This window comes from Rhamphochromis sp. 'chilingali' (assembly GCF_963969265.1).
Source record: "Rhamphochromis sp. 'chilingali' genome assembly, chromosome: 2".
In the NCBI taxonomy this organism is placed as follows: Eukaryota; Metazoa; Chordata; class Actinopteri; order Cichliformes; family Cichlidae; genus Rhamphochromis; species Rhamphochromis sp. 'chilingali'.
The window spans coordinates 50,724,562-50,796,650 of record NC_137930.1 but is presented as its reverse complement, the minus strand read 5'-3'; the positions used below and the strand labels follow the sequence as shown (position 1 = coordinate 50,796,650).

The following is a 72,089-nucleotide window of genomic DNA, read 5'->3' as shown; positions in this document are numbered from 1 at the left end:
CCAATCAGACCAAGTAGAACAAGGTATGCTTTCAGGTAGGCCTTCCTTGTGATTTACACATCATTCTGAGTCAAAGTTCTCTTACTTCCCATGTCTGGTTTCAAAATACTAACACAGCAACAGGCAAAATGCTGTTCACTGAACCAATGGGTGGCATCACAGTCCATTTTTATATACAGTCTATGCTTCTCCCCAGGAAAGACTTTGACAACCTGCCATACTGAAATCAGTGGACCAGGGAAAAAATCTGGAGTGAAAAGAAGCTGAATTATTATGATTAATGGGGAAACAAAGCAAACAAGACGTTGCTGATGCTGTTGTGCTGATCATTATGCCATTAAATTACAAACTGTACCCTTTTTACTGGTAATGATGACAAAAACTGGATGTGCAGTGTACACTTTTCTGGTTTATAAGAGGAGCATGCCAGAAAAAGTGTGAGAACCACTGGCTCAGGCTAATTAAAGTGATCAGGTGTTTTTGTCTGAGTCCTGTCTTAACTTTGGCCTAACTGCCCAGCCTGTCTGCCTGCACTCTGGCTGCCAGAAGGCCAGGAATGAAAGCCTGGCACTTATCCCCCTCTCCTCTATCTGATCCCCTGTTGCTACCCTAGATGCCAACAAAGGTATTTCTGGCCCTAATCAACATGGAGTGGTAGAGAGATATGAATGCATGCCTGTTTTTTTCTTTTCTTTTACATAAAAGCAGAAAGGACTTAGGTAAACACTAGGAAACATTTTCTCAAGATAAAACTGCATTCCCAAGAGCTACTACAATACATTACGTTGGTTTATCAAGCTTTCTTCTCTATTCATACTTAAATTCATGAGTTGACGTTATGTCACTTATGTTTTTAAAATACGAGGAAAGTCATCCCTTTATTTCTGTCCTTTCTCCAACAATTTTATACAGTAGCACATACGTGGTACATTGTGGGAACAAAAAGATAATTTGGGATATGTTAACATCATCATGTGAAAGCATTGTACCTTGTGTTAACATACCAAGTTGCTAACTTATACCGTACCTTACTCTCTTTTGATGTAATGTCAAATGTGTATAGTTGTAACAGCCATAACGGTTCCTCTGTGTGATATTCTGGCCATTTTATCTCTGACACCCACAAGAAAGGCATAACTATCTGTTTGAAAGGGAAATGGGCAGCAGCAGATAAAACCAAGGGGATATAGGCATGATAGATTAAACAAACAGTGTGTTATTATAAGCTGAAATATGAAATGTGAGAGTTTCATAAACAGGAAAATACAATGTGTGCCCTCTTAGTGTATTTACTGCCCTCAGCACATGATCTGCTGGATCCATCGGATCGGAGGTTGTTTTTTTTTGTTTTTTTTACAGAAAGGCAGATTAAAATGACTAATTTACTAAACTTCAGTGAAAGAAGAGGCAGGAAATCTGGGAAAATAATCAGAAATCCCGACTATGAAACAAAGACGAGGGTGATGAAGATGATGGTGAAGAGAAAAACTGTAGCGTGTTCAACACGTGGCTGTCTCAGCTGACCTGTTAAATCTTACAGACAATACAAATAACGATGATTTTCTTGCACTCGAAAGGATTGAAGGATTTTCAAGTGAGCTCACTCTCACAATAGTGGGGCGTCCAGGACAGGAGGGATACGCGGCTGGACCCCGAACAGCACAATGCGCAAAAGCAAAATGGGGAGCATGAAATGAGGGCTCAAAAACCTCCACACCGCTTAGCTTTGAGTGCTTCGTCATAACAAAGCTGACCACCACTGCTCACCAGGATTGAGACAATACATTCAGCAGTGACAGCCAGTGCTATTGTGTAGGCCTGTGTTAAAATGAAATTAAAAAAAAAAGCAATCATGAAAAAACGGAACACAACTGTGAGCGAAGGCACAACCTTACAGTAGGATTGCAGGACCTCTGTTTTATTTTTGAGCGCCATCAGAGTGGATCAGTTAAAATAAATTCCTGATCAACATCCTACAGTGCCTGTAAAGTCTCTCAGCACATCCACAGTCTGAAGCAAGTTTTAGCTCCCCTCCCTAAAAGCTCACTGTCTTCTGACTAGCAAGCTTACTGAGACCGTCTCATCCTCGTGTCATGTGGAAGCTTCAGAAGCAAAATAGAAAACACTGTTTCTCTTTCTTGGTTGCAAATTGCAATCTCTCAAATTCATCTTTGCCCGTTCAGATCTGATCTGGAATACAACCAGCATGAATACCAACAGCAAGAAAGATTACAACGGGATCTCTTTTTAGAGAAGAATATGTATTTTACTCTTTTACTGGAAAGTGAGCAAATATACATGGAGTGCCCACTTGTTCACAAACCTTACAGTACATAAAACACAAAATTGTACTAGAGCCAGCCTTGGTTTTTTTGAACTGTCTTCCAGTCACTACAGAAGCAATGAAAAAAAGAAGAAGAAGCAAATACAATCTCTCTCCTTTTATGACCAAACAATTTTTGTAATTTCAAAACTTACTAAAGAAAAAGGGAAAAAAAAGATCAACATTACTGCTTCTCTTTAACTGCAAATTTTAAAGCAAACAAGTGCAAAATTTAATTAAAACTAATAATTGAATGCCCGATTAACCCTCCTGCCATCCTTTAAAAAACTCACACCCATCACCCTAGGGACCATTCTCAGCCACGCCATAAAAAGACCATATATCCATATTTTATTCCACTTTAAATTAGCCAACCTTGTAAAACTACTTCTCCCTGAAATATTCATGTAAAGTTTTAATTATATTTTCGTTGTTTTAACCCTTCAAATCCCAGTGTTATTACATGAGCGCCCTGTGTTATAAGCCCCAAAAACCAAAAAACGAAACTAAATATTTCCACAAAAAACCAGTTGAAGTAATATGTGATTGTCATTATAAGTAGGCCTTTAGATGGACCAAAGATTGGCACCAACATACATTTTGACCTGCCATTATTTTGTTTGCATTTTTTTTGCAATTTAAAAATTAAAACTTCAAGGCCCTGAGTCTTCATTGACATCCAAGAAAAGAAGAAAAAATAAAATCATATGATGATAATTTGGGGTTGAAAAATAGCGTTTATAATGGAAGTCAATGGGCAGAAAATGGTCCCCAGGGTGATGGGTGTGGGGATTTCTGCTGCTCAGCCATTTTAGGCTGATTTAAGGAATTCACACTGGAATATTAACATTGACAGGTAAAAACTATCCTGTGGCAAGTTTGGTTATATTCCACTGAACACAGTGGAAATGGCAGCCATTTAACACATAGCAGTGGCACAAAAAGGTCCCAAGAAGGCAGGAAGGTTAATGACAGGCAATTCACCTCTAATATTTATACTACATGAATTTATTCTATCTACCTAACTACATGCTCATAGTACATATGTTTGAGGTAAATAGGTAAAAAAAAGTACATGAAAATCCAACATTTTAATATCACATTGTATGAGATGGAACTTCTACTTTTAAGAATAAAAGAAAATGCAAAATTTCCAAAACAAGAATTACAGATGACAAACATAAACATACATAAAGCAGTTCAAAAAGAGTTACAAAGATATGATCTTCATGAGTTATAAAGAAAGGGATCATGTGGAAATTCAGTCGATGTCTTTGTTTAGGAAATTGTATTCGTGCTTATTCGACAATTAACTGGAGGTATTGGTGTGCAGGCAAAGTTAAATATGAAAAACATAATGATATGACGTGGTGCATAAATTATATTAGAAATATGTTTGTTACTATTACTGCAGATTATATCAGTAAGGAAACTGCTTAAATATTGACTGACAACTTATGGCAAAGGGGTGGGATTAAATAAGTGTGTACTTCTTCCCTCTTGTTTTCGATATGTGAATCAGAACAGGTGAAGCAATATTGAAATGTATTAGCTTTATTTTGTATAGGATTTCTTTTCCTCTTTTATTTGCTAAATGAACTTTGAATATTGTTTACATTATTGAAATAAATTAACAAACAGCAACAACCTTAAAATCATAAAGAAGGATCTTTAAATTAAAAATGGTTGAGCTCTCTTTGTCTGTTAACTCAGTCATAAGCGATACTTATTTTAGTGTCCTTGACTAAGGCTCTGGAGCTTGTCTTTGACAGCTCATTTTTTAATAAAATAAAGCAAAACAAAAATGTATAATATATAATATAACAAGAACATACAATCACACACACACAACCTTCGCTTCATTAATTCAGTTTCCTAATACTAAAACCAAGCTGTAATACTTTACTTTCTAATTCAGTGCAAAAAGGGTCATAGCAAATTACAGGAGAGCAATTTAAAGCGATATTTGCTGTTACTGTGAATGCTGGCACGACACCATATGAGCCATCTGCAAAAATGCCCCGTTTCACAGTGCATTTAACATTTCCACCTTTCATGTCCGTGTCCCTTTAAGAGAAGGCTGAGTCTGCAGCTGTGAAAACTCTGCATTGTTGCTTCTCTTACTTCTACTTTCAAACTTCATTTTCAGCCCTTGCAAAGATTTTCGGAGCCACTCTCTGGACACTGGCAGGTACTTTCACCAGGAGCCAAACTTCCCAGCATGCCTTGTAGCAGGGCAGGCTTTGTTCCTAAAGTTAACTGTGAAGCTGCACTGCTTAACATGTGATACGACCCTGTTTCGTTCTTACTCAAGCGGGTTTACATAAGATGCATACTATACTGCCAGAAAAATGAAGTTTTCATTCTTTAACTGCACCAATATTGAAAACTCGTGCAGAAACCCTTTACAGCTCTCGAAGCATGCGTGGCTATAATTTAAAAGCCAGGCTGCTGAGAAAAAAAAATCATCAAACTTCAAAACAGCGCTTAATAATAGCCATATAATGTTTTATATCAAACATTTCCTTTCATCATCTCTCCAGAAACTTGAATTAAACTACTGGAATTAAAGACACATCTTTAATCACACTGGCCTCAGTGTACTTTCTGTAACAGATGCATCATCAAAGATGCTTAATAGCTTAAAATGGGACCCATTTTCTATGATGCACAGCTAAATAACATTTATTCCTAATACCATGGAAACAGTTCCAATCTTTGCTCCAAAGTGGATATTACAGCTACGCTGGATAACATGTGAGGGACAGTGCAGGCTGCCTGCAGCATCTGGTGGACACCTGTAAGACTGCAAGTCACTAGATTAAAAAAACCCCAGAAGCCTCTTTGATTTTGCTAAGTCACTAAAATTCCTGGGCGAATGTACGCTGACCTTCAGTGGTAGTTCTGCGGACATGTGGGGTTTTCTACCTATCACTAAATCAAAGGCAACATACACAACGATGAACAGTCAGTGAAACACAAATCTGGTCAGCCAGACAAACCAGAATACATGCTAGTTTTTAGATTAACATTTTATTTTATTTTATTGATGTTCAAGTCATTGTGTTCACCTTGTGTATATTAAAAAAAAATACAACTGTTCCTGAGCTTCTGCTTCTTTCATCACCATCTCCGGATAAGCTCTGATGTGTAAACTGTTTTAAAAAGTATGTCAACATACGTGGAAGGTTTTTCTTAATGGCTCTAAAAGACAAAAAAAAAAAAAAAAACATTATAATGTGTGTTTAACTCAAGCACTTATGAGCTATATCTAGTGAGCGTTGTGAACTCAATCACTGCGAGTAAAGCTGATCACAAAGGGGCAATCACTGACACCAAAACAATTAGGTTGCATGGGTCTAATCCCTTGCACAGCACTTAGGACACTTTTAAAAGCCACTAGGGCACACTGCAGAGTTCCCTTAACTTTTAGGGTTCAGTCTGGTCCATTTTTAAAGTCACTGGGGCACAGGCCTGATTGTTAAGACCAGGGAAAGTAATCCCTGGAGTCAGGCCACTAAACCTGCTCTGTCCTTGTAACCATAGCAGCAGACAGGTAGTGTCTGGGTTACAGGGCAAACATGGCCAGGCTTCAACCCCGGCTGATGCAACACGTTTACACATTCATTTATTTGGTTCTAAGACATTTAAAAAGTCACCTTTAATAAAAATGTACATGTCTGCTGTATGAAGTGGGTTTTGCTATCAAAGTATGACAAACTTTCAATCAGTAAAACTCATATCATTATTAGATTACATAACAAATTATATACTGTAAGTTCATAACTCTAAGTAGTTCCTCTGTGAAGAAAATATTTTAAGACTTTGCAGTGGACTTCAAGAACATTAGAAAACAGATGCTTCTATTCAACAAAATTATAAATCAGCAAATTGAAAATAACTTTCACATTGATAATTGGTGAATATAACTGTCATTAATGCAAAATTACAACTCTACATCTTTCACAAGATGATCTTTGTCACTACACCAAGTCTAATTATCTCTGTTTATTAATACAGTTCAATTCACTATTCCATTATGTTCATGTACAGCCTCATAAAAGTCATAAAATACCAAAAATATATATTTACAAAATTATCATATGAAAAAGATCAAATAAAGCAAATATAAGAAAACACATAATGTCACATGAGGATGAGACAAACTGTCCAGTTGAATTTTGCCTCTTCATAAAAAAAATGCCCAAATGATGGTCTTGCCCTTTTGAAGGGAACACATGATCTCCTGTGGCCTTTTCAGCTTTCCCTCTCTCTTTTCAGTTGCTATGAGACACTCGAGATGAAGCCAAGGCTTCCACAATTCATTACTGGAGGAATAAAAGCCAAAGCACTGGACAAAGCAGGGCAGACCAACTCAAACTAGCTCCCACTTAACACACACATCACACCTCTGAGTGCTCTGCTGACATACAAATGGCCAATTCAAGACTTCTGTCTCTCTTTTTTTTAGTTTTATTTAAAAACAGGGATATGGATGAAGGAAAATGGCACAGGTACAATGTGAAAAGTTATCAGGTCAAACATTTCTTACATTAGAAACCAAATAAGACATTTTTCACATCAAGATTTGGGGGGTTTTTTTGTTTTAAAAAAGGTTTTCAGGCAATAATTTTTATACGTCCTAAATAGTGTAACACACCGCTTTTTATTGAGTTTGCGCCAAAGGTTGAACAGGCTACAATGCAGCATCACCTGTCTCTGGCTTCCCACCAGCTCTGACTCGCCAAATCATGAAACATCTCTTTTCTCTTCAACCAATCAGATCTGAATCTCTAGCTGTTCTCATGCAAAGAAAGGAAAAGGAAAGCCAATGAGAAATGTCCCTCCTCCTTCCCCTCATACACCACACACACACACACGTACACAGACACACACACACACACATACATAACAATCACCATCTGAGAAATGCCAACAGACGGGCAATCAGTCATTGTAATTAGGCTTGCTGCCATTCCCGGGCCTTCATAATTCAGGCTAGAGCTGGAGGACATAGGTAGTGAGATCCTAGCTGCCATAGCCTACCGCTGGTTCACCCAAGCCTCGAATCAGGCCACTCCCCTCTTCCATCTCTGCTCCCTACATTGGGGGGGAGGGGGGGGGGGGGGCAGCACAATTATAAGGGGTAGCTGGATTACTGCAAAATTACTCCGCTCACCCCAGTCCCACTCCCACTCCTTTTTCACTGCACTGCAGTTTTTTTTTCTTTTTGCCAAACTGAATTAGAGTAGATACATTTGGCTAAGAAAATGTCTTTTAAAAGAGAAAAAGTACTAATCTAAACACATAAAAACACTATAAAACACAACTTTGTGACATTTAGCCCATACAACTTTGAAGACGCAAAGGTGTAAGGGGGACACTGGATTTACAGTACGGACACAGCAGACTGTTTTTCCTTGGAATTCAAAGCTAAACAGGAAACTATGGCAGTAATTTGCAGAGATTTATTTTATTTGCTTACAGGCTGTGGTTTACTCAGAAACTGGCTTTGCCTGTTCTATAGGACATGAAGTTTTTTTGGCAGTGAAGTGAAGAACTGCAAGTTCAGCCAAAATAGACAATAAAGCAGAATGGAGAAACATGCCAAATTGCTCGGGCAATTCAGTCCAGAGGCTCATTTTCCCTAAATGATTCATACTGGAAAGAAAAGCATTTCCCTGTCCTTAGATGAACTTAGTGTGCTTGCCGTTGGCTTTACAAGGAAGAGATGGGGGAGGGAGGCGGATGTGTTCACACTCGGTCCCACAAACACACGTGTGTGCACACACACATATGACTGCACAGCCATGACTACAGATTCTTTGCTCACTGGGGAATTAGGTAATACACATGTAAGTCTCAAACGCAGACGCATATAAACATACTTGAAATGTGCAATTCACTTGTATTTTTATTTTTTATTCCTATTTATTCTATTTATCCCCTTTGTATATTTTATTTATATTTGTCTCTGTATTTATATATGTGTGTGTGTGTGTGTGTGTGTGTGTGTGTGTGTGTGTGTGTGTGTATATATATATATATAACAGTTCTGTAACTGTAACTTCGGTCGTTGCTGTGCTTTTTTTGGAAGTCGAATTTCCCAGAGGAACCCACCCGAGGGATTAATAAAGTTCTATCTTATCTTATCTTATCTTATCTTATCTTACATATGCTACTTTAAAAACATATTTTTTACATAACCAAATCGAGTCCATCCTCATTTCTTTATATTTCGACTTTCTCACAATTTTAGAAACTGTCTTGTACAATAATTCTCCAGGCTTTCTGCAGGTCTTTCAAAGTTTTTCTTTGGACATTGACTGCTATTTCACTCACTTTCAGTCCAGTCTTTGCACCAGAGCATTTTCAGACAAATGTTTCATTTTTTGTCTGTTTGCTGAGCCACTGAATACTGACTTATGATTAATTCAAGGGCTGCACGATTTTGCATAAAATGAGAATCACGATTTTTTTGCTTAGAATTGAGATCACGATTCTCTCGCGATTTTCTTTTCCAGTATAAATATTTATTGCACTTATTAACTGCACATCAACTTCGTAACAGTTGAGACTGAACATAAAAACAATAAATAAACATAAAAACAACAAATGTCTCACATTTTGTCGTTGCCACAAAATATCGTACTGCTTGAAATTCCGTCTCCACCGTTGCTCGACACTGCGTGTATAGAGCAGGTAGTGCAACAATAGAAAAATAGTTGCGGGACGGCACTGTGTAGCGTTTGTCTAGGGTGTTGATCATTTTCCTAAATCCCTCGTTTGCACAGTGTTGATGGGAGCCATATCTTTGGTCAGGTGATAAGTGATAGCCTCCGTAATTTCTTTGTGCCTGCGGGAGTTCGACGTGTATAGGGAAGCGCTGTATAAGGTTCCCGTTATTGATGTTTGGGTGGTTGACCGGGACGGATTTTCTCCTGTCACTTTCTAGTCATCCCTGACGTGCTCTCAGTTGTTTTTTCCCTGCTAATTTTAGCATCACACGGCACAGCTTCTGTATCACGTGGTATAAGGCTCCGCCCTTGTCATTTGTTGAGCAGGAAGAGTGAGCGCTTGTTTTCATGCAGATTACGTCCCGGATCAAAATGCGGTACAATCGTCGTCGTCTTTTTTTTTTTTTTTTTTTTTTTTTTTTTAATCGTTGTCATTTGGAAATGAGATCGCACATAAGTATGAATCGAGATCGCGATTTTCTAACGATTAATCGTGCAGCCCTAAATTAAAGCATAAAAACGCACCCAACTAAAAGGATGAACCCGTATTGCATGAACACATAACAGACGCCAAAGACCCAGTTTTAAATTGCATCTTTAGATATTTTGTTATTGGCAACCTGTCAAAAGAAATAATATGTTTAATTTTAAAAATTAAACAGTGATTTAAACAATATTTAATTTGTTTGGTGTAATGTATTAGTTACGTCTGCAAACGGGCAGAAAATAGCATGTCTACATCAACAAGGTGAATCCCAAAGAGCTATTAGCTGAACATCTCAGCATGGTGTGCAGCGTGTCCTTAAAAACAGTGAGGAAAGTGGAGGACAAAAGAACAAGTGGCAGGTCTAAAAAACTATGTAGAGCAGGTGAACAGTATGTGAAAGTCATGTAATAAAATAGAACAAAAAATCTGACAGCTGATCCCTCCACAAAAGGTAAACAGAGAGAAAAGGCAAACATAACTAAACCACAGACATGCATTTACAACAATGAATCCAAATCTGAAATTTTCAATACAAATTGTGCCTATATAGGTATGAAGGTCAGGAGAGAGGTACAACAATGAGTACCTACGGCAATCTGTAAAAAATGGTGGAGGCTGTATCATGGTTTGGGGCTGAATTTCAAACATCCTGTCCAAAAGTGATTAAATTATGTTGGTAAATTACTTAATTTTTCCCTATGACAATGTTGGCATTGCAGTACACACATACCTGAACAAAAACCCCCCACACCAATCAGTCATGGACTGGACTCCACAGAGCCAGGATCTCGACAATATTGACGTAGTGTGGGATCATCTTGACAGAGAATGGAACAAAAAGGCAGCCAACATCCAAAGAAGAGCTTTGGGTGTCCTTCAAGAAGCCTGCAGAACTATTCTCCTAGACTACTTAAAGAAATTCCAAGAAAGCTTCCTAAGAGAATTCAGACTATGTTAAAGAATAAATATGGTTATACGTTCAAACAGTGTTTTCTGCTTCCATCTATGTTTGCATGTTTCAATAAACTGCTGTACAGAACACAAAGAAATGAGGAAATGACTTCTGCATATTGTTGTATTTTATTCAGCTTGAACCATGACTGCACGACAAACAGCACTTTTTAGACTGTAGTAGCAGTAGAGTTTAGAAATGAGAGAAAACTAAAGGCAAGTTTTGTATCAGTCAGCAGTGTCCTGAGGCTGGTTTATTGGCCTGTCTGGCTCAGCTGGCTGACAGTGTTCACCTGTTCCTTCTTTCCACTGCAGGATGGCAGCTAATAGTCTGCTGCAGCACAACAGGGATTAGAACCTAAAACTCTTTCGTTAATATTTGCTTACTAGGCGTGACACTTTTCTGTGCTAATTAGCTACTTTTCAATAAAGAGAGTCAAAAAGACATGATGGGAGCATGCTGATAACTTGTTGTATATGCATCAAAATTAGACCATGCAGTAAGGAAACATCTAAGCATTGGGTTACATGAAAAATCCATTATGCTGCTCATAAGGATACTTATGAATCTGTTTTGTACATCATTAGTGTTATGCAGCAGATATTAAAAAAACAAACAATAATCAATAATGAACAGAACAGAATAGAAATATCTAATTGTTATGATTTAAAGTTATCACACTGTTTTTTACTTTGAGACTAAATCATGTCTGCAATGACATTTTTTGTGACCTTGGCTTTCCAAGTCAGGCTTAAAATTGATACTCAGAATGTAGAGTGCAGCAGCATTAAGGGACAAACATAAACATCTCGCCTGTGACATATTTGGACAGCGGTATGAAGGTTGAAAACGAGAATAAGCCGGCTGTGTTATTGCTGACTCGTGCAAAATTTGGGCAAATATGTAACAAAGTGGCTGTTAATAAGACAAATTCACTCAGGATCAGTCGAATGGCAGATTTAAAATAGTAACAAATCTATGAGCGACACAGTGGCAGAAAAATGGCGATGAGGTCTCTACACAAGGGTGTGACACAAAGCAGGAATTTATTTCAGCCCAGAGTCTTTCGAATTGTTGCTCCAGATGTTGCCATTCTGCAAATGTAAATAAAGGAAGAAAGCAGCACTTGCCATTTAAGATATAAACTATGTTAGTTTTCGTTAGTTTTCAGCTGTTTCTGTAAAAATCCAGCAGTCAGGCATTAGTGGCAAGTCCTTATTCAGACATTAGATTAATTCCACTGCTGGTGAATCACACAACTTTTGTTTTTTTTTTTAGCTTCATACAAAGGTCACAAGTAACATCTAGCTAAACCTGATGTGAAACAAACCAAGATGAAGATAAAGCTACAATGACGAAGCCAAGACTCGTGTTTTTTTTAAACCTCGTGAGTCCTTGTGAACATACGTGACATACTTAGATTTCGAGTGACTGCGTTATGAACATAATTTCCTTAGGGATTATTACAGTATTCTGATATGCATGAATTTATTTACTGATTTATGACCAAGTAGTCTCCTTAAACTCCCGCAAATGATGTTTTATCCTGTATAAATCTCTGTCTCTTTTATATGAAATGCATTTTAGAATATTGTCCCTTGCCAGTACTGTATCCCTCTCCATATGGAGAATTATTATTATTATTAATATCATCATTGTTACACAGAAACCAGACAACTGTTGTGCTGCATGAACTTCACTTATCATCATCATCAGAGTTCAAGTAAAGCTTGTGTGTGTGTGTGTGTGTGTGTGTGTATGTGTGTGTGGTTTTTTCTCCCTTCCCCATGGCAGTGAACCTGAAACCACATGACACCTAGCAACAATGGGCGCCTGTGTACAAATAGAGGAAATAATTTTTTTTTAAAGAACCACAACAGAAGTAAACTTTATACCACAGCAGCGTTCAAAGCCTAGTTTTAAATATGTGTCAAACTTGAAAACAGTTTAATGAATAAATAAATAAATAAATCCCACGTAACCCACAGCAAAAATAAAACACGCCACTAAATATAACACAAACCAGTTATCAGCGCTACACAGGAGTGCTGACACCATAAAAGCCACCTTAATCATGGCGCTAATATACAAGCCACGCTATAAATATTACAATATCACTTTTTTCGCCCTCCGTTTTAGCTCCTGTTGATATAAAAGGTGAAATCATTTCTGGGTCTATTTCCAATCGTGCTGCAGAACAAAGAAAAGTTTCGACTCACCACAACAACGCACCATGTGCTGCGACTGTCCACAGCGCAACAGGCGAGAGGAGGGGAACCGAGAAACAGCCTTTCTTTTAAGGTGTTTAGTCCAGCCTGCTGCAGCTGCTTGGTACTGCTTTTGCTTCTGAGGGAAACTTAAGAAATATCTATGTCACCGCTGCGCTTCGTTAAATACAGATAGCCCGGGGGGGGGGGGAGCGAGAGAGAGAGAGAGAAAGAAGTGATGATCCGCCGGGTTATAATCTACGTGGTGGTCTGACGGCTTTGGTGAGGACAGGATTATACACATCCCAAAGAAAGCTTTTCATCTGTTTCATCCGCTGCTGCTGTCCCCAATATCCCCACAAGTCTGCATGCATGGCGATCCTGAATCAGTTTACTGTGCTGCTCAGCAAGTTATTACAGCTGGTTGTTTTATGGGAAGTCAAAAATATTTTTTTGCTTTTTTTATTATTTTTGTTGTTGTTTTTTAATTGCTCTGTTGATATTTTAGGTGATGTATATGTAGCTGCAGTGCATTTCCTGCTGGAGCACTTGCATGCCTTGTTGCATGCAGTGAGCGACCTGCAATACCTGTAAAGTTTGTGTAAGCAGAAGTAGTATAGTTTTGGACTCTTATATTCAGACTGAGCAACTTTAGCTTATTTCTCTCTCTATATGTGCTCATTTTCACTGGGATTCACTACTATTTTACTTATTTAGATTCCAGTTAGAGCATTTTTACTCTTGCTTCTGTGCCCTTTGGCAGTTTGCTCCGAGATTTTGGGTGGAAGTTGTTTTTTCTGGGGGGTGGGAGGGGGGGGGGGGGGTGTCATGTTTTGCATTTTAGAGATTTCAGCACCAGGTTATCGTTTGTCATTAGTGGAGCACTTAGCATGCTTCTTGTAGCTTGCACTTGAGCAGTCAGTAACTCACTCTGCAGCCGTTTGAATGCTGATTTGAGCTATCACTCAGAATAGCTCGCTTTCACAGAATCTTAAGTTGCACCTGTTGCATGAATAGCTCTGAAATGCCAGACTTGACAGACGGTAAACACAGGCTGCTCTGCACTTTTCCATCCGGGGCGCTCATAAATGACTTTTGCCCAGCAACATGTTTTGCGCCCAAGCCAGGCCGCTTAGGTCTCTCGATAGCAAACAAACACCACCTTTCACACTGAGGTGACTTTAATGATCACCTTGATCCTGGCACGGTGCGCTGGCACAAGCAAGGCAACCCTGTTGACCCCATACTGCATAGAGACAAGGGTAATGAGATTAGCTTTGCATGAGTGTGGCTTTTGTTTGTGACGTGTCCTCTCCAGATTGTGCATGCACGGCTTTTCAAGCTCTGCAGTTCATGTGACAATATAACTGCAGTTAAGGGAGTAAGGATTACTGGGTGAGGTGATCGGGTTCACAGAGCTGTGCGCTCAGGGCAAGAGTTAGTTACTGTGAGTGCATGTGGGGAAGGAAATGATGTGAAATGTCCAGGATTTCTCACCGTTTCCAGAGAGAAAGTGGTGCAAATGGTTCACCTTTGTGTTAATCCCTAGTTATGTTTCAGTGTGTGTATTTTTCCTTTGCTGCACCCAAAAATGTTAAGAATGGTCTTATATCTGTCTTAACTTTTTAAATTTGGAAAAACCTGTTTTCTGTGTGACCTCATATCTGCTTTGTTTCAAACTAACAAAAAAATATGTGGTTAAAATCACACTTTTGTCTTTAGTTGTCACCAAGACAACATCGATTACATCAAGTAGTTACAATATTAATTACATAAGGTAGCTGAACCATTTGCTGGTCTTCAGAGCACTTGCTGACAAAGAAGATATGTTCAGACCACTTACACAGAGTCTGCACAGACTGTCTCTGGTTTTGCCTTCAACAGTTGCTCGTCAGGCTGTTCCAGAAACAAATGCAATGACAAAGACACAACTGTGATTCTGCTTGTCAAATCAAACAAAGTTAAACTGTTTAAGAGAGACTTCTGTTCTACCACGTGACAAATCGCACGTTATAGCCGCCGGATCAGGAGAGCACTACCATATTTTGAATTCAGCTTTGTTTTGTCAGTGCACATCATTGCCCTTTTTTATCCTCTGCTGCTTGATCGAGAGTCCCAGCAACAACTGGCTTACATATACAAAACAAAACAAATACAGATATTTTGTTTGGGGGTTAACCGTGTTAACCGTCATCCAGGGGCATGTGAATTCCCGCTATGGGGTTCTGCTGAGATGCTTGACCTTGGAGGCTCTGGAGGCTCTGAGTTCACTAAGAAATGCTTATTTGTACACAGAGTGTGTTGCTCAAGTTGAACAAGGCTGCTTTGCACAAAGAGACAACTCTCACTGGTGTCTGGACTCCATTTCTGCTTTATATATTTATAAATTTGTAGCAGAGCTGTTAATTTGGTTAGGATTGTGAAAATGGGACTAATGTTTTTATATAAAATATGCTTAAACTGGAATTGCCTCTGAATGGCTTAAAGGTAGCTTCAGTCATTTTTTTCAGTGCTCAGACCACCAACCTTACAAACAAGACATCCGCTAAAATGCTGCATGAAATCTAAAAGATTGTAAAGCAAAACTGGCGTCAGATTTCACATTTCTTGGCTGTCATTAACTTTCACCCATTCTCCCTCGTGCTAGTCTGTTAACTTTTAGAGGTACCCCTGAAGGAAAACATGTTCATTAAATTCCCAGCAGGATTCCGTACACGGGCTTCACCCTGTCATTGACAGATTCATGAATGACTCAATATGCGTCTGGATTTGTAACCTGCGAGGGCTTAACAAAAAAGTCTGGGAACAATGGCAACTGAGGCAAAGCTGGAGAGCCTTCAGTCTAAACAAAATCTCATTGTTCGTGTTTTCCACAGTCAGGGGGTTAGGCATTCCCTTACCCACCCCCCACACCATAGGACTCCCAGAACCTTAGTCCGCTGTTCCATCCCAGTCTCAGTACTACACCAGCTTGTAGTGGGGTTAGTAATTAAACAGGCTGCCTCTCAGTTTCTGCAGCTCCACAGGGGGAGTCCCTGCATGAAATGCACTCCTCATTCTGAGTCCAGACAGCAGCTGATGAGGGATTATCTGCTGGCAGAGGCATGGCATACTCCCCACCATAATCTTCAATTAGTTCAGTTCACGGTCATATGTTGGGTGGACCTGACACTACCTTTCCCACGGCTTTTTCGTAAACAGCAGCAGCGTATTAAAAAAGGTACATGTTTTACATATCACATGTCATCTTTTTAACGTACAGTTTTCAGACCTGGTATATTACATGATATGTGTTTTTAAAAAAAAAAAGTATTTATATATCCTATGATAATTACGTGCAGTATATTGAATCACAGAATGATCACCTCAGATGGCAGATGGATAACAGGTACTTTTCTCTTACTTTTTATTTCTTCAATTTCTTTTATTTATTTCACCAAATCTGCAACTCAAGGCTCTACTTCCAGTTAGTAATCACGTGTATTCATGCTAATAGTACCTTAACCTTAATAAGACTGAAATATCGACTACTTTGATTGTGGAGCTTTGCCTGTATTGGACTATTTAGGCAAAAATCAAAATCTGACAAATTTCATTGATCTCTTGAGAATTCTAAAAATAAACAGCTTACTTTTAAACATGCTGTTGAACAACCTCTTATAACTAAATTCAAAGTTAGAACTCATTTTATGCCTTTGCCAGGCAGTCAGAGATGACCTTGACTTTTATATAAATAACTCAACCAACTGACGATTTGATTTCATTTGATATTTGTTGGATTCTTTTGAGGTATGTATTTTTGGGCGGGTATGGTTAACTTATGAATTCTAGCTCTGAAAAACGTGTGTTTCAAACTTGGAAAAGGTATAATCAATCAACGCCATCCTCTATGGATAATGAGGTGAACATTGAAAGTATATTCTTTCAACGAGAAAAGGTTCAGTTGGAATCCAGCATATTTTGGTGTGAATCTATCCAGGACTACCAAAGTGAAAGTGAGTATAGTCCCAACAATAACATGGTATCACAGTGTGATATTTGGCTGCATAAGTGCAAAAGGTGTTGGGGTGTTTATAGAAGGCACCATGGATGTTTTTGGATATATCAAAGTGCTGGTGGAAAAGATGACTCCCAGTCTCTCGAAGCTTGGCAGAATATAAATATTCCAGTGCCATACCGATCCAAAGCAGACTCCCAAAAGCTTTTGTAAAGAAGAAAAAAGTGAAAACTGTGACCTGGCTAAGCATACTGTGTGTCTTTAATAGACCTTGGGAGTATTTTAAAGCAACAGAGCCCCTAGAAAAGAGCAGCTGAAAAACAATAACGTCCAAAAGGACTGAGTCTTGTCTATTAAATGTCATGTAATGGGAAAATATCTATTTTAATCTGATACATAATGTAATTATAAGATTTTTTTTTTACTTACCTAAAATTAACAGTGCAGCGTGTATCTTTTTTTAATACTAGCTTGCATCTTGTTTCTTGTGTGTCTAGCATGAGAGTAACGGCACTGAAAGAGCACTATTCTAAAGGCATTTCACATCAATACTACTGTTTGGGTCTAGCATCATCAGAAAGTGCTACAGCATGAAAATCATCCAAAACCCACCTGCATGATGAACTTCAGTTTGTTGTAGGGACCAAGCTTCCAGTCTGGAGATAAGCCAGTGGCTGGGGAAAGGAAGGTAACAGGCATGGTTTGCCAAAAGCAGAAGTACAAGATGGCTAAGCCAAAAGGTGCTAGGCTAAAAACAAACCCTATCTGATCAGCTCTCCCATTCATCCTACTTTCCAATATCTGCTCCCAAACAATAAATTGGACTACATCTGACTTTAGCAGACTACCCTGTGGGAGTTTACAGAATGCTGGTCCTTTGTTTTCGCAGCTCAGTTCTGGATGGAACTCCATTCGCTTACAGGGGCCCGCCTCTTTCATGCTGATAGAAATGGAGCTATGTAAGGCAAGAGTCGTGCTGGTGGCACAAATGTCCTTGGAGGTTTTCTTGGAGTTTTGCTGTGATGGATTCTGCTGAGTAGCAGATCAACTTTATGACCCTTTCCCGTGCACGTGTTTTTTTGGAAAATGTAGCTTTTTCTACTTGGTCTTTTGTCCATACATAATTACATCCATACATTTTAGATAATCAAAATTGGAGCTACAAAAAAATACCTTCTTTTTTTCTTGCAACATCAATGTGCTACATTATCTGCATGAGACAGTTTTGTCCAGTAGCAGAGACAAAATGCTACTACTGTTTATATTTCTATCAGCAACTTTTCCAGCTTACACATATACTCATAGTTACTGTACCGACATTTAAAAGATGGAGGTGTTAGAGTGAGCTCCAGATGTTGGTACTACATTCAACTTAGAGACAGTTTCCCAGCTCAGGCCCTGCTGCTGCAGTTTGTCCAAATGCTCATTCCTTCCCTTATACACCATCTATGTTTGCCTAATAATCTCCCCCCCCCCCCCCCAAGCTTCTGACTATTAACATACGACACTACTTGTTTTTTTCAGATGTTGACATCACATTATTTGACATCACATTATGCTGTGATTGCAGCCATTCCCCAACTCTCTGTGAATGGTACTCATGGCCATTGATCAGTGGTCTTTGATCAGTGGGTTTTGGTCAGTGGTTGTTGATCAATGGTCATGAGAATTTGCATAATTAAGATTAAGGAACTGACCTCCCAGCCCATTGGTCCTTCAATGGGCTGGTTTCAGTCATTATGCAAATGCAAAAGAAGTCACTTGGATGATTGACGTAACGTTTCTCCCACAAAAATGCTACGTCCAGATGAACAGAATCAACTTTTGGAGACATCACATTATTGTTTTTTGTTTTCGTGAGGATGGAGATTTTTTTCAAAACAGTGCTGATGGACAGGATTTTTTTTTAAATTAAAAAGTGGAAAATGCAGATTTTAAGAAGTGTTGAAACACTTACAATTTTAACACTATACAGTACTGTCTAGAAGTCTTGAGTAAGTTTTCCTTTCGTTATATTTTCCTTCCAAGGAGACAGGCCTTCTTGTAATTTTCAGAGTTCTAGATGGAACTTGAAAAATTACAGTACTTCTCATTGGTTTCCAAAGATCTTTCAAAGTTCATATTTGGACACTGGTTGCTTTTTCACCCATTTTCAGTCAAGTCCTTCTACCTGACCATTTTCTGCCCTATGAATCATTTAAGTATATAAAGGTCTCTAACTCAAGGGATGAACTAGATAACAAATTTTAATTCTGTCATTAGGCACTTTGTTACTAGTAGCCTGTTGCAAAAATACATAATTTGCTCCCATTTCGTTAGTTAAAGCTATGAAAACACCAAACTTAACACAACTTCACATGCATAAAACAGTATTTCTGCACCTAAGTTGATCCATCTACTGTCTCATCAGAAATGGTCTCAATGGAAGAGTTGCTGTCAAAAGCCATTCTTAAGGAAGGGAAATAGAGAAAAAGGCAGAGGTATGTCAAATTACACAAGAACCGGACTGAAAATCAGTGGCAACAGGAGTGATGAATCCAAATTTGAAATTTGTTGGTTGAAGTCCTTGTCCTTGTATGAAGAAGGTCAAAGGAGAGGTAAAACGGTGAGTGGAGGCTCTGTCGTGGTTTGAGGCTGCTGGTTTCAGCCAGTCATGTTGGGAATCTTGCCAAAGCTGATGGAATTATGATCGTAGAAATGTATTGTCAGATTTGAACCCATCACGCAACAATATGAAGTAGCTGATTTGCAACAGCTTCATTTTTCAGAGTGACAAGGGTCCTAAACTCACCATCAATACCTGGATAGAAAAATACTATCAGTCATGGATTGCCCTCCCCAGAGCCCAGACCTCAACATTATTGAAGCAGTGTTATTTATTATTGAAGCAAGCCTTTTGTTCTGTTGACAGACAACAGAACAAAAGGCAGCCAACATCCAAAGTAGAGCTTTGGATGTCATTCAAGAAGCCTGAAGAACTCTTCTGTGTTGAAGAATAAATGTGGTCATAACAAATATTAACTGTCAAGCTTTTTAGCCTTTCAAGCTAACAAGCTTGTTAGAATTATACAAAGATTGTATTTGCCTTGTATAAGGCAAATACGTATGATGGTAAACATTTTTAAAAAGGACTTCACCTATTTCTTCTTTTCCCAGTAAAATTGTAAAGACATGAGGGGCGACTCAAGACTTTTCAACAATGCTTTAGTTCAGATTGGTATTACTATTTTCTTACTGGTATGTTTTTCTAGTGAATAATAATTTATATAGGCACTATGGTGGCTCAGTGGTTAGCACTGTTGTCTCACAGCAAGATGTTCCTGGGTTCAAACTTGAGTAGGTCCCTTCTGTATGTAGACTGCATGTTCTCTCTATGTTTGCACCAATGAAAAGCATAAGAGCTACAAAAGAGCTTCACTCCCTGGTTAAATAAAGGTTAGAATAATATGACTATACCTAGAAATTTAAGTTAATCCACTAATGTCGTCATGTGAAATCCAGAAATGCCCATCTAATCACGAAAAATTGACATAATAAAGAAACCTGTTTATAACTAACTAACTAAACTAACAAAGAGAGATAGCATGTGGAAAAAACAGCAACCCTACCAGTCTGAATGCATATAGCTCAAGTTACAAGTTATTTTGCAATAATTACCTGACAGTTTGTAAGATAAAGCCTTATAGCATGCATGGTTTACAGTCATCAGCAGTCTGCTCTAATTGTTGACAGTAGCTCTCAAATGACATAAGTGGAAACCTGTTAATTACTTTGACTTAAATACCAGTTAGAAAGTTCACATAATGAAATCCGTGTGCAAATGCAGAGCAAAAACATCAATAGTTTAAATACAAACCTCACCTATTAATAGCATACAGCACGGATCTGAGCTACTGTCTTTGTATTTACTAGGAAAAAACTGTAATTGTGTTTCTGATGTAAATGTCAAATTATAGGCTTAACTTAAATTCCTGCTTAAAGTATTATCCCTTATTAGCCTTAGTCGATATATGATAAACCCTTAATATTCTGTAGAAACCATCCAGGAGACAAACCATTTTAATCATGTATGTTTCATCAAGCACATCTAGTTTTTGGAGGGCGTACATGTTAAAGCGCAACTGAGTCTGAGTTTAATTAAGAGCAGTGTTTGGAAAGTAACACTATATTCTGTTGAGCCACGTCTCTGTGCTTTAACATAACTTAAGCTAATAGCTCCAGTGCTGAAGTTAACTTCCAACAGCCTGCCAAGAAGCTGTCAAATTAGAAATGGGGTCTTTCAGTACATAAAAAATAAGATCTGGATCCACAAGTCCATGTTGTCTCCGTGAATGTTATTTAATCCAATCATGAAACCTCTACCTTGTCACTTATTCCTCTCTCTTGTTCATCAGCTTGAGCTTGAGAAGATTAATTTGACTGTCATGCACAACCAAATACCAGACACATTTCCTATAGCAATGCAGGTAAGAGGGCATTAAACTAAACTTGTTTTAAATATTTGTTTTACAAAAGGGAACACAAATTTAGTCAAGACTTATTAAAAGTACCTCACAACTGATAGACATTTATGGTCCTGGTGCAAACCAGTTAGTTTCGTTTAATCTGGAGAAGTTCATGTTACATCCTAAAGGAAGCAAAGTCCAGTGTGAGTCATGTGTATGTGGGGAAAGGTCATCTCAGGTAAAGTGATCACATGGGCTTTCATGGTCTTGCACTTCACCCTGTTATTGTTGACAAAAGCTGCACCATATGCTGTTTCCTGCAAGAAGTCAACCTGACACAGACACAGCACCAGAAATGTCGTGACACAAACAGACAATGGGATTCCCAGTTCATCTGTGACCTGCTTTTAAGGACAAGACTGAAAGGATGAGCACCTATGCTACCAAGTGCGTTTGTGGGTGTGTGTATGTCGGTCCTGTTTGTTGCGCAGTGATAGGCTTAGATGGGCTGGCAGACGTGCCTTAACAAGATGTGGGGCAGGCCTTGATAACACACTCAGTTGAGCTTTCTATTTTCGGTCATGAGACTCCATGAACTCACTCACCCCAGCCAGTGCAAATGAAAAACAGTTGGTTTGACATTGAAATATCAAAATGTAGCAGGAAATTTTGTTTTCTTTGTTATATTCATGCTATCATGTGCAGCAGGAATAACATTTAGGCTCAAACACGTGTACGTGTGTTTAGCATCCATTCTTACGTTGCATGTTTGTAGCATGCTATATTCTATTGTATGACATTTGTGTGGACACACACACTCAGAAGATATTTTTGCATGTGGCATACAGTTCATTTATTGTTGAGTGTTTGTCAGGGCATTACCGCATCTAATCCCTTTCAGTGCACTGGGAGGGTCTCTATTTGGGGTTTTTATCCCTCTTTGCTGTTGCAGATTGTCTGTTGGGCCATCCCCACAACCCTGCTGCAGCTCTGTTATTCATCACGGCATATGTTATTCATCACATGTTATAATGAACTGTCAGAAGGAGCCTTGACAAATGCTGCCTTTCTGTTTATGAAATGATCATGTTGGCCTCACACTTCAAAACACTAGTATCATCCAGTGGTTACTGCACCTCACTTGTAAAATCTGTTTTGTGGGCATGAATCACCATAACTCAAAGGTAGGAAGGTAGGAGGATGTTATATTTAAAAAGTCAATGAAATACAAAATCCTTCATTGCATACCAATGGTCTAAAAAAAAACAGGAAAGACTCAGTCAGGCTTGTGGATTTATCACTGGACAACATGCTTTCCTTTACAGTAAGTGACCTCAAAGAACTTACAGCATGGAGCAATCAACGCTGCGCACTGCACAATACAATACTGTATATCTCTTGCACTCTTACTCCCCTCGCCTCCCGGGCCATAAAAAGACCCCCCCCCCCCAAAACAAACACACACACACACACACACACACACACACACACACACACACACACACACACACACACACACACACACACACACACAGATTCCTTCCAGAGATGACAAACACACATTGTCCTTGTGCTGAAACAATCACTTCCTTTGTGATGGAATGCTCGCAGGTCAGGCAAGGTCAAGGATCTTTTAGGACTGTAAAGCACTAAAAAAAATGCACATATGTGTGGAAAGGAAAATGGGACTCATTCACAAGAAGGCTATTTATAGGAGTGTTTTCAGTGTATGTTACTGTAAACACCTTATCACCAGAGGAGATTGAGCTTCCTTTTTGTGGACCTCCATTTTATTTTTGTATTTAAATGCCCAAAGTCTTGTTCATACAGAGCGCCATCTCTGGCGCAGAGCTCAGCTCGAGATTTCAGTTGCTGCATGGAGATGGTTTTGTTCCTCCCTACCTCTGTCTTTATTCCCCTTCACCCCTCCTCTGCACTGGCTGAATCAGCACACTGGGCCTCCTGGTGTCACTTTGCAACTTTGCACTTTGTCCATGTATCAGTGGCAGAAACTTGTCTCCCCCAGTGACAGAGCTAGAAGGGGTACGGTGAACTGGAAATGACTTTGGAATGGGAATGGTGGCACAAGTGAAAGAATGATCAACAAGAAAAACCTTTGCTTAACTGAGAATTGAAGAGAAAAAGTCACAATGAATCAAAAGTAGCCCATGGAGCCTTTACGTAACATTTTGGCTCTTGTTCTCAATTTAATCTTTAAAAATCATCTGCATTCACTTTCAGCTGCATAAAGTGCAGCATTTGACATGGTGAAAAGTATGGCCAAAGGGTACATTTTAACCCTGCGCAGTGACTAAACAGCAAAGGAAGGAGATCAGCTTAAATTGGCACACATGTGAATATTACTCACTGAACTTTTATCTGACCCGTATGATTAGAAAAGAACTTGAGCAGTGGAGTTTACACATGCAGCGGGTGTCATAGTCGAGCAGTTTATAGCTCCGGGGTCTGCTCTGTTAAGAGGTGCAAATGGGTCTAGACGCAGCAAGATTGATTGTATATGGATAGAAAATTTGGTGCACACTCAGAAAGTATAATTTACTGGGTCAGTGGACCTTGATTTTTATCTTCTTGAAATCTTTGAAGCATTTGGACAAAACATAATCTAATTAGTATCAGTATATTTTCCTGTCACTTGCATCAGGATATCTGCTGACACATACAGAAAAAGCATAGGGAGAAAGTTTTTTGATTAAAAAAAGAGTGGGAAATATGACAGTTATGTACTAATTTGCCTACTACGTTAAAGGGTGGTTACAATTTTTCACAAGCTTGGGTTTATCCTTTGTAGTTTTGGGATTTTTATTTATTTATTACCGATTCAATATCATTATAATTATGCACGAAACAGAATAAGTGAAATGGATTGATAAACTGTGATGAATATCTACAGTGGGAAGACAAGCCGGAAGTGTTTTTGTTGTTGTCATTATAAAGAGTGATTTAAAAATATCTTACCTATTGAATGAACCATGAAAGTTGATATTACTGTTTTGAAAGGGAAACAAGCTGCTATGGTGTAGTTCCTGGAGGAGTCGTAGGTGTCCATTACTTTGTTGACTTTGGTGGTAGTTAACGCAGGCCTTGGTGATTGAAAGAGCCCCAGGAGAGCCCCTTGTGAGCCCAAGTGTGTGCATGAGTTCAAGAGATATTAGATAAAACTGGGCTCAAATCATTGTAAAGTTGCCCTTACTTATATCCCTGTGGCTTGAACATTGGACAACCCAGTGAACATAAGGGTTGCTTACCTGTGCTTGTGGGCTGGGAAGTGTGTCCTGATTGTTGTGCCCAGTCTTCTGCGAGTTCCTCAGGCAGAAGACTGCAGGTCCTGCTGACCTGTCTTCTTGCATCCCACCCAGAAACTCAAAGTAAATGGTCCAAAAACTGGACCATATCCTGCACCTCCATTGCTGAGGCACTTGGACAACTAAAGTGGTTAGTCTTGTCGTGGTGACAATCCCCAGACCAAATAGTACACATCAAACATCCGTCAAGTTTCCTTGTCTTATGGGATTCTGGACAAAGGTACCAACAGCTAAAGCAGGGCACAGTTCTGGAATCAAAATTTGGGAGTGGGATAAGTTATGTCAAACTACAAAACGGTCATCCTCAAAGCTTTTCTGGGAAACTGGCAGGGAACTCAGGAAAAGAAAGAAGGTTCCTGCTCACACTCTATGTTCTAGTGATGGAGTCCTGCTGACCTGAAATGAGGCTATAATCAAGTGTTGGAAGGAATACTTTGAGGATTTCTTCAATCCTACTGACACACCTTACATAAAGGAAGCAGCAACTGGGTAGAAGGGAAACGACTTGCCTATCATTGTGGATGAGTTCCCCAAAGTAGTTAAAAACTATTTGTTGGCTAGGTTCCTTGGGCAGATAAAGTGCGCCCCAAGTTCCTCAAGGCTTTGGTGTGGCTATAAAGGTTGACAGGTCTTTGCAACAATGTGTAGAAGCTGGGAACAATATCCCTGGATTGGCAAGCTTGGGTGGCGCTCATTCTTGTCAAGAAAGGTTACAGAAAAGGGTATGTACGATATCACAAGGATAACGCTCTTTACCCTCCCTGGGAAGGGCTATGCCAGGGTATGATTGAGTCTGGGATTAAGAAGTAAAAAAAGCCCTGGTCTTAAAGATATTCAAGGATATGAGAGTTTGCCCAACAAGTTGACATATGTTTTGTGAAATTGGAGAAAACATTTGACCCCATCTTGGGGTCCCATAAGGGGTTCTTCATGAGACTGGCCTCTAAGGCCTGTAGTGAGAGCTTGGTTCACATTGATATCACCAAGTAAGATTTACTCCTGGTGGGTGTTGGTCAGGGCTGCCCTTTGGCACAACTATGTTCAGAATTTTTATGGGTAGAATTTCTAGGGACAGCCAAAGGGTAGAGGGTGTTGGGTTCAGTGGTCTAATCTTTTATCAGCTTTTTACTAATGATGAGGTTCCCAAGTCGGTTTGTGCCTATAATCTATGTTACTTTTAAAATGATTAATGGTAAAAAGTATACACCATTTTCAATGCACCATTGAGTATGCAAAGCAGGAGTATCTGGTATCTGGAGTAGAGCCAACGTAAGCAGAAGTGCCTTGAGGCGACTGTTGTTGTTATTTGGTGCTATATAAATAAAAGTGAATTGAAATGAACTGAAGTGAATTGAACCCCAGAAGCATGCCATTCGTTGTAAAATTGTTGCTTAATTGATTTAAGATTTAGAACTTTGCTTTGAGACTTTCAGAAAAACTTTAGGTCTGATCTTGGCTACTCAACCAATACTTTTTGATTTTAGTTTCTTCATGAGATTGTGAAGAATAAGTGTAGATAAAAATTTAATTTAATATAGAATCTTTTCTATTAAGACACATACACAGAGGACAGTTTGTCTATAATGGTTGAGGAGCTCTTAAGCAAGCAAGCAAGTTCCTAAGTAGTATTGTGGTTACAGAAAGGCTGTAGTTAAAATGCATGGTGCTGATAAGAACCATGCTGCTCTGCAATATTTAAAATCTTTACTTCATGCACTCATGGACATGAGTGACATTTCCTCACAGGGGAATAACCAGGTCACTGAGTGCACTTGCGGTTGTTATTTAGTTAGTGAAAGTTGTGTATAGCACTATATATGTATATTCCAGACTTTTTATGTCAGTTCACACACTATGAGAGGAGACAGGTTCAGCTCTTAATTACAGTCAAGCTCTACCAGAGGTTTATCTATTAAACAGAGTATTAACATATGTTTGATCTTTAAGTGGTTTGTGCTCCATGCTAAAACAGAACCCGGTGCTAAAATGCACTTTGATTCAGAGCAATGGCCACAATGTTTATCTCTGATCAAGCTCCTTTTGAGTCTTAATAGGGGTACAGTTACTGTACATTGATATGTCTGGTGGGATTTGGAGTGTGGTGTGTCCGAGCCAGACATTGTTTCAATCACACGGCGAGGCTGGAATTGGAGGAGATGTGTTCCTCTGAATCTAGAATGTGGTATGCAATCAAGATTCAAGCCCCCACCGCCAACCCCTTACAGTTACTTACACACACATATACAATCAAGTTGGCAATCCACTCCACAGTGGTGTCGGCCATAGTCAGGAAGTGCTAATATTAATGATATTCATGTGTGCAATAGCGTGCAAGCAGGGACTGGGTCTCCATTAGCCAGCTGGTCAATCTGTCTCAACTTTAGTTCATGGTGATTAATAAAGTGGGAAGAAAAGAGTAAAAGAGGCCTTTTCTCTGAGCCTTGTCAAGTAAAAAGCAGACAAAAAATGTGATCAAGACAAGAGAGAATTCAAAAAGTCATATCGGCACAGGAGCATTTCTGCCATTGGATCACAGACTAATAGCAAATGTCCCGATATAAACTTTAGTTGCATAGATGGCTTTTTGCACAGCTGACACTTTTCAATACTCCTTTTTATTTACAGATTTAATTTAACTTTACCGATTACTTTGAACAAAAACACAATTGCAGACCAGTGACGAACAGATATACAAATATAGCATTTACATGTTGTCACAAAGCTTCATTAGCAGCGCTACAGTGGTCTGTTATCATAGTCATAGTTTAAGAGATGGCAGGAGTTAAGATGGAGAAAGGGCAAGAAGTGTGTGGGCTGGATCCAGTTGCTCTGCTATGGGGACTGCTTAAGAATCTCCTTCCTACTTGTAGCTCTAAGCTTGTGCAACATCTCCCTCTGCTGGGCGTCCACCAAACCTTAGCGCTGAGACAAGCTCTCTTTAACTTTACTCCTAAAAGATTTAATGCATATAAAAAGTAAAGCTCTGTGATCAGCTCTCTTTCTATGGAATCTGTGTCATCTCTTTTCTGTTTTGTCTAACAGCTTGTGTTCATAGTTCTGATTTAAAAATCACTTCAGCACCATCACTGCTGCTCTTTTCCTCAATGGAAAAAAACTCTTTAATTTCCTGTTTTCTCTCTGTGTCCATGTACTTTATAGTTAACTGGAAATTAACAAAAGTAGAAAGTAGACTGACTTTCAAATAACAGCTTATCTGGCAGGAGTTTGTGTTGCATACTTTGTCTCCACCTACTGGAAAGGCTCAGTTGCCACTTTGCTTTGCGTGTCTTTTTAATGGGGGCTTATAATGTTCACAAAATCATTAAACCATAGATATTCGACCACAAGTAGAAAGCAGAGAATCAAATTTGCATTGCCTAAAGCTTTACAGATAATCTCGGTAACATCTGAAGATAGAGAACTATTTTGCAGTGTTCTTAAGGGTCATGTGTTACTCAACATGACTGTTAGAGAGAGAGTCTTGCAGATAACACCCCACAGATCAATATTTTAACAAAAGTTTTTTTTTTCTACGTCATATGTATGTAGATTATAATGTCCTGGACGGATTCTTGACATATTGCTCTAATTTATTATACCACACACAGATGGGCATGGATTCCCAAACACATCATCATTCGAATGGGTTCCTGATGACAGCGGTCAAATCTGAATTTTATACAGGAGTGCCAGGATCCAACCACCCATTAACCACCAATATATCCCTAAATATATTTAATCGCTTGGTTATGAATGATTTATCTGTCCGACAGCATGAGGCGCCAGCACTGTGTACGCTTGGGAGCCATTATTCTGTTCGAGCTAAATGTAGATAAAAGACAGACAAAGTTATTGCTCTCGTGCACCATTGATATAATAGGAGAAATTGCATTGTTCACATGTGCTATCTGCCACTTTCTCTGAGCTTTATGTGCATCTGTGTCTCTGCCAGCAGGCATTTTCTACAAATTCTGGTAGATTCCAGTAAGCAGTGTCAGACAGCTTTCCTAGGCTTAACGGGAAATCTGTCTTTGGGGTGCAAGATTATAACCTCTGCAAACCGCTGGTCAATGGAAAAGTTCTAATCCACTCATACACCAACCACTCCGGGGTGTAATATTGGCTCAGGGAGATACGGAGGTGGCCGATTTGACCAAAAACAAATAAATTCTGTGAAGGATAAAATAAATGCTCTGAATACTCAGCATATGGGGAATGGAAGAACATTTTTTGGTCTCTGTTTTCTTAGAGTCACTTTTGATTATGTCACAATTGAATTCGGAGGCCGGAAAATGCGACGCGGTAGATGTGGCTCTAATAATAATAGTGATCTCCAGTCTACTCCCTTTAATCCCTTTTGTTCAATAACTAATTCCAAATTACAGTGTGATCTGAAGATTTTTCGAGTCATGCCTATATCGTCCACATCACCACAACACTATATTACCACTCCACAGTTACAGTGCAACAGCCTCTAAAAGAATCCCCATAATGACTTTTGCTCTTGGATGTCCTAAACGTTCTAAGATGGTCTAAACAAAGGAGACCTTCTGTTAATTCTGAAGGAAAGCATGCAGTAAAAAAAAAAAGTGTTGTACCGCAACAAAATAAAACCAAATGGAAAGCCTTTCATGTCTCTGCAGCTATAGTTTATAAAAGGGTTTATGCTAAGACTGAAAATATCATTGTCATGCTGGTAGAGGCTGAGGTAATGGCTCTAGCCTCAGTGTGGAGTATGGTTTCTCTTCTCTAACTGTTGTAATCTTCACCCAAAAAGCCTCACACCAGATGAAAGGAGGACCTGAACGAGGTTAGAAGAAAGATGGAACTTCTCAGAGCAACCACAGACTCAGTCCGAAGGAGCTGTGAAGTGTCCCCCCCCCCCCACAATGTTGTCAAGCAGCCCAAGATCCTCTCTGTTTTCAGTTCCAGTGGAGATGAGAATGCTGACAGGGAGCTATGGCTTTAGCAATGCTGCCTGTCACTCTTCTGTCTCTGCGGAAATGTCTTCTTCCTCTGAGTGCCGAGGGGAAACTTGAGGGCAGACACACAGACCGACAGACAGACAAACCGCAGACAGACCAGTTCTCGAGTTGAAATAGCAGTCACTTTTTCACAGGAAGTCATTCCTCACTGCGATGCTTCGCTGCTCAGACACAACAAAGTGGTCTTTTGCAGACACAAACATGCAGGAAGAAAAACGTAGGGTTAACGGGAGGCCAGTGTGAGAGTTGAAATGGAGTGTGTGTTGACAGCATATGCAAATTGTGTGGAATCGTGTGTCCTCGAGGCAACTTGGAAAGCGATCAAGTGGAAGCAAACAGAAAAAGACGTATATATTCATTCATATTTTTTTCTTTAGGAAAAACAACATCTACGCTGGGTCTGCTTACCCTTGAAATGCATGACAACTAAGCAAGACACCAATATTCCAGTGTGTCTGTACCAGTGTCACCAGGGCAGGGACGTTCACTGTTGTTGACAATGATTTCTCTCTCTCGGCGTCTCTGTCTCTAGAATTCTTCTCCCAGCTCTCTCTCTCTATACGCTGTCCAGCTTTTAGGAGCTACAAGAAGTTCCTCGACCCAGTTTAGATGTCAGATTACTGTTGTGGAGTCAAACAGGCAAACAAGCCGTGTGTGGCTGTGTAACAGATCCATCCAAACATTCCTCTGTGTACGTGAGGCCCCTGCAAGGTTCAGTGTGTGGCTGACACAACAAAGAGAACCTGTGTTTGACAAGCAGCCCGATGCCAGGATCAGTCTGGGGATGCCAGAGAAGCTCTTAATGCTCTCAACCTACCTGAGACTGGAGTTTCATTAAGTAACTCACAATACAGACAGAGTTTTCATGGCAACTGATAGAAATTATTTACCTTTGATTCCGGCGTGATTGTTTTTTGTTGCTAACTTCTTGTCACTTCAAAGATCTTTAACTGGGATAATAAATTAACAGTCTATAATGAAAGGAATTTAAAAGGTTGTTTTAAAGGTGTGCTTTGCATAGTCTTTCAAATAAGGAAAACATGCTTAGAAAGAAGAAGAATGGTTAGATGCAACGTAGGCGTAAACGTAATCCTCTAATTTATGACAGAGATTCTTCATTCTCGTCCTTTTCCTTCTTCTCCATTCCGCTTCTTACTCCATACTGTTATGCCGACTTGCCTCGAGGCCAGTGCCTCATGCCTCAACATGCTACTTTATTGTCTTGCACATACTCTACATCCAGCTCTCATGCAAAAGCAACCTACAGTAATGCGTACCAGTGGAGCCTGCTGTCATGAAATGGCATATGAATTACACACCATTCAGTTTAACTCAGTGTTTCTGAAACAGTTTCTTTTGCAATTCAGAAGATGAAAAATGTTCTCACGCCCCCAAGCCCACATTTCATATTATTCAATGGCAATGATATTGTGAGGAAACTTATTAAAAAAGACATTTGTTATATAAAACTGTCAAATAACACAAAAAAGTGCTGTGACTGGTGTGGTTCACATACTCAACATTTTATACCTTTTATTAGTATTTTCTTTTTTACTGCAGATGGACATGTGGTCACATGGGTCACGTGACATGTTACCGTGTGACTGTATTTCTGTGCTTCCTGACTTTGGCAATGATAACTGATCAAACTTCATCTAATGTGAAAAAACGTCTACATTCAGACTTCACAACTGGTTATCTTTTACTGGCTTTTGTAAAGTTACCGGGTGATGGTTTACAGCATTTATGACAATAGTCGTGGGTCATGTGTTTACTGTGGCCTACTATTTAAAATTGTTATTGCTATATTTACCGAGATTATTTTCACAAATTGTTTTTCGTCTCCTTTTTTTCTTTAAACTGAAAGGTTAAATCGCATAAAAAATAAGGAAAATAGCTGGCTGTGACTGCCGCCCTGTGTAACTGTGAAACTTAAAAAAATTATAACAAAATGTACCGGCTGTTGTATGTGCACTTTAAACTCGCAAGGAAGAAATATAACCATTGCATAACACGAAATCTTGGCATGCACCACAGAGGAAATTTTAAGGATGATTGGTCAAGCTAATTGCTCTCTTATATCAACAGAAATCTAGCTTAAATATCACTTTACGTCAACAAACCTGAATAGGCGCACAGCAAATATCACACACTGCAGTGCATCAGACCACTATTATTATGCCTCGCTATACAACTGCCAAGCCATCAGCGAGCAGTGGATGCCGCAGATGGCCTTTACATTTTACATATGCTGTGTTTGGTGCTGGGATAGTATATGAAAAGACCCTTTTACATACAGTGCCAAAAAAAAGCAAAACCACATTCTTATATCCAAACATATCAGGCCATCAGTATAGAGTCAGTCAGTCCTCAGTCTGCCAAACGCAGTGCTGAGGAGAAACAGTGGGGATGGATTGAGGAGAAAGGCATATGTAAAGATGGAGCGGCGTGAGAACGGTCAAAGATTTTCAAGAAGGTTTTCAAAAAAAAGGACACTTAGCTTGTGCACTCACATCTAGTGATTTATGCTGGGTTTGTCAGCAAAAATAAATAATAACAAATTTCCTTTGAAGCTAATTTGACTTAAATATAAATTCATTTTCAAAAACTGAATGATGTAAGACAATAAAGGAGAATGCTTTTGTGAAAATATATTTTATTCATTTTGCACAGGGAGTCTGGAGTTCATTGTTAGCCACATTTTTATGAACTGCTCTGTAACCGAGTGAGAACGATGAGCTTCCACCAGCTTCTTCCCCAAAGCACGTTTGTCTTTGTGACTGTGATTGAAAAGATGTGTGGCCAATATCTCTGTGAACCTGACTGGAATGCCAAAACATTATCAGAAGTGTGGAGAAAACACTGGGAGAAATGTATCAGGTACATTTCTAAGATTCTGCTTGATTTCTCAATGAACTTGGCCCTTGTTTTCTCAGTGTGACCCGAGGCCAAGCCTTCCCAGTTCGTGTGAGCTTTCACAAAAGCAAGCCTCAGAGTGTGCTTGAACGGCCATGGGACGGAAACGCACGCTGTTTGAGTTGGGAGAAGTGCAAACACAGACAGTGCATGGGTCATTGTGTGAGACAGAGAGGAGAACGAAAGACCCGCTCGCACTGCAAACACTCCCAGCTGTTCAGATCGATGTTTGCATTTGTGTGTGTGTGTGCATATGTGCGCATATGTGTGCACATGTCCACGCACTTGTACCTGTCCATAACTGCAGCCAGATACAAATATAGCACCACACCTTAAGTCAATGCAGCCCATTTAGACTTCACAGGTATGTAAACTCCAACACCAAAGTGTGCATTTGATGTGTCCGCAAAGTTTACCTGAAAAGTGGAGGAAAGTTAATACCTAATGAAGTTTTGCAATGTTATCTCATTCATATTCCTGCCTATTGAGGCAAAGCACAGTCACTAATAGCTCTTGGCCAGTGGACCAGCATGCACTGGAATCAATTATATAAGCTGCTTATTTTAAAGTACTACAGAGAATGTTGCAGAATTACAAACACTGAAGTCCTCAAGCAAACCTCAAGCTTACTTGTTATATTTGATTTATGCTTTATTGATGAGTTGTTTTTTTCTGATAGTGTTGGGTTTAAAAATATATATAACAGAAATTATGCAGTTGAATTGTTGCTTCTGGGCACAGGGAACAAGTCATGTTAATATTACAGATGAAATTGTGTCTCAAGTGCCAAATTGATGTGGACTCTGTCTTTTCAGAGCTTTTCTCATATCCACAGGCTTGTTAGAGGGCAACAAAGAGCACTGCTTGTATTCGCTCCACTGCACACAGTGTCTGGGGGTTCTTTGATACAGACACAAGCCACATGTCTGTCAGATTTTATTGTGAATGTAAATGCTAGGGTTCCATTCTCTGACCAAGGAAGCTAAAATGTGATTGATATACTTTGTTTTTGGTCAGATTTATGTGTTTTTAAGCCATGAAATAAATTGTCCCTGTGTTTGCCTTGAACGTGTGAAATTTTGCTCTCACTTCCCGTTAAAATGCAGTTTTTCCTTCCGTCTGTCGCCAAGTGCTTTCTCAAAGGAGGTCATTTGATTGTTTTCTCGGTATAATTGTTGGGTCTGTACCTTGTAATATAAAGCGCCTTGAGGCAACTATTGTGATTGATTGATTTGGCACAATATAAACAAACTTGAACTGAATTGTATTTGTATTATAGCTTTTTCAGTGTTGCTAAATGTAAGAGGGATTTTAGTCCCAATAATATTGATCCAGTGAAGTAAAAAAAATCAAAATAACAACAAATAAACAAGATATATGGATATATATCCCGTGTTCATTCCAAGTGACAGGCCCATGCTTAGACTGTGGCACACAAGGGCTTCCTACCCATCTGATTTAATGAAAACAACTGAAGGCAAAATGTTTGCCCAGGGCAGTCAGACCAATCAAATACTATTGAAGAGTGAAAAGGTAGCATTTCATTTCCTTCCGAAGGTTTCTTCGAGTGTGTGGCTTTGTGTATTATTGTGCGTGTATGAGTCAAACTGTGTTTGACATACTAGGTCTGTGGGCATAGACATTCATTACATTATGATCCCCGGATGACATATAATTTTGAATTTTTTACTTGGGAAGGATTCTGGAGAGTCATCAAAACACGTGATTAAAAAAACAACAACAAAAAGACCCCAACTTTAATACTGAGGGAGGGGATAGATGTATTTTACTGATGTGACTTCACTGTGTTTTTTGGTCATTAGCAGTATCAGCTGGAATATCAGTAAGTATTTGAGCAGACAATGTAAAATCTGAAAAACAAACCGTGAATTATGCTGTCTTTTATGTGACACATGTCGTTTGATGAGCATGCTAAGGTTTGTTCCAATAAAATGTATTCCTGCCGAACTCCTGCATGCAGTAATTATCAAGTGTATATTGTATTACTTTTGTGCAAATATACATCCTCAGCTAGTCGCTCGCGTAGACACATGGAACAGTAGCAACAAATCTTAATTTCAGTCTTTCTAAGACCTCTCCAAGTTGAAACCGGACTCTTTTCTTTCCTCTATGTCATTTCATTCATTTTACTGAGTGTGTTCTTGAATATAGACTACAGCTTTGGCATGGTGTCCCAGACTGTCAGATTTGGGAAAACTGATCCTGCCTCCCTGCACTGTTTAAGAACCCTGGCCTGATCAGGAAAACACCCGTGACAGTTTGGCTAGTGGCCTTGCAAAGAAGTGAAACCTATTTAAAATAGCAACATTGCAAATTAATGTTTGAAGGTTTTAACATGAGAAAAAAACACTCTCCCCGCTTTAAGCTTCAGTTCAAACTTCATACAATCTCAGCAAGTGTGGTGTTGGGCACTGTGGAGAGGAACCAGCTGTTGAAAAAAAACCCCCGCTGCCTTCTATCAAGAGGGCATGGTGCAGCATTTCAGCTTCCAGGAAGAAGTGGGCCTGGGATTCATGCGGACCCAGCCTAGCAGATCTATGATTGCACACATATGCACACAAATGAGCTTGTAAGGAACTGATATATCAGTAAGCATGGTGAGGAATTAATCAAACACACCCTGTTTCCCTACCTGCAGCTGTGCCTGAACAGGAGAGACGAATAGGTCAAATCCATTCAAAAGGATAGGTGGAATGACGGGGTTGGTCTAACCTTTGACCTCACAGTTCCATGTATGAGTTGACATTTTATATGCACTTCAGTTACTCCCAGCATGCTTCTACAAATCTCCATCACTGTATTCACAAAGTGAGGCTGAGCTTGGCTAATTGAAGGAAGTGTTAAAATTAAGAGGAACAGAGAGTCAGAGGGAGACGTCTGATGGAGATTGAAAGGGGGGACTTTGCGAGTACAATATAGCCATTTCCCCCCTCTTGCCTGGGGCCCAGCGTAGATGTGGTGGACCCAGCCCCAGACGCCACTCCGTGGTTTGGCACACTGTGCGTTTCAGCCTTCTCACTGTTTCCAGCTGAACCAGCTCCCATGCAAACACATGGGCAACCGGTGGGTTTTCTTATTTAGTTGTCGGTCAAGAGTACTTAATAATATTCAAAAAGACAGTGCGACATATCATACCACGCTTGCCAAAATATGATCTGCTTTTTTTTTTTCTTTTCTTTTTCCCCTCCCTCCCTTCCCAACAATTTTCCCCTCTGCAGTTTGGGAAGAGAGCACGGAGATGAAAAGGAACAGATACACAATGCTCCAATCTAGACAAAGTTTGGCTGGCACTTATTAAAGTAATAGAGCAGACTGAGAAAAATGGCAAGCACAGAGCAAAGACAGTGACTGCCTTTCAAGAGGCTGCAAATGGAAATATTTCGAATACAATGGCCCTGAAATCCAGCACAAAGCGGAGGCAGTGATGTGGCGTATGACTTACGCAGATTGATATGTCCTCGTTGACCTAAATGCTGTCATCCCTGCCTCCTCTTTTTGAAGTTAAATAAACAGTGTGTCACAAGATCTTCCACATGCCACCCAAGTGCTTCAGTGTGTGAGAGATTCTCTGTGTGTGTCCGCAGTGCTTGTGTCTAACGGTTTAATTTGTGGCTCCGTACGCAGATTTACTGCATGGATGCAGAGGGACGAGGAGTGTGTGTTAGTGCGCACGGGAATGTGTTCGCCGGTTTGGATGCGTGTGACACGTCTGTGATGACAATGGCGAGTGACAAACAATGCTGACGCACACTGTCCTGGGTCTTGAGCCTTGCTTCAATAAAAAAACAAAAAAAAAAACAAAACGAGTCAGTCCTTTGAACATTTTAATTAAACTAAACAGGACCATCTCCACCCAGGCCTATGAGTTATGTATATTTTGAAGACAAACAAGACCATCTTTTACAGGGCAGACATCAAAAACATGTCTTTTTTATGTCACCCTGGGCCTGCATGTTGACTTTCATTATTTCTAAATTCCATCTGGAATTTTGATGGGCATGTTTTGAAGGAAAAGGCCTTGAAACCACAATGCAGGGATGTCTTGAAACAAAGGTCTCTGCGGTTTTGTCTGTTTCTCGTGGCGAACAACAGTCCGACAGTCTCTGTGCTCAGATAGCTCATGTCTGTAATTTTAGTTTATGGCATCATTATTACAACACGTTAGCTATTTTTCATGTACTTTCTTTGGAAATATACTGAACTGATGGTTTATGCGTTCTTTAGAGAAACATACCAGGGACAAAAAAAATTTAAAGAGTAAAGAGAAAAAGGGTTCCTTGGACTGTGACTAGCTAAAGTAAGTAAGAAATAAATCACTCTGATCAAATATGATCAGTTGTGCCTGAAAGTGAACTAAGGTAAATTCTAAGACTGGAGTGGCCTCGTCAGATTAGCAGTTTTATTACATTTTCTCCAGTAACCAAAAACAAGCAGGACATGTAAAGTGGCATATCTATCTATCTATCTATCTATCTATCTATCTATCTATCTATCTATCTATCTGTGTGTGTGTGTGTGTGTGTGTGTGTGTGTGTGTGTGTGTGTGTGTGTGTGTGTGTGTGTGTCCTTTTGCCACCAGAGGGAGTCCCAAAGGATTTAACTCCATAGTCTGAATATCTGCTCAAAATTCACATCACCCTGGCTCATAGGCAAGAAATGCGAATATTGAGGTTTTGTTTATGTTTTTTTGTTCATGCACTTCACTGTTAATCAAAATCACTGACAGAATCCTACTGAACCAGTTCATTATTATTAATTATTAGTCATGCAGTGGTATTTTTTTTTTCACTCAAACAGCTGGAAAGCCATTCCTCCTCTGCTTCATTTTATGGGGCTTACTGTTGTGGTGTAGCCCATCACTTGTGGGGCAATGCCTAATGTTGCAAGCGCCTAGCCGGGGCTACAGGCCTATAAAAGGCCATTTCACTTCGTTCCTTTTAGTTTTCCATACAACAACTGCACGTGTTGAGCTCAGCACTGAAGCCCGTCCCATCCTCTGCATATCCATGCTGCAGGAGGAGGAGGAGGCAAGGAGCCCTTTTGTTACCTGTATTAGACTACCTGGCGGTTGCAAGTTAGTAACGTGGTCTGTGTTTAAGATGTCTTCAAAATATAGAAGCAGCGATGTTCCAAAGCTTTAAACACCACGAAATCCGCGTTTTTTTCCTTTTCTTTTAGGACACTGCAGTATGCGCAACTATTCCCCCCTCCCTCGCTCTCTTTCTACCTGCAAGGCACAGCAAGTAGGAATTGTTAATTAGGTTTTACCGTCAAAGTAAGGACGAATAGGAGGCACTTCCTCCAAGAACTCATTCACCTTTCAAGTCCGAACCTCTCTCGAGTTTCATTTTGGAGTTCTTAGCCACCTTTCAGGTCGTCATCAGCATCTCACCTGTACTCGCGGACCATGGATTTCGCACGGTCGATTATTTCCAAGGAGCTTATGCTAGATGTCGCGGGAAACAGACGGTACACGTGCATCTGGAAGGGCTAAGAAACCTGCCAATGTGAACGGAAAGCGTGGCCACTTTATGTTATAGTGCATGGCCTCCGGACAAAGTGGCAACGATCATGCACGAAACCCTCCGAAGACGGAGTCTCTACGTGTTCCTGTGTTTTGGCATCATATACCTCAGACTTGGGTGAGTTTTTTGTCGTTGTTACTTATCGAGACACTGTAGCCCGCGAGCCTCGGTGTGAAATTCGTTGCGACAGTCAGGCACGCTTCAGAGGGGAAAAGCATTGTAGAGGAAAGATTCGACTGCCCTCTGACCTTAGAGTGAAGCATGAGGATGAAAAAGTAAAACCAGGTGTGTTTAAACATATAAGAATCATTGCATCATCAAAGTGCACAGCTATAGCTTGGAGAGGGGTGTTATGCGTAAAAAAAATTGCAGGTCTGTTCTTGTACCAACGGACAGTACGATCGATCGGCGTTTACCACAGAAGCTTATTTAATTCACCTCCTGGTACTCCTGCTTTGTTGCAGAGGATCATTTGAGCCGCTGTCTCTGCCTCGGATTCAGCTCGGCCCTGCATACCTTCATTAATAGCGGCAGACTGAGTTGTAGTTCCACATTCCATTGCCCAGACGGAGTTTTTACCTGTTTTGCAATACCTCACCTTGATACATAAACACAGAAGGACGTCCATGCCTTCCTTCTCTGCTGCCTCTCGGACATGATCGTGTTAGGATCTCCAGGAAGATAAGCAGAAGTTCGGGGTTTTTTTTGCGCATTTTTAACATCATACTGTTAATAAAACATTAATTATTAGTGAAATGCTCAGTGAGTCGAAGAGTACATGTTCTAACCCATCTGAATCCAATACACTGAAACCAATATAAATTAGCTGCTATAGCCATAATAAGGCCCAGGGGTCCTGTGCAGCCCTGCCTACCGGGAACGTTGCGCTGCAGAGGAGACAGATCCAACCGAATCAGAGCAAAAGCAGGACCTACGTTATAAAAAGTAGACTTTATAACAGGTTCTGTTGTTTTTAAGCCACTCTGCATTTGCTTAGTGGGTTAATTCTAAGCAATTGCCCAAGAAATAAATAAAAGTTAATAATTAAAAATGAAAGCTGGTACCAGTCACACACGACCACACCACATAATAGTATAGAACATGTATTTATGACTCTTTTATTCTAATAGTAAGACTGTTTATGTTTGTCATATACATCAAGTTCAGGAGTGCTTCTAACTTTGTTGTATGCTTGTGCTTATAATGGCAGTTAAGTAGATCTGATCTTATCCTGTCTCACATTTTCAGCTGTAAAATGGAACGATTGGGCCCCTGCAGCTTGATGTTAATGCTCCGACTGCGCAAATCTCGGAGATTCGCGCGGTCGAAACGAATCAAATAGACAGAACCTCGTGAACTGACTTCAGATTTCACACGGGGTTCATGTCACATGACAGTAGCTCCTTTATGGGGTCTCTTGTCTTATTGTTTACTAATCCTGAGCAGTTAGCTCATTCCTTCCATCCTTTTACTCCGGCTAAGTCTTTCATGGTACCCTCTTTGTGTACAACAACTGGAGCCTGCAGGTGTTGAGTGAAAGTCACGATGTTGAGAAGATAAAGAAAGCTTCCACTCACCAAACCATGTCAGAAAAAAAAGAAAAAATAAAAAAAGAAAAGAAAAATTCAGTTTATGGCAACAATAGTGCAGTTTTTAAGCCTTTACTTCCATCAATCCTGCACCCTGAGCATAGAAAACCCTGCCTCAGAGCAGGGTCTCAAAATAGGATGACAGCCAACAGAGCGCAGCAGACAGGTAGGCAGAGCAGAAATATTATAGACGCCTATAGAAATGTTATAGTGTTGCCGCAGGATAGAATAAGGTCACTGAACCCCTGTTTGGCTTCTGGGAATTATGCTTTATGTTTCCATGGAAATGTCACAGCAGACAAAGACATTTCTTTACAGCAGCATGGAAAAATAGCTAGAATCATATCTGCCATTCACAGACAGACAGACAGACAGACAGACAGACAGATAGATAGATAGAGTCACTTCGTTAACGTGATGCCAACTTGTTGATTCAAAATGACACATCCTGCCAAGACGTGCGCTGATTTCTTACACATGGAGCCTCGCTGATGGTGTGAGGCTGAAGCAGCCAGCCTCTGTGTTTGTTTATTTTTGGCTGGATGGTGGGGTTGGGGGTGGAGGTTGCGGGGCTGTGTGGCTGTGTCGGTAGGTGGGGAGGGGGTGATAATGATGAATGAAACCTTTAGCGCTGTCCAACGGGAATCAGATGAGTGTCACCCTATTGTCCCACTGTGGCAAAGTGGGCGGATAGCAGTGTCTCTCCCTGCCCAATGGCAGGCACGACTCTCATGAGAGCGGAGAGAGGCACTTTTCTGCCATGCAAAATCCCTAAAACCATCATCATTCCGGCTCGGGAACCCACAGTACTGTGTAACAGCCTCCGCTGCTGAGAGATGACAGAGCCAATCTCGGCGCACACACGGCCCTGGGAGCTTGGAGCTGCGTAGAGTCGCTGCGCAAACACAAGGCGACGCAGAGCGAGTTTTATTTTTTTATTTTTGTGCGGAAAAGGGGATTTAAAGCCCGGGATTAAAGAAGGTTTTTTTTTTTATCCCTCCTCCTCTCATCGTAGTCCGTCTCGTCTCACTCAAACCGAGCGTGGCCGTTTTGCTCAATGTCATCATGATCCTCTTCTCGTCGCGCAGTGTACTGCTGTCAGTCTACTACCCGCAGATTTTCCTGATCCTGACGAGTGGCAGCTACCTGTAAGTTCGAGCCAATTAACGAGTCCTTCACTCCACAGGGTGCGCGCTCTCATCCTCAGCAACACAAAGATGCACGGGTTAGGCTTTCCTCCTCTCACAACCCTCAGTCTTCTCAATAGGGGATATATTTTCTTCGCCCCAATATTCAAAAGCCGATAAAAGTGGATTATTTCGCTCATCCCTCATCCTCAGGTCAGAGTTATTTACACCGTGATATCAAACTGTATCGAACACGGACCGGGTCTAACAGAAGTGCAGCTCAGGCGGCATATTTGATTGTTCAACTGAACTAATGTTATCCAAACTAAAAAAAAAGAAGAAAAAAGATAATACTCATCAGTAGAAACACCCGGGTCCACGTGGGAAAGCAGTAATTTGGCGTAAAGCTCAACGCTCTAATGTGCCATCCCCTCAGCGAGCATGTCTGCGGAGTAAGTAGGGCTCGTTTGGGTCAGGCTGTTGGATTTAAAACATTTTACAAAATCGAGGAAAAATAATACTGTAGGAACTGCAACATTGGTCCATTTTGGCCACTGAGTGGCAGAGATGTTCAAGACAATTAGATGCGGAGATTCTGTTTTCTTCCCCTTGTGAGAAAAACTTCGCGCAACGTGGGTCATTTTTACGCATGGAAGCACCTTTAACCTGCCAGAGCGAGCGAAAGACTACCACGCATTACCTCACCTCTCCCCGATTTCAAATATTTTGATGTTACCGTTTGAGCCCACATCTTAAACTATCCCCTATGCAACACGTACGTGATTGGCACCGCAATGCGCTGAGCTCTGGATTAAAAGTATTTCGCAGAACGGCGGCTTTCTTAAAGTTTCCAAAATAATTACATGGTCCTTTGCTCCATCCTTTGCTGCCCGGAGACCCCAAACCTGATGCTGGAATAGATGTGTTTTTTTTTTCCTTGGGGGGGTTCAGACAAAAGTAGGCTACGCTGCTAAGTATATGGCTTGCACATCAAAGTTACATACCATTATTTGTTTGGATTATTTAACTATGTTTTCAGCGGTGTATTAACCGCAGGATAGGCCACGTGGAGAACATTTAAACATAGATTCAAAATAATACAATACCCCTTCATCAAAACTATACAGGAAATGTTTTGGCATGTAAAACTGTAAAAACAAGTTTTTTGTGGGCAGTAAATACACCCCGAGCCAAAGTATATATCCATATAGTCCTTTGGAGTCACTGCACACCTCGCCTGTGGAAACAGTCTGAAAACTGTGGGCGTGTAAGGGATTTTGTTTTAAGTAAAACCACTCTAAAATGCTAAAATTTATAAATGCTGCTAGATTTGCTGTTAATGTGTCTGTGTGTGTGTGTGGTGGGGGGAATAAGGAGAGTATTTATTCACTTGACTTGAGTAAGTTGTGCCTCGGGCATTTTTGCGAGGGCCTTCCTCTTGTAGAAAACACGCCTGGGAACGTAACAGCCTGTCAGTTAGGTTCAAAGTGTTCAATGTGATGAAGCAGGTGGCTGTAAGCAAACTGAATGCCATGACGCAGATGATAGTTCCTCTTAAGGCCACCACACTGCACTGTGATGGAATCTTTAAGCTCCTCACCACAGTTAAGATTTAAGCTCTTCCACAGTAATGACTTCACACTGACCTAAAGTAGTGTTTCATTTACATTTCCTGGTGACTGTTTTAGTCTTGAAGTTTTTGGGATCAATGTAACATGGAAATGATCATGTTTTATCAGCGCTAAGGTTAAATTATTAATGAAAAATCAGCTTTACCAGCTTAAAAATCAGAATAGAAAGAGCAATTAACGGTGGACTCTAAATGTTTTAGGTTTCTGTACGGTTTGTGGTAACATGATCAGACTTTCCACCTGCTGCTTTAAAATTAAAACCCACCTTTCCTCTCATCTCTCTGCAGCATCACTGCTAAACCACAATCCAGTGACGCTGCCATTAGTCGATTAAACAGCACACAGTTTGCATGAAAAGACACAACTTTTGCATCGACTCTCATCCTGTAAACCTGAGGAAGCTATACAGGCCGGGGCTTTGAAATGCATCAGCTTACTTTTAAGTTCATGTTGACAGTCTATCTTATTGGAGATCTGTGTGGCTGTGGGTGAGCTGTCCCCCAAGCTGCTGGCACACACAGAGCATACACTAAGCAAACAGATTCGCATTTGTGCACTTTGATGATGCGGGGATTTAAAAGCTTAGCCCTGGAATTCTCTGTTTGGTGTTGTCTGTTGGTCGGGTTTGCCCATGGTAGACTGTGATTGTGCAAATTAGCATGTGAAGGACATGAGAAAGAGCTAACAAAGGAGGCTGAAAAGAGGTTTCTTTGACAGAGCTAAAAATTATCACCTCGACGCTTGTGTTGGATTTTTATCGCAAACTGACCTTATTCATCTCTAATGTTCATTATGGAAGGAAGCAAATTTCTCTAGTTGCACATTAAACTTAATGAGCCCACCTTTCACTTTTGGACAAACTGGATGTCGTCGTTGCCATGAACTACCGTGTATGCAGCGGAGGGTCAAAGAGGGTCAGAGAAGTTCGAGCTACTTTACAGCTGAGAAAGCAAAGCAGGATTGAAAGAAGCAGCAGGCTGTAGTGTTCGCTGCGAATGCAGAAGGCACCTGATGAATGTCCTTTTTTCTTTCTAACAGGGGATTTTTAAAAAAAATTTATATGATTATTTTTTAGAAGTTAAATACCTGTTAGATAAGTTTGCATCTAGTGTAGTGATGCACACGTTTCGCAGACCAAATTTAATTCTTCTTCTTTTTTTTCTTCTTCTGTCTAATAAACATCGGGCTTCTATTCTATATGAAAACGTGTATCCTAACATGTTGACATTGATTGATTTATGGCGAGTTCAAGTGAAGCGTTTCTAAAATCAACAAGCATACCCATTTTGCGTGTCCCTTTTCAATGTTATACTCCACCAAGACAATGTGTGTAGCCCTGTGTTTGGTAACAGATACTCGCCCCACTGCAGTTAGGATTTATTCTAAAGTTTGTCTTTGAAATTGAGATTTATGTTGTTCTTCCATTGCGTAGGAACTTAAACAACAATCAGAAAAGAGAACACAGTCGTCCGAGAGGTTTTTAGCTATCCCGACTCAAATCCACGCTCTAAGTCAGGGCTTCTCAGAACGAGAGTGTGCTCCGAGCTCTAAAATCGACATCTCCTAGAGCTCTGTTTCTCCCAGTCTCTCCCTCTCTCTTCGTCTCCTTCATCCATTCTTCCATTTCACCCCTTATATATGTTGCCATTTCTTTTCGCTGACACACAGCTCGCCTGTGTTAGTTTGCCCCGTTTGTGGTCAATACTTCGGAGGTCGACGTCATACTTCAAAGGCAGTGTTTGCCTCCGCGCTCATTTATGGCTCCCTGTCCCTGACATGTTTGAAAAGTATGTATCTACATGGTTTCAAGGGCTATAAACAGAATCTTGGAGAAAGTCTGTGTTTTTCTTTTTCTTCTTCTTCTTCTTCTTTTTTTTTGTAATCTGTTTTGGTGTTCCCAGTGGCCATAAAGCCATCTTGAAAATATGCCGTTGTACCTATCAAATATGCTGTTGTGTGTTTGAGGTGAACCAATAAGGACATGTCCTGGGTCATACAAGACCGACCACTTTAGGATTGGAGAAAACCAGTGCTGAAAACCTTACATGTGTTCAATGCAAAGCCTCTCATGAAATTTATGGGCAATTTACACCCCAAGTATTCTTCAAACGCATACTGTAATTACACAAATCATACAAATCGTACTTTATATGAGATTTGGTTAAAAAAGCGATTTCTGCAACTGTGCCATCAGGCACCGAGGAGGTCTGCACAGTGGGTATACAAGTCTGGAAGCCATTCACACCAGTATGTTACCTAACAATTGACACAAAAATCCAAACAAATTACTTAAACTCACGTCTTCCAAACCACTGGGGAATGCTGTTGTGAACAGCCAAATAAGCATCTTCTTGTCTCTCTCTGGGCTGTTTTTAACATTTTTTATTTTTATTTTTTATATTTCTTATGTTGGATTAAGCTCTCAGGTTTTTCATTTACCTTTAATCCATTAAATAGTAATACTCTCGTGCAGTACAGCTTTCACTTTACTATGGAATGTGCATCAATCACGGGCTGAATTGAATCCTGTTCTGGAGAGTCTCGTGAAAGTGAGTAAATCTCACCGTCCTCTGGAGGCTCTAACTGAGTTTGTTTGTGTGTGTGTGTGTGTGTGTGTGCGACAACGCATGCATGCATCCATGCCTCTGCGTATGAATGCATGTCTGCGTGTGTGGCGGTGTGTTTTTCTTACTTCGGCAGGGCCCTGTCCTCAGTGGTGGCTCTGGGTGCCAACATCATCTGCAACAAGATCCCAGGGCTGGCACCTCGCCAGCGGGCCATCTGCCAGAGCCGCCCGGACGCCATAATTGTTGTGGGCGAAGGGGCCCAGATGGGCATCAATGAGTGTCAATACCAGTTCCGATATGGACGCTGGAACTGTTCGGCGCTGGGAGAAAGAACAGTCTTCGGTCAGGAGCTGCGAGTAGGTTAGTCTGCGTTCTTTCACAAATTGAAGCGGGATAGTGTGTTCCTGTATCCATATCTGTGTGCTCTGTATGGCTGTGCATGCGATAGACTTACACAGGCTTTGCTTATGGCGCTGCAAGGAACTTTTGCCACTGATCACGTCTTTAATGAGCAAATTGAATCAGTGTAAGACCTTTGGATTGGGGTTAGGTTTTTGTTTGCTAAAGTTAGGTTCAGTGTTACGGTCTGCTACCCTACAGGACTCTGGTGGAAAAAATCATAATAACCGTATTCTATGCAGAAGAGATTAAATAAAAGTCTTAGACATCCCACTAATGTACACCAGTTAGAAAGAAAAGCTAAAACAGCCAAAATCTTATAATCGGATTTTGATACACAAAGATACTTAACAATACAGCTTAAATGATATTTTACATTAGTGGCACACTTTCCCAAATAAATTTATAGACATAGTACTTCACTACAAAAATGCACTCACTCATAATAACTATGGATTTGGTATTACGTTGGTTTGAATATAACTTAAAGGTGAGCGATACACCGTCTTAATAAGACAGAGGAACAAACCATTTGAGGCACTGTTGTACACTACTATGGATTTGTGACTTTCCAGTCAACTTAACAATGAAAGTATGATACAAAACGGGAACTACAGCTTTGAGGCTTTGTGTAGCCTCAAAGTTGTGCGATGCTGAGCAGATGGTGGTAAATTTCTTTCTCTGCCTGCAATCGCAACTATTAATTTGGTAATGGCAATGTAGCTGACAACAATAATACCAGTAATTTTCTTATTAAACAAGAAGTTACATAATGCATCTTTATTGTCCCAGTTTTATGAAACAGTGCCACGAGAGCATCAAAAATGTGGTACCAGGCCCTGACCCTCTGAACCCCATGAAATATGGCTCGTAACAAGCCAAACCCAAGCTGCACACATCACACAGTCAGTTCAAACTCAAACCAGTAATGCGCAGTCTCTTTTGATTTTCTATTGTATAACCATTCATGTTGCTCAAGAGGATCTCGCATACCGCTGATTCCACCCCATCTTTTGCTGCTCCTCATTCTCAGCTGAAAAAATGCTGTTTCTCTAGTGTTCCCTGCAGCTGATTCGCTGATGTAGTTTGTGCAGTGTGGGGTGTTGGTTAGCAGCATGCCTGCCATAGCTGGCTGTGTCCAAAATTGTGGAAAAGCTACCGAAAAGAAGTGCGGCTCTGATGGGGAAAGCGTATGGATGGAAAACGAGACGGCGAATGAAGAGACAGCTAATCGTGTTATTGCAGAGAACTCATGTCAAACCGAAATAGATGGACACATCTGTTGTTAATTGGGCTAAATTGGTTGTGTCCATGCCTGGCTGGTTCACTTGAGTGTTCTCATATAGGCAGAAAAAGCCCCAAAAGAGGGCAAACGTTTACATTTTAAAATGCTTTTGCTTGAGGGACTTCTCAAACTTCTGCAAATCTCTTTTGCGCTGCTTTTGTTTTACAGGGACTTTTATATATTTCCTTTCATTTAGATGCTTTGTTGCTATTACGTTGCGGTTGGGCTGCACATTTAATCCAGTGGCTCTGTTCACAATCCCTCCTCTTAAGCAGCAGCTGAATTAGCTCCAGCTCCTTTTAGCAAAAGCATTTTTTTTCTTTGTTGTGAATGTGGCGCTTTCTTTGGTAATGAAGCTCATGTTGTTTTCTTCAACAACATCCCCTTTTCGCTTTCTTTTGTTCTTGTCTTTTATGGCCTTTTGAAGCACTCGGAGATTTATACATGGCATTCGGCAGTGGTTCTTTGGACGCATCTCATGTGTATTTCTGTGTGACGGCTATTAATGTTTTCATGCATTATGCTGCTCACCCAAAGTAAATTTTACTATTAAAACATATATTCAACCCAATAGGGGGTCTTCTCTGGTTTATTATATGTTATATTATATATTTAGCAATGGCGCCATTTGAATTTGGTGTTAACTTGTTTGGTTTCCATAGTAGATCTGCACAAATAAATGCTCCGTGCGCCCGCACTGAGCACATCACTGTTGGTCGTCCAGTTATAGTCAGAGACCGATGACTGCTGGGCCTGTCATGATTGTTCTATAATGATGGGACTTGGTGGCCTTCTCAATAAAGTATCCCTACAATGACGTCTTCCTCTAGACCAACATGGAACTTGATTTAAGTTAGGATTCCCAAGGCAGATTTGGGGTTTTTCAATGAATAAATAAAATAACCAGCCAACAGGGGCTTATTTTTCAACTTATTTTCCCTCATTTATGTTAGAAAATAAACCCCATAAAAATCCCCCACCTACCCACCCCATCTTCTATTGTCATATTTGAACCACACACAAAGTTAATGAGCAGTAAAACAGGCCGAACTGTGCAGATTTATGCGAACAGAGTGGCGCATCAAAAGAACACATGACAGTAGAGCTTCAGCTTGCTCGATTGCGTCACATTTGTAAACTGCAAGAGGACATATTATAAGGCACCCTGCGTGTCAGTACAGTGACACCAAATCCTCTCAGTCTGCATCTCTGCAAATGATGCAATGTCATGGTTTGTCTGGCTGGGCTCAAACGCAGGACTCAGGAATGAAAGTTCAGTGAGTATATTTACAGTGTTGGTGATAGTGCTATATACAAAGTCTTTGAAGTGCTTAGTTCAAAAGTCCAATATGTACAAAATCCAATGGATGGAAGGTTGCATGAATCCAAGTCCCCGATCTCCTCACTCTGCCAAGTAACAAACACTCTTTTGGAACTCCGCTGGGCCGTCCTAGGCACAGGAAAAGACGCATTAGAAAGCTTCAGCAAATAAACTGAAACAGAGAGGCAACATGAACACTACTGCAGTTAGACAACACCAAGGCAAAGACTGAAGGTCAGGTCCCAGCTTAAATAGCAAACAGCTGATTGCCAGATGATCCACTGGTGCTGATTGAGTCAGGTGTGTCCAGGAGAGGGCGGGGATCCCAGGAGGATCCCGCCCCTGTAAGGCAAGTAAACACACCCTCACACAGAGCAGCAAGGACACAACAGAGAGAGAGAGAGAGAGAGAGAGACGGTGGAGGCACACAGGAGGACTGGAGGACCATGACATGCGAACCCGGATAGTAATCGTTCCAAATCGATTCTTGTTCAGAGAAAACGCTGCACATTTCGAGGAGCTGATGCCTCAAAGAAAAGTCTGTGCAGGCTGCTAGTTTATCCCTTTGAAACTTTAGAAGGCAAAACTAGCTCAAAAGACTTAATAAGAAATTGTTTAACAGTTATTTCTTACTATCATTGATCCAAGTGTGAAAAAAAGAGTAAGTATATTCCATTGAATTGAACATTTCACATTGTACCTCCATTAAAAAAAAACATGGAAAATTTAGATGTAATCAGATTACTTAAAGTCAGCATTTGGACTGGGAAATGGTTGCAATCTGTGTGGAAAACATCTGGTCATCTCTCTATTGTAGCATCTAAACCACAACTTGTTGCTGCAAACTTATTGGCCAGTAGTTAGTCATGCGATGCTGACTGACTGCAACTGTGTAGCTTGAAGTCTGGCAATATGCTGTTTTTACTTCCGATCATGACCTTGTGAATCACCCAAATCTCTCCCTCCGGGTCTGTGTTTGCACCATAAAAGGTAGCATATGTTGCACCTTCGTTCATAGAAACATGCTGGCTATGTGAGGTGAGCCTATAACCCGTGTGCCAAACATTATCACAATAGAATTAGAGTCATACACAAAGAGTTTGAGAATTTGAATGGTGTTGTACATTAATGTTTGTGTGTCAGTGTTGAGCGGTAATGTATTTTAACCCCAGTTCGGTATCCCTGTCAGTAAAAATTTCTTGCTGTGTGTACATAAGGAGTAGGATAGCTCCTCTCTATTCATAGGTTTAACTCTCTGGACTGATTTAAGATGGTCTAGCAGGGAGATACAGCCTCGCCGAGTCTCCATTTCAAGTTGTGTTAAAAGTGCGGACTTCATACTATAACCTATTTGATGTTTAATGCATAGAAGTCCTGCACCACAAAAATAGATAGAACCCAACAAAATAACCATGCTTTTTGTTTTCTATGTTGTGGACACAGCTAACATAGAAGCCTTTTAGATACTTAAAGATGTGACGATGATACTGAGTAAGCTGTGAATCACATTTAGTGTTATATGTAAGATCATTTCAGTAGATATTTGGGATTCATGTATTTGCATTAGTTTGATATTGCATAGCACCGTTTGCTAGCAATGGTTGGCACTGCTCTTCCAAAGCGCGGGTTAGGGTTAGGGTATATGATGACTTAGACCTCAGAGTATTAATATAATAATATTTATGTTTTTAAACCTAAATCTAGCGACTGCTAGACAGAGGTGTGTGATTACTACGTTTTGAATAAATGAGATCAAGCACGCTGCTGGATTCGATCTAAGTGCTCTGTTTTAGTTTAGTAGCGTCCCACTAGGTCATCGTAGGAAACCACCGACACCGCAGCTACTCTCCTGTCTCTCTCACACACACACATGCACACACAGGGGAGAAGCGGGTGACTGTATTTTTTCTCAACACCTGAATTTCAAGCTGCCAGCAGCCTGCATGCAACCTTCGCGATTGTGATCTTTTCCAGTGACTATTGCCCTTGATTGAAGATGTAACCATGTTTTCTAACCGCGTCCGTATGTATTATGGAATTCTTTAGCATGGCATATGAAATCATGGAATACACCCCTCGGAGAAAATGTTCCGATCCCTGCTTCAAATCTGCAAATTCCAACATCATCATAATCAAATGTAGAGGGAAAAGCTGTTCGTGTTCTGCTCCTGTTTAGGTTCCTTGTTCAAATCCCCCCAAATTATGAACGCCAAACCTCCCACCCACCCCCGTGCTCAGTGATGCAGTCTTAGTTCTGGACTGAAGGGAGGAGATGTCAGCAGTTTTTCAAGAAGTAAAGATCAACCGACCGCAAGTCTTATGCATTCTCTCTCTGTACTGCCTTCTCTTGGAGGCAGTCTTTCTCTTCTGGAGCTGGTCCAAGATATTACATTCGCTTTCCAAGGGAGCACACATTAATAACTGGGCTATTGTGGATTTTTAGGACTTGAGATATCGTCATTTAGCAGAGATGGTTCAAAAATGGTCTATTTGATATTTACTTCACTTTTATTTCAAGTTTTCAAGGTTGGCTGCTGCCGGCATCTCTTTTGTTGCTGACACGAGACTCTACAGTAGATGCACTGAAACAAAAAACAAAAAAATGAACCCACATATCTCCTGCAGCTCTGCCGCTCAGCATTTCCACTGTTTTGCAAAAAGTGTGAGCTTGCTTATTACGCACCAACTGACAAATTGGAGTACAACGCCGTAAACTCAGCGCGGAGATTTGAAACCAGCAATTTGAGTGTGTCTCTGTTTCCTCTGCAAAAGCAGATTTAGCATTCTTCCCCGTGCCCCGCTAACAGCGTTGGCATGAGCCAGTGCCATCAGCCCTCAGAAATGTGGAATGAATTATCCCGTGCTAACAGAAATGGGTGTTATTGAGTGACTTGTTGCAGTCTATTAAGAACCAATAATAAAATTAGAAACACATCCATCAGCAGCTTAGGAGGAAAAAGAGGGGGTTTCAGGATAAGAATGGCAAATGTGGTCTGCCCTCCGCTCCGATCTGGCCTGCTTTCTGAATGAATCATTCTATTTTAAACACTCCTGTCAAGACTCGATCCCATAGCCGTGATTTGTTGATTTCAATTTACTGTGCATATTTAAGTGCCGTGCTACAGATTTCACATAAAAGTTAAATCTCGTTGTTCTGTGCCACATAAATCAGCCTTAGCATGCATATTCTGCGTGAACTGGCTTTATTTTTCTATTGCATTTATGCTGCTCATCAGCCGTGATCAATGCAGCTTTTGGTTATTGATCTCCCTATCAAAGCATATTTGAACTTCTCCCCTTGTTTTTAATGACATGTTTTGACTTGGTAAAGCCTCATCCTGTGTGCAATCAGACATTCCTTTGGCTAACTACCTGTAATAGAGATGCCCTTCACTTAAACAAAAAAAGAAATGCCTATGAATACCTTACAGCTCTGTTCAAATTGCAATGCACTTGAAGTCAGTGATTAGAGCCTGAAAATGGACACCTTTCAACAGCTACACTCAGCATCAAAGGCCAACACTGGCCCCCTTGTCATAAAATGGCCTGCTCTGGTTACTCTTTGTTTGACTTTCCAACCAGTTTGTCACCATCCTGATCCACGCTTTTTCACATGAAAGAGGTTTCTTGTATTGTGCTGCTAGTGAATTATTGCAAAAGTTCAATCATTCTGCCTTTGGCTCATTGCACAAGAATGGATGGAGCACTTGAGCAGGTGAGCCGAGGAAACACGACAGTTTTTTATTGTTACGACAATTTAAATTTAAGCATACCTAGGTATAACTGTGCACAACTGCTACAGTGAACAGTGAAACAATCAGACCTTTTTAAGAAAAGATGTAAGCAAGTCTTTTTTCTTTCATGACCCCCCCCCCCCCCCCCCCCCCCCCCCCTTTGCTTTTTCACTGTGCTCCTTTTATTTTTTTTTTTCCCATTTTGTCTCCCTGTCTCTCTCTATTTTTTTTTTGTCAGGTGCAGAGAAGTTGCCCCAAGCTGTGGGTTACAGGAAAAACAAAAAAGAGAGAAAGAGAAAAAAAGAAATGGGAGTAGTGTAGAGGTGTCAGGGAATTAAAGGTGTGTTCATGCCATCCTCCTTCTTTCTCTTTCACCTATTTCCTCTCACAGGATCAACATTGTGGTGAAGGTAGCGGTCAGTCCACCTGCTAGAACCTACAGGGCTGCAGGGACCAAACTAGCATCCAGTCACTAGAAAGGATGTTTAAGTCAGCAGGCTTATTGAAAACCATTTGTGTGGAAAGAACTCCCCGGACAGGCACATACTTGATCGGGAGCTGGAGATGGCAGGGCTACCTCTCGGAGGAGGGGAAAGGTCACTGCAGACACCAAGAGCCAGACATAACTGAGGGAGGCTGTTTTTTTTTATCCACAGTGGAGTTGGATAAGTAAGTGCAAAGAGGATGTGGTTGACAAAAGTTTGGGAATTTTGGCTTAGTGTTATATACACCATTCCCGTTTTTATAGAAAACCTGAATTCACAGAGAATGGAGTGTGCCAGAAGCAACAGATGAACCATTTTTGGTGTCTTTTCCCACTCCGAATACAATAATCAGAGAAAAACAAACTGTGTGGGACCATCTTTTCCACATTGTTGCTCATATATATATATATATATATATATATATATATATATATATATATATATATATATATATATATATATATATATATATATATCTTAAATATATATATAGATGTTAAAAATGACTTTGGTGTGATTTGAGAATCCCTGCGGTGTCCTTAAATTTCCTGAACACTCATAATTAATAATTATTATGCCAACATTTTATTTGCTGTTGTCAAGACTTGAAGTAGCCATTAATTTGCTTTCCCCCCCACACGTCTACAATTCATCCGACACACCGCACTACAAGCTCCTGGGCCGAGGACAACAGAATACTTGCAGATTATAAATTCTTTGGTGGAGCTCCTTCCTTTTCTCGGAATCAGCTGATGGTCGTTTTGTGGTGAAATCATATCTCCGCAGAATGGAGGCACAGCATCAGTCTAACCTAAGGGTAATAATGAATGGACGAAAAAATCTGTTTAAAATGACCACGCGGTTCGGTTATTGCTTTGTTTTGCTCATTCTGACAAAGCGAGAGCTAATACAAGCTGAAATATTCACTCTGGCCAGATGAAGATTTCCAGAAAAGTCCCCTTTAAATCACATGGCGATTGTGTCTCGAGAGCAGACATTCAAGGACAGTATAAACAAAGCAAGGCAAAGGGAATCAGTCAGCATTGTAATTTCAGCCATCCACACTGTCAACCCCACAATTATTCAAAATTCAAAGAAGAAATAACATGGCATAACTGTGTAAACTTACATCTCATGTTTTCAAGGCTGTGATTGGCTGGGAGTGAAGCTTGGCAGAAAAAAAACACACAAGCTTACTCAGCTGGCAAGAAGGTGTCATGCCCAGGACTAGCTTAACAAAGGCAGTCAAAAAAGCCATTCTTCAAACTGTTTTTTCCTGCTCCTTTTTTTTTTATCACCACAAGTGGATACTTTGACACTGGTGAACTCTCCCAAAATGCCATCAATCATCTCACTGCCACTGAGGATTTTTCCCCTTTGTGGGGATTACTTTTTGTTGGTTCTACGCCCTTCAGGCATACTGCAGCTCGACTACTTAATCATTCACCCAAATCTCGCTATCCCACAGAGATAAAGAAAAATAAATATTGTTATCATTAAAGGACGGAATATTAAAGCCGATAAAAGATCTGATGCACCACCAGTGCTGATCTGCCAGCAAAACAGCAGATCCACTCCCAGGCAGCCAAGCAGTTGGCACCGAGCGGATAACAGCGTGGAAATGACGCGTGCATTGTGTTATGGTGGAACGGTGGTGGATAAAAGGCCTATTTTTCAGCCCGTCATCATGTGGGTTGCGCTAATCCTCTCTGCCTTCCTCCATGTGAGCCCAGAGAAGCTGGAGCGGTCCGACGTGCGCGCGTGCGCATCTCGCGTGTAGGATCTTTCACTAACTTTATCAGATAGCAGGAGAGTCCGTTGCTTTGTTGTTCTGCAGCGTGTGGGCTGTGGTCATCATCGGCAGTAAAAGGTCATGTCTTACGCTTTTTCTTCCCAGCGTCTTGCCTCACATCCTCTGCCCACAGCATGTGTCTGTATCTAGGGTGTGGCTTGTCGTCCTACGCAACCAAACAGCACTATCATTGCCGGGTCCGCTTTTCTGCTTGTTCATTCATCAGCTCTGTCTCTGTCTCAGAGTGTGTGGGTGTGTCCGTTTGCTGGGGTCCCTCACCTTTTCCTCACCCCATTTCTCTCTCCCCCGCCCACCCACAGTCTGTCTGAGCTGTTCAGAGACCCGACCCTTGTGGCCCCCTGCACACGGGGCTCCCCGTAGCCTCGCGTTATCGGTGGGATCTGCGTCTGTCTGTGTCTGCCAGTGCAGCTAGACGCAGGAGGAAGCAGGATGCAAGAGGATCAACTGTAATCTCACTCTGTGCTTTGTTCCACACTATCCCAGGCCCATCACTGTATTCTCTACTTGCTGGCCCACCACTGGACATTTACATGTGCCAACAATCACATCGCTACTGGCCCACTTAGGTGAGAGTTCAGAGAGAGAGAAACAGCGAGAGGGAGAGAGTCTTAGTGGGTTTTTAAGGCAGAGACACCGGTTTGGAGGGAGAAGATGCTAAGAGACGTGGGGCTTTATTTTGACTGTGTGATGATGAGTATCACCAAATATGAAAATGTCAAGTCTGGAGGTTTCTTTTGTAATGAGAAGGAGAAACATGTCATCAGTGGCATATTTGACTCGTTGATTATAGTGGTGAGGATAATGATATCTTCGTTGATGCGCTGTGGGATCCGCACACATCTCGGTAAATATGTTTCCGCTGAAGATGAAACAAATTCAAGTAAAGATTGAAATTGAGGAAAATCCTCGACATTGTCCTCCCGTGAACTTGATGAATGCTTCGTAGAGCGCGCAGCGGCCTACGTTTGTAGATGTGTGCAGGTGAGGTCCTGATTTGGGCTCATTATTAGGATGAAAGGGTGGGAAGAAGGATTTGTGCTTGTTTTAGCAAGCCTCAGCATTCAGTCAAAAAGCTTTATCTTCACCTCAGGCAGATCAGAGGAGAGAAAGGATGCTTTTGAAACGGTTTTGTGCCAGCCCAATTTTCTGTGCCTGGGAGGCAGCTTACCTAAATTCTCAGAATTTAATAGTGCACCGGCAAAGTTAAACACCCTCATAATTGTTTTTAGCTTTTCTTCTCAAAGCCCTCCTCATTATATGAATCAAACTGGAGGACCTACAGTGAGCGGCCGTGCCAAAGCGTGTCACTTCCTCGGCTCTCTGATGTGAGTTCTCTGAGAATGTGGAGCCTAGTTCTGGTAAAACAATATTATTTTATTGTACAGGAACACGGCTGTGCTAATTCCTCAAGCTGCAAACCTCACGGACCACAACTTTGTCTATAATTTGCTGGGAGCATATGTTCATAGCAACGGTACATAAAGCGGAACGGAAAACAGTAGTAGAGAGCGCAGTAGTCAGTTCAGCGAGTGGTACACAAAGCAAGGGGTTTTCCTCCAACTTTCTTCCCCTTCCATGGGGCCCTGGAGACAGGATTCCAGCACCAGTATGGCTTTGGTTAGAGCTTATTCTCAGTATTTTTTGGTGTCATAACTTTATTATATGTGCACAGTGACGTAAAATAACTTTGTTATGTAGTATCCATGAACTTGCATGTGCTCACAATGTTTTAAAAGCGGTATCATGTTTCCATTTGATTCACCGGAGCTGCAGAGTGTGTTGCACGATGCTTTGTTTTTGCTTTTGAAAATGATGACCTGGAGCTTTTATTTCTGGGTTTTAGTGTTTTGATTCAATTTCTATAGTTTTGCTGCAAGACGGGGGAAAAGTAAGAGAAAAAAACCAAATGATCTAAATGTTACTTGAGAAACAGCACTCTGCAACTTCCATATCTGCTTTAAAAAAGGTTTGGCATCGTGTTTTTTATCATTATTATTATCATTATTGTTATTATTATTATTTTGTATCTTGTGAAAATCCCACAATATGTGTAAAGACTCTTGGCCACCAGCAGGTGACACTTTTCCCTTTGTTCACTGTGGGCCATTTGTGTGTGACAAGATGTTCTTACAGGTAATGTGTGAATGTGATGTGAAACTTGAACTTCGAGTGTGTCGCTGTGTTGTGGAGATTTTATTTTTTATGCAATCTACTCTCCACCCCCCACCCCCAATCCCACCCCACTCCCTTGTGTCCCCTGTGGGAGTGAGTGCATGTCTGGGATGAGGGGTCTTTAAAAGGCTTTCCCCTTCACTGCTCCAGCAACAGCAGGCTTGGCCTGTGTGGAGAGGCAATTCAGCCACTCTGCTGGAAACCTGCCGGTTTCTGTGTGTACTTCTGTGTATGTATGTGTGTGTGTTTTGCTGTTGTTTGGCACCCCCTCCCCACCCCTTCCCTACCAGGAATCCAGCCTAAACTACTTCTCTCCAGTCCTTTTAGTCTACTGAATGTCTTTACCCATCCTCTGGCTCACCTCACCTTTACCGTAACCGAATCATACCTTTGCTGTGATGTTCTGTAAAGCTTGATGTCTGCATGTTTCGCTACATCTTTCTTAGGCTGTACACCGTCCGTATGTATCACATTGTGCAATCGGAATTCTCAGAATCCCAGACGTGTTTTATGGGGAAGCGTGCTGACGAGGACAGAAGGAATTTGTTTCTGGCTGGCAGGATTAGTAAAGGAAATTAGCTCAGCATCTCCACTAGCTGCTTTGTAAAACATCAGGTCAGTCATAATAATAACAGATGAATGCGATAACCTTTAGCAAGTCAAGGTTGTCAGGCCATTTCTGCCCTCACTTGACCTTTTTTTTTGTATATTTTAACCATTTGTCCCATGATGGGGCAGACACACAACATGACTGACCTTGGCCTGGTTTTTGGAGAGAAAAGGGCGCTCTACAGCCAATTCTGTATCCAAGTCCCTTCAGTATATCTTTTCCCTTTCCTCTCCTGTCAACAACATATCTTTACTATGGCCTGTGAACAGAGAAGAAAGCAAGGCCCGTTGAGGTCAGCGGCAATGTTACTACATCAGCTTGTCTATAGTACACAAGTGCTGCCTGTATAGTATCCCCGGTTGTAAATCTTCTATGCTGTGTCATGTGAATTCTGGCTAGCGGTGTGCCTGCCTCCGTCTCTAAACACAGATTGCAGTTTTAGCGGCAAGCCACTACATCCAGAGACTTCTTTTTATGTCCTAGTTTCGGCAGATGGTCAAAAGACACGGTGGGCCATCGCAGCGGGAGCCGCTGTCCAAAGTGGTGTGGTCAGGTAATGTGAAGGCCAAAGCATACTGCGTCAGTATTTCTGGTTTTAGCCCCCAACGCAGGGCCGTAACAAAAGAAAACAAAACAAATGTCTGCATATGAGCTCCCTTACCTGTTCTCAGTGAAACAAGCCTGATCTTCTTGCCTGCTTTCTTGGCTGCTACAGCAGACACTTGCCACTAAACTCCATTAGACATCTGGTTTAATATTCCCCCATTCTTCTCTCCTGGATGTTTCCAAGTTCATTGAGGTTTTTCTGGTCACTCCAATTTTCCACTGGCAGCTAGCAAGGCTATCCCAGGGTGGTTCCTCCTGGAGTGCTGTCAGGACTCTGGGGCCAGCCTCTTTTGGGGCTTTTTGCTGCTGTTATGGGTGCATTTTCTCCTTCAAAATTTCATCAGATGCACATCTGTTCGGGGGCCTCTTTCTTTCTCCAGAACACAGGCGTTTTAAAAAAAAGATGTTGCACACGCAGGATGCACATGCTACACCTTTGCATTGCTATATTAATGTAACTGAGCTAGGCAGTTCAACAGCAGAATATAATCTTTGGTGTCTAGACTCTGACTCATCGCCCACTCTAAATATGATACAGAAATTGGGAGTGATGAGTAAACATCCACACAGAGCCTACAGGTTGGGTTGGTGAAGGGGGTTGACATATCAGGGTAGTGCACTGACATGTTGGAGGGAGAAATGGGAAATTCTGCAAGTAGACCACCAAACTGAGAGGAGGGGTGTTTGGGATATGACATGTGGAAACTGAAGCATGTTAGCGTGCAAAACACAGTGTGGCTGGAGTTGCCTGTCTGAACTGGCTTCACTCCACTTATTTTGTTCGTAACCTTTCCATCTTTGATTTATGAGTCAGTCACTTTCAGGGAAACAGAATGAAAGCATTCTCTATTCTGATTGTCATCATTGCCCCACTAATAGCATAACTCATTGAGTACCACCCTTTCTCTGGAAACTGCCTTTATCCTGTTTTAAACATTACAGTGATGCTCTGTTTGTGCATCTATGTGTAAACGAGCTTTTAACAGTGTATGCGCGCAAGGGTGGAGGGAAGTGGAAGTGTGTCGTATTATTTTATTATGTGGCCGGTCAGGGAGCGTTTGCATGTGTGTGTGTGTGCATGTGAACAGAGCTACATTGCAGCTGTGTGACTGCATTTGTGTATGAGGTGGGGGCAGCAGAATGTCACCACAAGCTGGTGGGGCACAGCTCTGCTGCTAACCAAAGAAGCAAGTGGTTGTGAGTCAGTGCCCACCAGGCAAACCTGTGGCTATGGTATTAAGTCTACAGCACCAGTGCCAGGGTAGGAAATTAACAGTGGCTTTGGGTGAAAACATCTCTGAGAGTTCAAAAATGCCCCCGAGACCAGAATAGGAGGTGTAAAAAGTCCCTCTAAAAAAAGAAGAGGAAATGAAATGGAAAACAGCTGCAAATGGCTGCATATTAGCAGTATATTTAGGAGTACATAAAGCACATTGCTTTTGAAATGAAAAAAAAGTTGAATAAAAATTTGTACACATAAGCTTTAGCGGATAACACAAGCTATCGAGTGTTTGCTTGGCGTCCATAAAGTCGTTTTTGTCTTGTTTCCTTATAATTTTCACTTCATTTGCTGTATTTTTGTATTTAAAGGCTAATCAGTGTTTAGAACATATAGTCAAATACACTGAAACTGTCTACAATGTATAAAAAATAATACATAAAAAAATAGAATTCTCTCCAAAGCCTACAAGGATGCTACCAGAATTTACTCATAAATAAATAGGTTTCTACAGATGTGTTTTGACATCCAGCAGAAATACAGTAAAGAGGGGATTCTTGAGTTCATGTGGTTGCCTGCAAGAAGCATAAGAAAAACAGTGGTTGCAGCGACATGCTTGCAAAAGTATAGGATAAGTTTGACTATCATATCCGTTAGCTTGGAGGCGGTATATTGAACACTTGTGACAAGTTCTGTATGTACAACTTTATATTCGGCCACTCATTTGAAAATTTACATCAAGCTTTTATGTTCACTAGCCTGCTGAAACCGGATGATTCTTTTTGATAGGTCATGTACTGTGACGTTTGCAAACTACCGAACACGATGAACCTCTGAGAACCGCTGAAAAAAGAAAATGATAAACTGACATGGAGCTTTTGGCTCTCTGAAGTGCAGAACAACAGAACACATTTTACCTAGAGTGATTCCAATAATTGCGACTGAGTACATTACACAACACACATCAAAGACTTACAAAACATTCTTCTCCACAGGCTGAAAGGCCCCTTAAAACACTCTTTGGCTAGCCTTGTTTCTGAGGATTGCCTCCTTCTAGATTACTGCCACTTGGAGGGAGACCAGGGTTGTAATAACCCGCAGTCCTTCCTATACCCAGAGACGATGTCTTTTAAGTCAGATCCCTTTGTAGCCATTAGGGGAATAGTACAGTTATTTCAGATATGCAGGAAGTGAGTGGAATTGTATGGTATGGTTATTGTCACCGTCCTTTTAGCTAAAGTGTACCCAGGTCCTTTACATGTTGTTTATTGTATATATATATAATTTTTTTCTCTTATTGACACAACAAGAAGTCTATACCTCGGGCATTGGCATTCTCAATTTTTTTCCCAAGACATTGAATCTATTTTTTGGTTTTTAAGTGATGACGGTGCACATAGTATTTTATCTAGTGACATAAGCCGAAGTAGAACTTTTTAAAGCCAATAACAACTAATCTAAACCTTCAGTTTGAGTGCTTTCATGGCCAGTAAGCATGCACTGTCTTTAAAGCCTGAAGTCAGACTATGAAACATAGGTAGAATTAATCTTGTTAGGTTTAGCAGCTGCTCTTATCTTCTGAGGTCCTGGTATTACCTGATCTAGGCACCACAGGGCTTCCTTTCTTGTCAGTGATCAGTATCAGAGTCAGCGAGACCTGCAGACCCCAACTGTCTGCAGTGTGGGCAGCAGTACAAGGTGCTCCTGTGGAGGAATTCAGCACTTTGGACAGCACCTACCCCAGCTCTCCCCACACTGGAATTCCAACACTGCACTCTTGCAGGCTAGGTCCAAGGAATTTGTGGTGGGAAGTATGACCACATTTCTACCAAGGTACAGAAGGCAAGCTGTTCATGAGAGGAAAGCAAAATGGTGGCTTATCGAATGATGGGAAAGATTCTGAATATCTGTGGTGTTGTCAAAAATCAAATTCTCTGCGCTGTAAAATGCTGTGAGTGGAGCATTTATCTGTTTTTCTTTTTCAGGCAGCCGGGAAGCAGCTTTTACCTATGCCATCACAGCGGCTGGGGTGGCCCATGCTATCACCGCAGCATGCAGCCAAGGCAACCTCAGTCAGTGTGGATGTGACAGGGAGAAGCAGGGTTATTATAATCAGGAGGAAGGCTGGAAATGGGGAGGATGCTCGGCAGACATCAAGTACGGCATAGAGTTCTCTCGCCGCTTCGTGGATGCCCGCGAGATTAGAAAGACCCCACGTCGTCTGATGAACTTGCACAACAATGAGGCAGGCAGAAAGGTAAAGAAAGATGTCATATACTTTTCTTTTAGCCTCGAAGTCACAAAAACCCCAGAAAATGCTTAAACAAATCTTACTTAAATTAATTACTTAAATATTATGTAAACTGTGCACAATAAATGTCTATCCTCAAGAGAGCATACTTACTGTGAAGTGAATTTTTGCATTATCTTGATGACCTAACTTTTGTTTTTACCTCCAAACAAAGAAGGTTACTCATTGGATTAAGCTTGCGTTTGGTGATCACGCTGATAAATGATACCGCAACGAATAAATGGACGTCTGGAGCAACTAAATAGAGCTAGCAGCACTATGGAAGTAGTTACAAAGAACAATTGTTATTTATTCTTTAAGTCACTTGATAGCAGTTGATAGCATGGCATATCTGCCAGCCAAAGATACAAACAACTGGATGAATGGATTTAATGGCAAACATGTGTTTATCCATAGATGCAGAGATGTGTCCCAGACAAGCGGAGCTCTCCCAGATAAAGAGCTCAAAGTCGCAGACTTGTGACAAAAAGCTGCGATCAATCAACAGATCAGCAGTTTATTTCTTAGAGAACAGATAGCAGAAAGTCATGAAGAACGTTAACGACCAGGAAAAAAAAGACAGAGAGAGTGTGGGAGGTGAAAAAAAGAAAAAAGACAATACTTAGTTGAAAAATGGATCTAATTAATAACTTCAGCTGTATAATGTTCACTGGGAAAATGGAGCCTTCCCAAGTGGTTGCCAGATGGAGGACTGCCATTTATCCTTTCCAGTTCCTTTCATGGAATTATGAAGTGTAAAGTCAGGAACAGGATATTATTGCAGTTGTCTGCACAATACCAAAACATGTCACTGCCATTTGACTGCATCTATTCAGGGTGTGAAAGCAGGCCGACAATGCTAGTGTTAACACAGCAGACTGATATGGTCTACGCTGCATGCCATGGTACTGGCAGCTCTCTCGATTAGAGCTGGCACTATTGCCGCTTTGCTCTTTGTAGCTCAAAAAAATTAAATGCTATGAGGAAGTGTCAGATTCTTTTTTTGTGTGCATACTGAAGGAAAGCTAAAAGTTTAAGAACTTATAAGGACACAGAGATTTGGGCCTTCTCTGATTGTACCTCACTTTGTTTGATGATGCATGCACAGTTACTCCAAGAGTGTCAACTGCATCACATAGGTATTAAATATTTAAAAAAAAAACAACATCCAAAAGTTAAAGACAGATAGGAGTCTTATTGGAAAACCAACACTGATCCGATCAGTCCATCTGCAATTTGCCAGATGAAGGCACACACATATGCATCGCTATATATGTAAACTGGATTTTATGTAGTTACATCTGGATTTTGTTCAGATGTGAAGCCTTTAAAATGACGAGTGTAAGAGGACTTTGTTGATTGTTACTATTACTCTTATTAATGGAAAAACAAACCAAAAGAAGTCTACATGCAGATGTGTGTTTGACAAGCCATCTCAGGGCATCTCAGTGCATCTGTATGCGGTGATGTGTATCTGGTCATATTGGACTAATCAGTAATCAGAGGCTTTGATGGACACACTTTAAGTAAATGTTTCCATACATATGTCAGACTCCTTATGCCAGACATTTCTTGTGGTTTTTGTACAGTGCATTTTTGGAAATCCTCACTCTGAATTAATACTGGAGGCAGGCTTGACATCTGATCCCAGCTTTTATGTAGTCGGGAAGGCTCAGTTTTTAAAAAAAAAAATCAAATTTCCTCAAACCACATGAGTGCGTAGACAAGACAGAGAGAGCTATATAACATCACTTGTGTACATTTCATAAGTGTGTGATAGAAGTGATGACTTGTGCTGTTGGCAAGGCGTCATTCCAGGAAAAAGCTGCACAGCCACCCAGCAACAACAGAGACGCCCGCTTTGCTCAAGCAAACGAAGAGTTTTTAGAGTCATGGCAGATTTGTTAGCAGCGGGTTAATAGGACTCAACTAAACGACACCCCCGTGATTTCTCTGTCCCTTTGTCTTTTAGGAAAAAAATACTTTTTTTGTTTTTGTTTTTTGTTCTTTCTTACTCTCAAGGGACAAAGGATTGACACTTGAATACTGACAACAGCACGCAATATTTACCACATGCCGCGGGATTAGGGAGCAAAGAGAAGACTTTCTGCCCTGTGTGTACCATATGTTGGAGATAAACCAACAAATCTTAAGACCAAACCTAAGAAAGGGAGTTACACAAAATAAACTGTCATATAGTCCCGTCTTATGATTGTAATATAACATAATACATCAAAATCTTACCCATATGGGAATAATGCTGTATTTTTTTGTCATAATATTGGTTAAGAACCCACTTAAACCATGTGTGTTGTCCAGCTGTAAACGATTAATTGAGTTTGCCTGTTTGTACACTGCATGTGTAACACATTTAATTGCACAATGGATTCAAATTTTCAATGGCGATCAAAAACATATGAGATATTTTTGTTTCTGAATCAGTGATATGTTTTATGGAAACCACAGGCAAAATTACTACTATAGGATATTTCTTGTAAAAGCTAGAAAAGCGCTTTATATTGTAAGGAAAGGAGAGAAAACACCAACAATCAGATGAGCCCCTGTGAGCAAACACTCGGCAACAGTGGGAAGAAAAAACTCCCTTTTAACAGGAAGAAACACAGAGGGGCAGCCATCTGCCATGACTGGTTGAGGGTGAGGGAAGGGAGATGCGATGACATGCACAATATAAATGAGAGCAAGAGACTTATAATAACTAATGACTAAAATAAAGTATCCACATCAAAACAAAAGGTGTTCAAAGATCTATATATTGGTCGATTGGATATCAATGATTTTCTTATGGACTTCCACTCTAGTCAAACTATGCAGATGTCTTGAGCTTTGCACTCATGTGAAATAGAAATAGAAACAATAATAACAACAACAACAACAACAACAATAATAATAATAATAATAATAATAATAATAATAATAATAATAATAATTAGACGCTTTAAACATTTCTACCTTTTTCCCAGCACACTGGAAATCCATAGAGAGAAGGAAAATTGAAATCTTCATCTAGGGGTTCTATTACCTGAAAGTCCTATAACTGCTAGAGCTCTACAGCTGACCTGTTGTCTCTACCACTCCCCAGGTTTTAGAAGAAAGGATGAAGCTAGAGTGCAAGTGCCACGGCGTCTCGGGATCCTGTACCACTAAAACATGTTGGACTACTCTTCCGAAATTCCGCGAGATTGGCTACGTACTCAAGGACAAGTACAATAAAGCTGTGCACGTGGAGGTAGTCCGGGCCAGCCGACTGCGCCAGCCCACCCACCTCAAGGTAAAGCAGACTCAGGGCTACCGTAAGCCCATGGAGACAGACCTCGTATACATTGAGAGGTCGCCCAACTACTGCGAGGAGGACGCAGCCACAGGGAGCGTGGGAACCCAGGGACGCCTGTGCAACCGCACCTCACCACATACGGACGGCTGCGACCTTATGTGCTGCGGTCGGGGATACAATACACACCAGTACACAAAGGTGTGGCAGTGCAATTGTAAGTTCCAGTGGTGCTGCTTCGTCAAATGCAACACATGCAGTGAGAGGACGGAGGTGTTTACCTGCAAATAAGGACATGAAGAGCTCAGTGCCAGAAAAAGTGACGCGCAAAGGACTAGCTAAATGAGGAAGAAGCGGGAGAACGAGCAGGAAGGTGTGTCTTCGAGATTTTGAAGCGAAGAAATGGAATTTACACTATCAGCTCTTCGAGGCATCGTTTTGCACAGCAGAATCTATCTAATTGCTTTTCCGAAAGTAAATTCTAATTATCAGTAGGTAATACCCCCAAAACTTTACTGTCACATTGAGGTTGTGCTTATGTACTGATGTATCCGCAGTGAAGTTGGGACTACGTGTAAAGAATGAGACCCTCGGTGGGAACTGTGCTTTGCACTCTGGGATTTGTGATGGTTCGATTGCAATATAACCAGACTTGCATGGAGAGGAACTCACAGTAACCTGGGAGTTGATCGAAGTGACAGCCATTGTTAAGTCTTTGACGAGAAACTCTTTGTGGGTTTTGTCATTTTTTCACTAACGGGTGGGGGCATAAGTGAATCTTGACATGAATGATACCCCTAGCTTGGCTGGGGCTAATGGTGGAGGTCTGTAGAAATGAAGAACATTTTGTAAGTGTGGTGCATCACGCTGCGCCAATATCTGAGTGGAGAACTCTGTTAAAACCCTCTGCTGCCAACTGGAATATGGTGGAGTATGTTAGTTTTCCAGTCACACTGGAACTGTCTGTTCTGAACACTGAAAATAAATTGTCTATTTATGTTATAGTATCTTAAAACAAAACACTAACGGGTAGACATGTCTTTTTTTTTTGTACTAAGTGTAAAGAAAAATACTTTTTAGAAACTGACTGGAAAAAATGTGTGTCTATTAGAACATGACCCCCCCCCCCCCAAAACCCCTACAAAACCTAATCTTTTCTTTAAAAAAAAGGAAGAAGAAAAGAAAAAAAAGTCATAGCTACTGGTGTGTTGACAACAGAAGAGATCTTTACAGCATGTTTCACATGTTTCAGACACCTGGGCTCTACTATGTTGTAGTTTAGCTTGTTTGCAGTCCTTTTTCGCTCCCTGAGCAGTAACAACTATTTCAATGGTTGTGCAATTTCAAAGACAGTAGCATGAAAACACTGCAGAGATCCTTCCTAAATTCATTAAACATGAACATTAAAACTGTGCTGGATGTGGATGTGTTAAGTGCTGCACCTATATTTTCTATTTTAATCTATGAGAACTAAATGGCTCCCATTTTACTCAGTTTGATGGTTCAATGCTAAAATATCAACTGAAGTTTAACCTGCAGTTCATCTTAATTCTTTTTTTTATTGATAATTTTTTCAAATTCAACCAAAGACTAACTTGGAACTGTTGATTTTCTTTTGCTTATTCCCATTTTGGCTATAGGGGCATTTTACTTCTGGCTAAATAAGCTCTCCTCTGTAACAATAATAAAGGATATTTCCACTTTATTACAACTTGGATCTTACTTGAGGATTCATGATCACATTGTGCTCACTATGGTAATGGCTGAGAGATGATAACATGGTGGCAGAAAATAGAAATAAGCAATTGTAAAAAAAAAAAAAAAGTACTTTATTGGTAAGGGCACCCAAAGTATACTATATGGATAAAAGTATTGGGACACATTTCTTCATCTTTAATTCAGGTCTTTTCAGTCCCACTGCTACATGTGCATAAAGTCAAGCACCTAGACTTATTTCTAGTTATTCAGCCTGCCTTTAAAAGCATTTGTGAAAGAATGGGTCATCTCAGTGAAGCTCAATGAATTCAAGTCTATTACTGTAATGGGATGCCACCACTGCAAAAGTCAGTTAGTGAAATTTCTTCCTTCTTCGACAGTTCATGATGAAACTGTTTGTTTGTTTGTTTTTCAAAGAACCACAGTAACTCATCCACAAAGTGTCAGACAACGTAATTGCTGAATGTGGACGCGTACTTTGCATAAAAGCAAAAAACTCTCTGTGGACTCAATAACTGCAGAGCTCCAAAGCTCAGTGTACCGGGAGCTTAATGGCATTGCTTTCCATGGCTGAGCAGCTCCTGTAGCTATAATGTGGAGGTTTGCCCATATAGCGTATATCTTATAATATGTTGTTTCACAGAGTACACAGAAAGCTGCTTGCTGAAGTTTGTTGAAGTTCAATTATTATTATTTTTTTCAATGACAGATGTTTACAGCAGAAAGATGGGGCAGTATTTGTTTTTCTTTCCAGATAAATTCAACTTGAGACAAATTTGAGATGTTTCAGCATTCTCATACCCAACTTTTTAAGTAAAATGTCACAAATGAAACCGATAGAAAGGTGTTGCTATAAAGTACAAAGAGAATCTACATTGCACCTGAAGGTGTTAGCACATCCAAACCCCTTTAAGACCATAAATATTTGGTTTCACAACCTGTATTCAGTTTTGGCAGAAGTAGTAGCATTTCTTTAATTGATCGCTTTTAGAGATGATGACATGTTTAAATTTAGAGGATGTCAAGGTTGCTGTTTAGACCTGCTCTCAATCTTTATGCTAAGCTTTTACACCTCCCGGCTCTAGCTCCAGACTTGACGCATAGATAATGAGAGTAGAATCTGCCAGTCTTCTCTAACAATTTAACTGTTGTGAAGTAAATGAATCGGGGTTATTGTCAGGGATAGCTCAGTAATAATAATAATAATAATAATAGATTGGATTTATATAGCGCTTTTCAAGACACCCAAAACGCTTTACAATACCACTATTCATTCACTCTCGCATTCACACACTAGGTAGAGTGGTGGCCCCATGATCGGAAGGTCAAGGGTTGGAATCCACTGGACGACTACCCTGAGGTACCCCTGAGCAAGGTACCATCCCTACACAGTGCACCCAATGGCTGCCCACTGCTTCACTGAGTGAATGGGTTAAATGCAGAGAGGAATTTCCCCACGGGGATCAATAAAGTATACATACATTAAAATGTCAAATTATTCCTTTAATACATGCAGTATGAGAAAGGTAAAAAGTCGATCTATCCTAGCAGATTCTTTTAACCATTTTTTGCTTTTTGTTTGTTTGGTACATTTAATCTACAACACCACGTTAAAATCATGTGACAGTGAAAGAGCGTCTAGGCCAGTTTATCTTCATTTACATGTTAATTAATATATTTGAGATGTAGAATGACTTTTGCACATTTATGATTACACATAAAACCATGTAGCCTAGTCATTTAAAATGTAGTATTAGCTTTTCTTTTTCATTTCAGCAAAGGCGCAACTCAGATGGATTAAACAAAGCAATTACATTCATAACTGTGCACATTTACTCAATTAAATAGCTTATTATAACAAAAAGTTTCTAGCGTGTATTTTTACACTGCCATGTTTTCATTGTTCCTGAAATAGTGCCTAAAATAACTCCAGTTAGAGCCATTAAAAGAAATAGACTCAGATGCAAACACATTTCCACACATAAAAATCTGATGCGTCTTTGATTCAATGATGAATTGCATTCTGAAATATAAAAGAAAGCTGAACCCTAAACACACATTCTTCACTTTATTGCTCACTGCCTGTTGGTACAAGAGTGTTCCTGCCTGGTGTTCAGTTGCCCATATCGGTTGTTCCAACAAACATCCAAAGCTATTATTTTCATAAATTTTCTCCCTTCGAAGGAAAACACACACATTAAATTTGTTGATTGTGTGTGTGTGCGTGTGTGTGTGTGCGTGTATGTGTGTCCAGGTTTGAAGCCAAACTTTATGCCAAAGTCTGTTATTCAAACATTCCAACCACGCTTAATATAGTAACTGGCAAGTGCATTAGGAAGCATAAATCATTAAAAATCAAAAATAAATAAATCAAGCACTCTGCTGACTTTGACATTATTTTGTACACAGCACATGTTCGTAATATGCTGTGGTCTGCTGTCTTGATTGTGGCACGCATGGAACAGAAGTCAATTATCTCGCTCCAGTATGGAAAGGAGCTTCTTGTCTGTGTCAAACCGGGCAGTGATCACAACACAGAAAGAAGAGGGGAAAAATAGTAAAATCTGTACCACTAATATTTTAATTCTACACACAGTTAAAGCTCAACATTATTAAATGGAATTATTAGGGCTTTTACTTTCCCTGTTTTCTATTATGTTTCCAAGTGTGGATGATATTACTCTCAAAATCCGATGTGGCTGATAAGAAGAGTCGAACTGAGGATTTTAGCATGCAGAGTGAAAGGATAGCTGTCTCCACCCTCAAGCCTCCTCGTCCACTCTGTGTTGGCAAAAGCGTTTTGGAGTCACTAAATGGGGAGAGATCCCTCATGCAAATCACCTGATGTGAATAGGAAGTTACTCAGTGTGCCTCTTTGTTTTTGGACACACAAACAAGAGTGTAGTTCTTTTGTGAGGGTGTTTTTGAGATGGATGGGATGGCTTGATGAAAGGAGGTGCATGTGAAGCCGGAAACAGCAAGTGAAAAGGGTGGGTATTTAAGAGAGGGCCTGACTGAGAATGCATTGGAGAAATAGTGGGTACACTGTATAAGAAGGAGCAGCTGCCGGTGCAAGTTGGCGACAAACTAGAGCAAAGCTAGTAAAAAAAGAAGATATTCTGTGTATTGTATAAACGATTAAATCCAATGTTTAATTTATATTTATTATTATTAAATGTTCAAATCATTCATAACTTTACATATTTAACAAATGACCTTTCCAGACTTTTGTCGGCTTTCGTCTATTGCTATGTAATGGATATATGTATGAGACCCATGCTACTTTGTCAATTAAACGGAGGCTCGCGCTCATCCTCCTGTATGTGAAAAGCATTGTGGACGGGCAGCAGAGCAGAAGTAAGATGTGTTTTGTTAGTTGTCTGAAGCCCAGGGGACCGGAACCATATAAGCTCCCCATATTATTCCCTGGATTGAGAAAAATAAATCCATTTGTTTCCGACAAACATTTTGTCATTAAAAATATGAGATAGAAAAACAGAGTCTGCTGTGTGTGCCTTCTTCTAAATCTGCTATTGTTTGGGTGTCAGGATCATTAGTTCATTGGGATATATTCTGCAAGCTAATGCTTCTGGTCCATCTCACTTCTGGGAGCAGTGTGCCCACTTTTCCAATTCATGGAAAATTAGTTATGAGGTAACATAACTGCTGGAATGGATGAACCTTGCCTGTGTTAAGGCCAAGCATTTACCTTATGTAAATTTAACACATTATCATACTGTTCAGAGTTCACTGTATGGCGAAATGTGTCAGGGACATGAGAGCTTTGTGAGCCATGGGAAGCTTTTAATTTAGGTGAAGGAGTAACAAGACTGCCGGCTTCCATTCATGAAAGCTGAAGAGAAGAGGGAAGACAGAAAAAATCATAGTCCTATGGGGTCATTTACTTTCTTGTCCTTTGAACCAATAAAATGACTCAACACAGTCCAATTCTCAAATCCGGTGCTGCAAAGAGATTTTAGGGTGTCTAAGTAATTTAATGGATCTAAGCCAAAGGTGTACAAACCAGCTTTTAATTTAAATTTGATAGGATAGTAAAGTAAAATCCAGCCTTTGTTTCTGTTATTGTGATGTTAGAAGGGTGTTCTGAAATTTCTTTGAAATCTCTCCAGTATCCTGCCTCCTTCGCTAACTTGTAACTTTCGTAATGGACATTCAGGTTAACAGCTTGGCCCTTCACAGATACGACACGTGATGATATGTGAAGAGACAAAAAGGGGTGGCAAAAAAAAAGAAAGAAAGAAAATGACCCAAATGAAGGGATGAAATCTAAGATCAAGGAGTGAAAGATCTACTGAGCTGATTCTTGAGATTAGCCAGACACCAAGTGAGAAGGATTGTTGTCTTCCAGACACCGCACTTCAATTACAGACTTCTCCTAAGTAGAGGCAGGGGATGTTTAACAGCCCCGTGGATGACAGATTATTTTGGGGCATTCCTTTGAACCTTTTTGTTTGTTATTCTGGGATATAGTCTGGATTCTGGATGAAATCATAAAAGTGCTACTGTGCAAAGGGCATCTCTTAGCAGCCCGTGCGAACAGAACAGAAATGCAGCCAGTGCCATGATGATGCAGGTTTCAAATTAAATTTTCAACAAAGCAGAGGAGCAGACAATACAGCATAAGGCCGCCCACAGCACAGCCTGCTGTAATTAAGAACACATAGTCTTTCTTTGTCATGTGATCAGTTGGAGTGGTGTTTTTCTGTGTTCCTATAACTTTGTTTTGACTGCTTGTCTTTGTGAAAGACCATCATTTGGAGGTTTCTCATCATCTGTTTGATATTAGTGGTGAGGAACACATGGCCATTCAAAGGCAAAACCCTGTGTGACATCATAAACCGCAAGGCAAAGTGGGGATCATCAAGACCCCAGACTGAGGACTCTGAACACTACCTGACTGCCTTCATCCATCTTTATCTATATTGTTAAAAAAAAGAAAATAAAACGGACCATCGTTGGTCTCGGCTTCTGATGTGTCTTTGGGCTTTTTTGCCGAACTGTCTCTCGTCCTTTCTGCAAAGACAATGGAGAACTTTGTGCATGACGACTGAAGGAAAAAGAAGAATATGGCCAAGTCCCACAGACTTTTTTACCTATATATAAAAACAAACCAAAAGGAACATTAAAAATGTCCAGTTAAAGAACTTCAAGTACCTTTAGAGTCACAGGTATCAAAATGAGCTATATCTTAATAAGCAGACAAGACAGCCTGGGGAGTAATGACGCCCAATTTGGCATGCACACCTGTTTATATTGGACTGGGGCACTAAGCAGTGCTTGTAAAATATGTGCAAGGTTAATACTTATGTGGTGACGCCCTCGGGCCTCACAGCTACATTAAGGACAGCATCAGCAGTCTGAGATGATGGGATGGGTCTAACCCCAGGCGCTGCTGTATGTGTTCATGCGTGTGCGAAGCTCATTCGGCGGATTTATTTGTCGGGTACTTTGTGTTTCTGTCTGCATGCATGTGTGTGTGTGTGTGTGTGTGTGTGTGTGTGTGTGTGTGTGTGTGTGTGAGAAGACCGACACATCTCTATGGGAAGTGGGTTTCTATGTGGACACATTTGGTGAAGGGAGTTCGAGGACGGCCCACACGCGCTTTTGTGCTGCTCAGTGTCCAGTGGTTGGCTAGCCCACGACTTCTCCTTGAGGTTATTTTTCTCCTCATGTTTTGTTTTTCGTGAAGTGAGGTCGGGGTTCTATAAGCAGACTCCACCTGGGGGAAAAACTACAGGCCACTTTAGGGAGATTATCTTAGCACTTCAACCCCCCCCCCCCGGCATCTGTCAAGCAAAGCAGAGAGACAAGCGTCCTGAAGGAAGCGAATAATGAATTTCACAACAAAAACTGTAACTTGGTAATTCATTTTCCAGGCCTTAAGCACATGTTATTTCCTAGGACAAAAGCTGACTCATTATTTAGCAATTCATTTTTTTTTTTTATAAACCATGATTTATTTTTTATAAAATGGAATTTGGCATATCCCAGCATGCAAATAATAAACCGAACTGACTGAAATTACAGCAAACTAGCTCAGTCCAAACCATAGAAAACCAGAAAGGCTTCAAGTGCTGGACTTCATGATCTGTTCTGATAAAACAACATCAATGCACTATGCAGCTGAAACCACAGAACTTGACACTCCACAGCTGTGATTTGTAATTTTATTTTATTATTATTATTTTTTTAGTTCTTTGTTAACTTATACAGCATCGAGTATTCTCATCGAGTGTTCTCAGCAACTACACCCAAAAAATCCACAGTTATTTGTGCACCTTGTGCCTACTGTAAACT

At 40.6% G+C, this 72,089-nt stretch overlaps 1 protein-coding gene across 2 annotated transcripts; it reads left to right on the top strand.

Moving 5' to 3' along the window:
* Window positions 1–37,384: 37,384 nt before the first annotated feature.
* wnt7bb (wingless-type MMTV integration site family, member 7Bb) lies at window positions 37,385–69,292 on the top strand. 2 transcript variants are annotated; one of them, XM_080875109.1, is made up of 4 exons: window positions 37,385–38,035; window positions 44,966–45,192; window positions 60,462–60,733; window positions 63,867–69,292. In XM_080875109.1, the coding sequence occupies exons 1-4, from the start codon at window positions 37,965–37,967 to the stop codon at window positions 64,344–64,346; spliced, it is 1,050 nt and encodes a 349-aa protein (XP_080731235.1). In that variant the 5' UTR covers window positions 37,385–37,964; the 3' UTR covers window positions 64,347–69,292. The 2 variants fall into 2 exon arrangements, with proteins under 2 accessions (XP_080731235.1, XP_080731234.1); XM_080875108.1 differs by lacking the exon at window positions 37,385–38,035 and adding an exon at window positions 40,189–40,655.
* Window positions 69,293–72,089: the final 2,797 nt, after the last annotated feature.

Excerpts from the sequence above, each read along its gene's own strand:
- wnt7bb (XM_080875108.1), top strand. The coding sequence starts at position 40,573 with ATGATCCTCTTCTCGTCGCGCAGTGTACTGCTGTCAGTCTACTACCCG. Across the intron at positions 40,656-44,965 it reads CTGACGAGTGGCAGCTACCT|GGCCCTGTCCTCAGTGGTGG; the intron begins GTAAGTTCGAGC and ends TTACTTCGGCAG. Across the intron at positions 45,193-60,461 it reads CGGTCAGGAGCTGCGAGTAG|GCAGCCGGGAAGCAGCTTTT; the intron begins GTTAGTCTGCGT and ends TTTCTTTTTCAG.